Below are 60316 nucleotides of genomic sequence, written 5' to 3' on the forward strand. Positions count from 1 at the left end.
CAACAAGGATGACAGGAAAGAATTGCAACAAACTCAATGCAAGACGTAGATAACAGGTTCAATTGCGAGGAAAACAAACTTTGAAAGTTTAAGCTAAGATAGCAGACCACGAGTCGTTAGCATCGGGACCATGGCAGCCTCTCAGGCCCTACTATCCCCGCCTAGTCCGTTGAACCTCGAGGCACCGGATTTGTACATGGAATATAAAATGTGGAAAGAATCGTACACATTTTTTGAAATAGCCAGCGGATTTGTTGATGCAGAGGATGTGGTTAGGAGAGCTACACTATTGCATTGTATTGGAGCACCCACTCAGAGGATTTTTGCTAATCTTCCAGGAGAAAAAGGCACATTTGATGAGACAGTAGCCCTTGACGCGTATTTCACACCACGGAGAAATGTGGTTTTGGAAAGACAAGTTTAGACAAAGAACTCAGTGCCCTGAGGAATCTGTCGACGCCTTTGTTAAGGCTTTGAGAGAACTGGCGAAATCATGTGAATTCGGCATACTGGAAGACGACATGTCTCTCAGATGAAATAGTGGAAAAGTGTGCACTGAAAAGACTGCGGGACAAATTATTACAGGAGGAAGGACTAACTTGAGACAGAGCTCTCAGGGTTGCCAGACTGTTTGAAGCAGCACAAGCCGAGGCTAAAGCGTTACCAGAAGTGGCAGAGTTATCAAGAAGCCAGCCAGATACAGAGACACTTAATTAAGATAAATCGAAAAAAAAAGAAAAAGAAACGGAAACTGTTCAGGTTAGTTTAAGGAAAAGAAAATGTTGATTTAGTGAAGACTGGTATTCCAGATTGATTTGGAAACATGTTTGAAATACGTTGGTTTAAGAATACTGAAATTTGTTTAAAAGAAATGTTTGTTAGAGAATGTGGGAAAAAAGTAAAGATAACTTTAATTCTAACAAGGGGAAAGATGTAGTGTAGTTGATTATATCGCGATAACTGGATTACGTCATTTAGATGTTTAGAGAGAAAGGGAAACGGGAATGTACAAGAATGAGAACATGGACAATAAAGCAAGTTAAAATCAAGATTGCTTCTTTATTGGACAACATTACATACATAATTGGCTTTTTGGAGGAGCAGGCTATTTGCGTTGATGAGCAGTATACCTAATACTGCTAATACCTAATACCTAATGCCTAAGGTAATACCTAAGGTGTACCTAATAAAGTGGCCAGTGAGTGTAGTGTAGATAGACAGATAGTTCCCCTCACCTATTGAAGCACTCTACACTGCCATATTGATAGAAATTGACCCATCAAGTGTCTCTAATGTGTGGGCCGGGGCACTCTCAACCCAGGACCCTCCATGTGGCTTTGCCCCCCTCCCCACTGCTTAACAGGGCCAAATCCCTGCGGTCCCCACTGTGGAAAACTGTCTTTATGGTAATGATGATGATGTCTGCAGAGTATATAAAATGCTCTCCTCCTCCTCTTCCTCCTCTTCCTCTTCCCCACCGCTGTTACATCACCACTGAGGCTATGGGAAGGCCACCCCAAGGCAAGATGTAATCACATCTCTTGCATATCAAAGCTGCGAAATAACACTCACCGCGCTACTATCAAATTATCGAAAAGGAAACACTTACCCCTAATAGAATTCTAAGTATTAGTGTTAACAGCGATCAGAGCACAGTTCAACATCAGGCATTAAACGCTGGCCGTGTAATGTGATCTCTGAGGTCTCGGGTGTAGTTGTGACTTCAGATTCAATTATGCGCTGATGGCTGCTAGATAATGTTTTCCCATCGGATGCTTCCCGAGTGAAAAAGTGTCTTTGGCAAGCGTTCAGCTCGTAAAGCTTGTGCGATAGATGGCATGAGGCCGCTGGGGCGACTGTGTACAAAACACAGTGAAGCTCGGATAATGCTGGGACATTTGTGTGTGTGTGTGTGTGTGTGCAGAGATGGGCAGTATGAAAAAAAAAAAACTGTTGAGTGAAAAAAACGAAATATAATTTGTATCAAGATACTTTTGGGTATAGAATTTTTCTATTTAAAATACTTAAATAACTTTTTTTGAATTTGTAAAACTAAATTCTGACTGTTCCTGTGGACATGTGTCACATGACCTGCTTGATGCATGTGCCAGCTGGGAGTGATGAGTTGTCACAATGAGTTGTACTCAAAAGCAGCTAAAAAGAAACGGAAAGAGAGAAACAGTGATTTGCTGACTGTTGAAATCTAAGGAAAAGTACTTGTCAATGTATGTATTTTTGTATTTGAAAATACAAATTACATGTATTTTAATGAAATACTTTTGCTCACACCAGTAACTTGTAATTCATTTTCTCTCTCTGTCTGACCTGAATGACCAGTGGGAGATTGAGTGAGATTTTTATTTTTTGTCTCATGATAAAGACCTTGTCTCTGGCCAGTGCACAGCACTCTACACGAAAGGTTAAAGGTCAAAAGTGTGGAAAAGCCTGCAGACCTCATAAGGCATCAATTATAGCAGAAACATTTGACAACCATCCTATAAGATACATATCTGCCCGCATGGAGATATTTCCCAAGCAGCTTTGCAACTCTAGCTGCTTTCACAGTATCCACCACAACCAGTTCTAGGATGTGGATAAGCGTTTGGCAAAGAGCGCTGCTGTACTAGACAGTAGACTGCAAATATAGAAACAGTATCACTATACAATGTACAACAGTATATTTGGCCTTCAGAAACACTGGCTGTGCAAAGGGCAGGCCATGTATTAGAGTCTATCTGTTGGTGTCAGTATCAGCAGTATTAGTATCAACAGCATATTTTTGCACATGGCTCATGCAATGACAACTGCTTGGTGCATTTGTTCGATGACAGCCTGAATCCCACTGCACAGCTGGCCCCCTCTTGTGGTCAGATTGAGCAACTGCAACTCTAATGAAATAAACTGTCCCTGGATTTACAGTGCAGCCTTGACTTTTATGCTCCCATCAAGTGGTGCACAGAGTGGTTAGCACATAGTGTTGGGAAAGCAACACTATTTTTTACAGGCTGTGGTCAAAACACATGAAACACCGACATAAATTCCAGCCACTGCTAAATGTTCTGGTGGTTTTATAGTGTGGAGTGCTTTATCTGGCAGAGTATCGATCCAATCAGCCCAAAGAAATGTTTAATCACAATTTACTATGACAATTTAATTCCAGCATATGAGGAGATGGTCGCTCAGAATAGTCAGTATTAATTAGCATGGACATAGGATATGCTGTAAAAAGCACTACATTACATTACATAGAAACTGTCACTTAGCAAAGTCTTTATACTGGTGTTTCATTTATTCTATCTAGCTTATTTTATTAAAACAAATGAAAATCAGCCAATGTTGTGAGATAATTTCACTTGTTTCACCCATATCATGATTTTTTTTTTAATCAAGTGACTTATCTTCATGCTAATGAGTGACTCACCCTATTTAATGATACTGATACTTAGTTTTTCATTTGTTTTCAGGAACAGTTTAAGACTCAGTATTGGACTGCATCACTTGTTAAGAGAAACCTTTTTGCCAACAGTGAACAGAGCCACTCACAAGCATTAAAATCATTTATTTTGCACTGCAGCTTTTCCTCACAGCTAAAAGCTTACCAAGCTTAATTCAACAATACATTTTTTCCATCTTAGCATGGCATATTTTTAAGCATATTTCTGCATATGAAGATAACACACTCAGACATAGAAATACTATCTATACATAATATAGACCCAGCGCCCTATGCAACACTTAGAGACACATTGGTTACGTACTGGCAGGACCCCTACTGCATATAAAAGGCACACAGTGTGGAATGACCCCAATGATAAAAGTATAACCAACAATAATAATACAGCAAATTCTTTGTAATGTGATGTCATTTGTAAACCTACCCAAAAGAAGGGTGCCTCTAAACTGCATCTGTCCCAATGCACGCATTTTGGAACTGACTTTTCCCTTGATAACCCAATTGAATTCAATGTCTTTAGTAAAAGCATTGCACATCTTTTATTCATACAGGTTGCTGCAGGTCAAGCACACTATCACAGACATTTGAACCTGGACCTCTGTAATAGCACTCCCATGTCCCATGTGTTTAAACATCATCCTAAATTACAATTATCTGGACAGAGAGTCGAAGAACGATTCACATGGCCTCTTCCCTTTGGCATATTCTCAACCAGCTGTTCTATCATATTTTTGGCAGTTTTAAAGTTTGGACAAATTGGTGTGGAGCAATCCTGCTAGCTTTGCTGAGACAAACAGCAAAGCATACAATTTATCTCTTTGTAGGTCTACACATTCTGTCATTGTGTCATTATTTTATCAGTGTTTCAACACAAAAATCAAGAGTAGAGTCAGCCTGGGTATTATACTCAATATCGAGAGTATTCCTGCATCACAAAGCGGCCAGCAGAATGATCTCGATTTACCTGTTGAAGCGAATGGATGTGTTCCAATTTAACTTTAGTCTATGGGTTTATTAGCAGGCCTACAATGTTGAACACAGTAATCAGGTCCTAAGGATTAACCTCTAATACCAAATCCCCGTCTGTATTTATAGAATACCGACCGCTCCCCTCAGGGATTAGGATGCTCTGAGGAGGCTGAGAGGCGAGGCATGGTCATTGATGTGTGTGTGTGTGTGTGTGTGTGTGTGTGTGTGTGTGTGTGTGTGTGTGTGTGTGTGTGTGTGTGTGTGTGTGTGTGTGTGTGTCTACACCTGTCATCTTTCGTTGCACTGCATTGAAGGTACAGCAGGACTATAAGAGATGATTTTTAGCTGGGGTATTACTCTTAAAATTGTGTCTGACTTGGATTTAATCTGCAATGCCTATAAACCTGATTTATAAGAATACTGTAACTGAGTGAATTAAGTTTTGCACATTTACTCCTAAATTATGAGCACTGAGTTACAGCTCCCTGCTCTAAAACAGTTAAAATGAGAAGAAACAATCAAATTTTATAAAATGTATAAATGTGCACATCATTATTTGTAAATCTTAACCTAGAAGTAAAAAAAAGTCTCAACTCTATGCCAACTCCATTAGACTTTATTATGATAAAAATTCAACACTGTTTTGCATGCAGCACACTGCGTAGCCAAAGAGAAAGAACACCTTGATCAGTGACAGTAAAGCCTACTTGAAGCTAGTCAGATGTGATGATGTTACACCGCTGAATTACATACAGTATCTCAGGCAGGAGGCCAGTCTGGTGTTCACTGTTGCATCAGGAGAATCTGTGTTAAATCCTATGCATATGTGATGACAGACAGATGTGAGGGGATTTCTTAGAGTCCTGGTAAGTAAGACTGTAGTTCAACAGTTTTGTGCCTTTGTCTGACAGGACTCTTGTTGGCAAGGCGACACTCTAACCCTGCAAAATGGCTATAATCACTACAATGAAAAGATCTGTGCCACATGTAGTCAGAAGAAAATCTATGTGTGTAAAAGAGCATGTCAATACATAATTTGCCCAAATTGGATTTTTAAACCCTACATCTGATCTTTTCATTACTGTCTGAACTGGAAACACAAGATTATATGTGGTGAGAACATTGGATCTGAGTTACATATGTGATCTTTTTGCCTGTGTAAATCTAACTATTGAGAATATGCTCATTGAATTCTGACAGGAATCATATAGTGGAGCTGGGTACCCCAAAAGTAGCATAGTACCAATCTCATTCTTGTCCCACTGACTCAAAATGAAAGAGTGATTGTGCTGGCCCACTGTGTCTAGGTCTTACCTCAATTAAAGGGAAAAAAAAAACCTAAAGAAAGAATTGATGGAGCGGTGTGCTAAATCAATTCTAATTTGCCATTGTTGTTGGTCCTTGCTTTATGAGCTATTGTTCATGAACCTCAGACATCTGAAATGTTCAAAATTTCCCCCAAAACTAAAAATAATAAGACACTGTATGAATGAATATGAATAAAAAAATGAACAAATTATTTTGATAGAAACTTAAAGAACTTGTAAAGAAATAAAAACAAGAGGCACTTGTGCTGCCTTAAGTCCTGCCATAATCACCATGATATATTAAACGTAACCACTTATGCCAATGACATCATTAAGCTAATTAATACATTAATTAGCAATTTTTTCTATATCAACAAATGTATCTTCATATAACTCGTGTGACATTAATATAAACTCTGTATCTTAAAGCATTAAGGAGTTATAGTAGTTTCAAGAAAATCAGTTTTTCCTTATTAATATGTTAATTTATGCAGCAAAATCTGATCAGATCATCTACTCTGTAGGGGGAACCTGTGGTGTAAGGTCCTGAAGTTTCTATCATGTATTGTTCTTGAGTTATTGTGTTCACAAGAATGTGTCAACACACACACACACACATAGACACCATGATGACATCATTTCCACAATATCACACAGGAAACAGCATTATAATATTTTACCCTCAAACCCTCTATCAAACCCAACCAAACTAGATATAATATGATAAATTATTCTGCCTCACCCTTTCATAATCGTATTCATTTCTAATCCCTCACTCAAACAAAATGGCCCAACAAGCACATATTAAAGCTATTTCTGTATGCTTACCCACATAAATGGACTTGAATAAAAGCCATGATTAAAATCCATTCACACACATGCAAAGTGCAGTACATTCATTGAAAAAAGACCTCACAGAAACAGAGAATTCACCCCACGCAGACTTGGACACACACAAGACACAGAAGCCGCGTATACCGTACAGTGAAGTGCGCAAGGGCAGGAGTGCAGTATGAAGGTGAAGACAATGACGTCATAATCATTAGTACAGTGTGAGAGCTGAGTTCATGGAGAGAAAATATAGTTCAGTTGCAGATAGAAAATGGGACATTTAGAACTTGCATCCTTTGCTTTTATGCCAGTTTGGGTCTCACTTGCATTAATTTGCATCCCCATCTGAATTAAAGAGCAACTAAACCTCCAACCCAAATCTGTGTAAATCATCTGCTATTGGCTGATCTTTGGCGCCAGGTGATGTCACCTTCTATAGAGTACAAAAGGTGGTGACATAAACATCTTGACATCTTTGGTGCCAGGTGATGTCATCTTCTATAGAGTACTAAAGGTGGTGACATCACCTGGCACCAAAGATCAGCCAATAACAGATGGCAATTTCAGTAGCATGCTTTTTACCAGTAGATGTCAGGCTTTACACAGATTTGGGTTGGTGGTTTATTTGCTCTTTGGCTGCGGATTCCTGTCTGGAAAGTGGCATATGAACTCATTTTTCACTCGTGACATTTCATACCTGCAACATTAAACTCATACTCCCTCTCCTAACTTTGGTCCTCATTTAGGCATCAGAGTGGGCGCTCTTGCCCTCACGGAGGCAACTCTGTCTCCCTGCCCCCGCGGGTCAGTGAGCAGGCTCCTGCAGAAGCTCGAAGGTCAGCTGTGTGATGTGCCGCCACGCCTCCTCGATGTGATGCGACTCGGTAGAGCGCGCGCACACGGCGAAGCGCAGGACGAAGCGGCCGGACAGCTGGCAAGGCACCAGGTGGATCCGCCGGGCGTGGTTGATCTTCTTCAGCAGGGCCTCGTTCAGCTCGTTGGAGCCCTGGGAGGGATGGAAGGAGCGAGGGAGGAGAGGAGGAAGAAATGGATGGAGAGAGGAATCAGTTAGGGAGAGAAAGGCAGTTTTATTTGATGAGAGGGACAGAGGGGCAGGATTGTTCAAAAATCTGTGAGTGTTTTATTGGTTTGGCGCCTCCTGGCACGTGTTGAAGACAAGGCTAAAGATTTTCCGTTTTCCAAGAAGTAAAAGTAATGAGACTTTGATCTTAAAATACAATAACATAAAATCTTTGTAATTTCTTTTGTATAAATTGTCAAATAGGTGTATGGTATGATAGAATGAGCTAAAGTCATTTACACCCATGCATGACACCCATACAATTTTCAAAGTATAACGTTAGACAGTTTATATAGTTTGTTAGGAGGTGCACACTCAACCCTGGGGCAGAAAATGTGTGTATTCAGTGTCTCTGCCTATGAGAAGCTAAAGCTATATTTCACATTGTTGTAATTTGTCATCATTTTCCCAGCAAGCAGTATAATGTAAGTGCATTGAATTATGTTCCTGACGCTTAATTGGTGTTATTGTTTTACCTTCATCTTTGCCAAGATACTGTAAAGTTACATTTAGCAAGTTTTACGACTGTTTATGTTAGCCGTGCTAGCTGACAGACGACAATACAGTAACATTAGTAGCTCAAAATTAATGTTAAAAACTTGCCTTACTGCCTTACCTTAGCAACTGCCTTATCTTGGCTTCGACTGTTTTGACTAACTGACTGACATTTTGCTAAGACAGAGCTACAGATGTTTAGTTTCACAGCTGTCGAGCTAGCATGCTTACTGATTTGACACTTTCTGAGCTTGGCTAAACTACTAGCCATGTTTCACTTTATGGTAACATTAGCTAACTGTTGTTGGTTTACAAAGCACTTGCTGGTCTGGCTCCACTGTACATCTCAGACATGCTGTCAGTTTATAACACCAGCAGAGAAGGTAGAAATCTCCTCCATGTGCCTAGAGCACTTTCAAAGTCTGGTGAGATGGCTTTCAGCATTTATGCACCTAAAGAATGGAACAGTTTGCCTACTGATCTTAGACTTGCTCCAACAGTGTGTTCTTTCAAAACCAAACTAAAGACCTTCCTTTTCACTCGAGCATTTTCTTAAAATGAACACACTGTATTTGTACATTATGTTTGTTTGTATGAGTGTTTGTATATGTGCTTTTATGTGTATGTATGCATGGATGTTTCTGTTTATTTGCACATTTTTGCTGTTTTATTCTGTTTTTATGTAAAACACTTTGAACTGCTTTTGTATGAGATGGTGCTATACAAATACATTTGAATTGAATTGAAACTGCCATGGATGCCAGTCATATTTGGAAACATGAAATTTGATCAGCATTGCATCCTTGTGTGTTTAGTAGTGAGCTGATTATTGTTGTATAACCACGTAATGACACTAGATGAAAATAAGGGAAGAGGACAAACTGTACTTTGTTCTCATATATCATATTACACTGTGGCCAATCTGCCAACCTAACTGGTCGCTTAATGACTCATTGGTGACAGTCCAGTTTGGTTTATTTAGTACACATTGGCCATTTGTAAGGCGGTTGGAGTGGATGCAAGTACAGTACAATGCAGAAAATCTGGGGTGTGTTGCCTCCTAAAGCACTGCAGTCAGAATTTTTTGGCCAGTAAAACATAGACCTTAGCCTTCCTGCCAATGAAAAACAAATTTAAAAAAAAAATGAAAGAAAATTTGATTGTATTGTTGCTTTGGTAATTGAATCTCCTGCCCCAAGTCTGTGCATGCGCTCCAGCTGTGACCTGTCTGTATGTGGTTCTCAATCCTGCTCCTCAAGACCCTGAGTCCAGCTGCTTTTCATTGTAGCCATCTATTCAGGGACTGATTTACACCTGGGATGCCAGGTGGATGCAATTAACTGCAATTAACTAGCTGGTAGGATAGAAAACCGGCAGTACTCTGTCCTGAGGACCAGAATTGAGAACCACTGGTCTATACAATGGGTACTACATGAGTTCAATTCATAGTATTCCCATAATGTCACATGCATTTCCTACCAGTATGGCGCTTTACAATAGACACAGCTCATTGGCTGTGTTTGTCATTTGACTGTAATCACCTGTTAATTTATTACAATCACCTGTTATTTTTCTACCAAGATGATCGTGTGGTGATGTAACACAATACTATGAATAGGTACTAGGGCAATGGTTCTCAGGAGCCAGAGACCTGCTGGTTTTCTCCTCTACCTAGTAGTTGATTACATTCACCTGCTGTCCCAGGTGTCATTAAATCCCTGATTACACCAGGTGAATGTAATGTAACTCCAGGATTGAGAACCACTGCACTAGGGTAAGAAAACCTGCTCAGCTTTTAAAGGACCATGTGCCTCTTCAATTCAAATGCAAACATAAAAGTCACTAGCTCTGGACTGACAGTTTTAACACAACAGTGATGTAATGTTGGACGGTGTTACCTTCAGTCTGAAGCAGACCAGTCCCATGATGACCTCAGCACAGATCTCAAACCTCTTGTCTGCTCTCACCAGACTCTCAAACTCTTTGGCTAGGCCCACTTGCTGTAAACAAAACAGAATGTGATATGATGTATGTACTGGTATGCAGTATGTGATATACCTGTAGTCAATACACATTTGCACTGCTCTCAATGTGCTCTTTTTTTGTAATTGCTTGTTGCGTTACCTTAAAAACATTTGCTATTTAATCTCATCTAACATAACTTGTCACAATACAGAACCACAGATCTTCAGTACTTTTGTTTTTGTTCCCACAGAAGATTAATTGGCAAAAATGCCATTTTCAAAATGATAACCTCTACATATGTGAGAGTAAGTTGATCTGATATCAAATGCAAGCAACCATGATCAAAGCTGTAATTTCTCATATTTTCACTAGATGGCAGTGTTGCATCATTACAAGGTGTGATTCATTCAGCCCCTTTCTGAAATACATCCGGTCATAGACGAGTTCAAAATCTGCACTCAATAACCATGAAATAGTCATTTTCAAAAATCTGTTCACAGACAATCTCTTTGTGGTCCAAATGGCATTATGGGATCAAACATAATCCTACAGTATAATTCATCCACTTATCATCAAAGAGCTCAGTGAGACATTGGATGCATGGTGAGACTCTAAACATGTGCTTCACTGCATGTAATCACAATTATAGGAGCGAGGTAGACTGTAATCATGAAGTAGAGAGAGAGAGAGTGAGAGAGAGTCCAATATGTTCAACTCCCGTTTTCTTGCCAATTCCTTCCTAATGAAGCCAAACACTGGCCTAATTGGCCAACAACTGGCTGACCACCACCATGCTTCCTCATTCCCAGCCAATAATTCACCATCACTCAGAGGTGTTTAACAAGCTAATATAATGACCTCAGTGTCCGCTTTGCCTCTTACTGTATGCTGTCTGATAAAGAAAGTCTCATATCTTACAAAGATCATGCCTCTGTCATCAAAATGCTTCACTTTTACAACTTCCTGGTTCTTGGTTCACGGGAGGCTGCTGCCAGATGGTAGTTTGAGCAAAAAATCTTCCAAGTCCGGCCCATATTTTCATTTTCCCTGTTCTAATCCAATCTAGCAGATGGATGTACAGTCGTGTGACGTGGGTTATGGCCGCAGGGATGAATGCTGCTGCTGCTGCTTCATTTCAAATAGACAGAGTGAACACAAAACAGGCTCATCTGATTGACAGAGGAGACTGGAGGGAGGAAAGGATGGAAGATGAGGAGGACAGACAGGAGTGAACCAGCAAGGGGAAGAAGAAGAAGAGGCAATGGGAAGAGGGATGAGCAGGGATGGGAAAGGGTGAGGAGGGGGAGTAAATAAGAGAAACGGTTTGCTATAAAAAGAAGAGACAGACCACGCTTATGACTGACAGGATATGCTGATGTGGGGGGAGGGAGGGGTGAAAAGGGGAAGGATTGAAGGTAAGGAGGATCGGGAGGGGTGATGGGTAACATTTACCATAAAGAAGAAATAAAGAGCAGGCGTATCTGATTGCCAGGAGTGGCTGAAGTGAGAAGGGATGGAAGAGAGAGAGACAGAGGAAAAGAAGGTGAAGGAAGCTAGGGGCAATGGAGACAGAGGAAACATGAATGAAAAGGGAAGCAAGCAAGTTTGTTGAAGCTCTAACCCCTAACCCCAATTATAAATAGCAGTCAGACTACAGATTACTCATCAGATTACTCAAAAATGTTACATCAGAATATGTTTCTAAATCAGTGTAATCCAATAACACTCCAATTTTAACCAGAATTTGAATCAGCAACCTGTAGCTGGTGAGACAGACTGAGATTCTCCTTCCCACACCCACAGGCAGCTGGTTATCCTACCTTGCGGATATGAGCCTGCAGGCCTTTGAGTCCATACATACGGAAGACAAACCACATCTTCAGTGAGCGGAACCTTCTGCCCAGAGGAATCTGCCAGTGCTGCAGGACAGAGGAGGAGAGGAGGATGGAAAGAGAAGAAGAGAAGAGAAGAGAAGAGAAGAATATGGCTTGAACCTCAGTGTCTTTGATGTCGATTGGTTTATTCGGTTCCTCATAAATTGTGAGAAGCCAGAGAAACTAAATGAATAATAATTAATCTTACCCTATAATCTGTGACCAGTCCTGTGGAAAAACAAACAAAAAACAAAACAGGAATCAACCAGTAATGGCCACTGTATCATATTCTAATGATCACATACACATACTCACAGTATAGCTTAGTCAAGCTATTCTAAAAAAAATCCAATGCAAAGTTCTACTGTAAACATTCTATCAGAAACTAAACTCTAAACTTGATAGTGGATTCAACATACATGATTTCAAGCACAGATGATTTACAAAGTCAATCATAATCTATACTATATACTTCAGTACTACTTCATATTCACTATAAATCAGTGTAACACACTCACATTCAAATGTTAAGTCAAGCTTGGCAGTATATTCAGCCAATTATATTGCATGTTACAACTGTTAATGTAATAGATTTCCATGAACATAATAAGCCATTATTGTATTAACAATTTGCAGCTAAGTGTAATAATCCTGTTAACATAAAACTTCCAATTAATGTAATAAAAGTTACCTACCATTAACGTGATAACATTTTTCCCGTTAACATAGTTATTATGTTATTGGGTTTTATTACATTAACAGGAAATTGCAATAGCTGATTATGTAATCAAAGTGGATACATATTCATCTTTTTTTTTTTTAAATAGCATCTTAGTTAATAACCAAATTCTTGAATGGATGACAGTTGTGCATTGACCTTTGACTGTTACTACATCATCAAGTCAGTTGTTACATTTTTAAACAGTGGAAAGTAATGGAATATATATTACATTTACAGGATTATTACACTATTAGCTTTAAATTTTCATCACGTTAATGGCTTATTACACTACCGGGACGTTATTATATTAACAGTTGCATACAGTTTATGTATTCTATTGACAAGTGTAGACAATCTGCAATCCCACACATCACATCACCAGCCAAACCATCATACTCCTCATTTTCATCCAGTGCCTATGACAGGCCAGCTGTTTCTGTGTAGTGTAACGATCCTCCAACAAGAGAAGCCATGTGCTAAACACCTCACTGATCACAGCACTGTCTCTCCACACACAGGCCGTTGTCATGTGAGATCTCAGCGGCTACAGATAGCTTGCTGAAGCCCATGCTAGCTGCTGCTAATAACCACTAATTAGATTGGACAGCCCAGATTGTATGAGCAAGGGCTTTTGTAAGACGCCTCAGAGTGGTGGGAGGCAGCCGTGTGTCTTTCTCTCTGTCTGCCTGTCTGTCAGGCAAATTATGGTGCAGCTCTCAGTGCATCTGCAGGCTGGGAGCAGGCACACAGTAGTGGACACACACAGATGGTGAAAAGTAATAGTTTGATCAGGGGCAAATACAGTAGTTTTACCCCTTAAAGTAAAATTAAAGGATGATGAATGGATCTAAAGGTCTTGAAGTAAGGGCTTAATTAGACATTCAGTTTTACTCATTCATATTTCTTAAAAATATACCGATTCAATGTTAAAAGTCACTTAAATCCATCAATGCAAATTAAGCGATAAAGTAAGAATATATTATGATATCAAATTAAGAGAAATAATAAGAAAAAATAAGGTGGAAATTCAGTAGTTTTTCCTCTTAATATATCTAAGACCATGTACATGTCTCCTTTAAAAACTACCAAAATTTCACTCAAGGCTTTTAAGGTACAGAGTAGGGATTTTTTCTGGGATAAAATTAAGGGATTTGGTTTTGCTGTGACAAATGGACACACACACATTCACTTATTTATTATTTAGTATTTTTTGTCACAGTCACAGGTCCAAGTCAGTGAGCAAGGCTACACCACATAGACATGTTCAGTCACTTACAGTAGTGAAAAATGGCCAAGTGACACTGTTCAAATGGAAGAGTATACTCATGACTTGGACAATTAAAGTACAAGCAAACGTGCACACACGCACCTGCCTACCCATAGAGTACAATGCATAATACTAATGGTGAGTATTAACTAAATTAGGTCACAAACACTGCTTGTCAGTCAGCTTAACTTGTAGGTAGGATAAGATTGTGAGATAACTAAGCTGGCACACAGTCTCCCTCTCTCCCTCTCTCCCTCTCTCCCTCTCTCTCTCTCTCTCTCTCTCTCTCTCTCTCTCTCTCTCATTCATCTTCATGCCTGCACTTAGCTGGATTAGGCTACACTACTTCACTGTGTTTCACACCTGTAGACACCAATGCATCGCCTCAACAGTTATTGTTGAGACAGAAATTTGTGCTTTTTGTTTCAGATACTTACATACTACTTATTTGATTGAGTACCATAACATTTTTCCACTGTCTGCCTCTCTCAAAATGTGAACAGCAAACAAAGTCACAACTGTTCAATGTTGTCATTATGCAGGAGATCCCATGTTCATCTGATAATGTATGATTCATGATTCAAACAATTTGTTATGTGACTCAGTGACTGTTCTCACAGGTCCAGCAAAAAGGTAATCTTTTAAAAAATGACTCTACCTGACTCTTGGTTTTCATGTGTAAGGTAGAGGGGATCCATCTTGAAGGCTCCAATAATGTCTGATCTCTTCTTTACCCTGTTGACAAGCAGGGAAACAATAGTTTCTGTCTCAAAATATAAAAAGGGTACATTACAGGACGTCAAAAGATGCCAAGACAATGTGTTGGGAGGCATGACTGGAATATTTCAATGTGTGCCGTTCTGTTCTGTGAGGGTTCACCAGTTATAGATTGACCAGTTCGAGGTTAGATCTAGGAGTCTCCCCAACAACAACAGCAACATTCACTGAGCGTGAAATAAGGAAATGCAGTCATCACAGGGTCAAGAGGTTCTGTGGCCTTAATCCTCTTTTCCTTCAGAATTTGCATTACTTACAATACCTTCCCCTCAACCAGGCTGAGACTGTGTTGTAGCACAAAAAGCAGAAATGTTAAAGGAAGCCTAAAAAGGTGGGTAACATCTCATGAACTTATATCATTATGGCAAGTTAGCTGGGTCAGGTAGAAATGGAGGGAAAGGCAGACACCATGTTTAAATTCATGGTTTCAGCATTAAATATGAGAGTGAAAATCTACTTTTCTTAAACCGCTAACAGTCTAACCGGCTCTAAACTCTAAATCTGGTCGCAGGTGTGACAAAAGTATGTATTTTCTCAGGCAGTTTTCTGAGATTTTAGTGTATTTGTAGTGCAGAGAGATGCACTGCAACTCTTTAGCATTTTAAAAATTGGCTGCACAAAGGAGACAAAGACTCACAGAGTATTACCGAGTGCTAGCATTAGATTGATATCTTTTGTTTTGTCTTTTTGATGTTATAGCTATTCAACATAATTCCTAGCCTTTTGTGACCCTGAAACAAGTGACTATTTATGGTCATGTAGCTGTCCTGACAAGAAAAAATAAAGTTATTTAAATGACAATACTTGTATTATAAATTATTATTATTAATTAGTATTAGAAATTTTACTGAAACTCAAAACTGGTCATGACAGACTGAGTCAGAGGTAATGGAAAGTGGCCTCAACATCACTGGCAGCGGTAAGAAACCTTTCCCCTCCCCTTGTTTCCATGTTCCAACTCCGCTCTGTTTCTATGTATAGGAAGTGTGCGGCGCACGTCTCGTTTTGTTTGCTGCTGACAGACGGGGCAGATGGAAGGCGTAGTTCTATTTTCGCTGTATAAATGATGCAGGTGTAGATGGATGTATGTCAGTTTTGTTATGACAAACGTTACTGTAACTAGCTTGGATGAGAATACCTGTGACCTTTCACCAGGGTCACTTTATGGGACCCTCACGCTGTGTTAAGACAACTGAACAACAAAATACAGATGTTGCATATTAAAAATCATCATCTGAGGTGTGTTATGTGATGGTTGAGCAGCTTACCACATTGTAGAGCAGTCAAAGTTGATTAGAAGCCATTTGTGTGGGTTTAAGTTGAAGGAGTCCGCAAACTTCAAAAGAAATAAAAGGAAAGGGAACATCAGCTGTTAATACACTATCTTCTTACCCCAACACGTACAATAACAAAAAATAAACTAGTGGCTTAGGACTCCAGCAGGTTGGAAAGAGATCACACCACAACACACCTCATTCACCATTAATGCCACAGAGATGCAGGCCTCTTCACCAGCAGCATTATCTGCACTGAAGCAGGCACAATTTATTTGAAATGCAAAATAAGCCACATCTAGCCGACAGCAGGCACGGAACACTGGAAACAACCCTCTGCTTGGATGGTTTGTTCAAACCTTTTCTAATCTGTTCCGATCTTTTTGTCCGTTATCTCTTTTCTAATATCCTTTTTCTCCATCTGCCTCCACAAGCGCAATAAAAACGGCAGTGGCACTGGGAGACAATGTGAGACAGACTCCTGGCTGACAGTTGCCATGCTGACTGATTCAAAGAGGGCCTGTTGCCTGCTTGCCCATCACTCATATCCTAGCAACCAACCCTCCAGCAGGGCCGCGCTCCAATCCAGAAAAGTTGTTCCCTTCAACATGTCACTGTTTCTCATTGGCCCCACGTGATGCTTTACAGTTACATATACACCACTAAATATAACTGCGTATGAGTTTGTGAATAGCCACTGTTAGAGCTAACTGTCAATCAGAGAAAAGATGAAAGAAGACTTTATAGGCAAGGCCCTTGCTCCCCCCCCCCCAACATTGTTTGAACTTGTGTGTCTAATAAACAGTGATATTTCTCTGGCGAGGAGGAGCAGCACGGTCCTATCTAAAGGTCTACCGCCGCCTCAGGAAATTACTCTGTCCTTATCTCTGCGTCTCTGCACAGCCTTCAGCTGGGGGAGCCGCAGCTGCCTCGGCAGCCTCAAAAGCGGACTGATGCTCCCCCGTCTCGTACCGATTGTTCGGCCTATTACTCACTCCGGCACGCGTCCCTCTTGACATTAACGCTACGCCATTATCAAACAGAAATGAAGCAGCGGGATATAATCTTCCTATGTGTTTTGTCTTTCCTTTCATAGATTGGGTGAGTTGAGAGTTGGGATTTTCACAGGCAATTGAACAGAAATAGTTTTTGGCCACACTTACACGCAAATAAATCTCTCCTAAACACATTTCGACGGACACGGTCAAAATCCTACAATGTCATTTTTCTGATTAGTATTCAAGGAACACCTTGATCTTGAAAATTTGGCAGGGAAGCTGAAACATTGTTATTCGCTAATTTCAAGATATCTGAAAAAAGTGTTCATCACTACATAAAAAAAAAAGAATTAATGATTGAATGCTTTTACACACCTCAACGCCGTTCAGCAAAGGTCTGAATTCAGGACAGATAAACGCACTCCCAGCGTACGCTGCATCAATGTGCATCCAGATTTTCTCTGCATTACCTGGAACAGACAAGGACCATACAAGTTATGAGCATCTGTAAAAAAAAAAAAAATACATTTCTCAGAGCAACCATATTTTGTCAATCTAGATTTACTGACTGAATTGCCTGGAGTATAAAGGAAGCATGTACGCAATAATACACATGCATAAATTCATCTGTTGTCCTTCTTTCAAAAGGAAAACATTGATGTACAATTTATGATTCATTTTTTATTGTAGTGTTTTCCCATGTTGCGTATCATGTATCAAGTGTGTGTTGCACTGCTGTGGCAGTTGACTCACATATGGGCCCCAGCTCAGAGATGTGATCAAAAGCACATGACGGAGTGGTACCAAGCGTCGCACAGAGCTGAAAGACACAAACAAACAAATCACTAAACACTCCTGTGACATTTCTTCTAAAAAAAAAAAAAAACCTATCAAACAACTGAAATAACAAAGACTCAAATATCTCATTTGATTATAATACCACATGAAATCTAGCTTTGCCTGTTTACAGTCACTAAAGAATCAGATCTGTTCCAGAAAGGATTGAATTGTATTTACTATGGAAATGAAATGTACGTTTACCATACTGTATGTGGAAATGAAAATACTAATTCATGTTCATAGCAGCTGACATACAGCCTTTCACACAAGCACGGATATTACTTTCTCATTTGAATACAGACATAGGTATCACTTTCCACAAATGTAGATGATTCAGACCTGCTTGACCATTGCAAGCCCCGTGACTATTATTGTGGCCATTATTCACTGATAGTGATCCATAGGTCCAGATGAGACAGGGATTATTGGCCTTAACCAGATACACACACACTGGGTTTGGCACAAACAATGTTATCATTCAACAAAGGCCTCAGGGTGTCCACAGTGTCACCAGGCAAGGTGTGTCACTCTGAGTGCCTCAGTGAGTGGCTCTCTAAGTGGTTGTGTGGTTGTCAGGTGTGCATGTGCAATAATGACCCAGATAGCAAACAAGCATTGTATCAACCTAGAATCAATGTTAATGCATCAACGCAACAGACATTGATTCAACACTGAAATATAGCATTGATTCAACATCAGTTTGCAGCCTGAAATAATGTTGATACAACACTGAAAACAGAACACAAAAATCATCAATTCAAATTCAATCATTGATCTGCCTATGCAAAGCAGCATTCTATGGTGAATGCAGCTGTGAACTGTGTAGCTCATTGAAATAAACAGGTGGATATGGTACACCAGGATGCTGGTTCAAGCCTCAAGTCTTTTCATGTTCACATCATGTATCAGCAACAAGTATAAGCTGATGAATGAGATGGAAGAAGTCTTTGGCTATATAGCTCGGTGAGATAAGCAGATTTGGCTTGACTCCTGTCCCTCTCTCTCTTAAGTGTTTTCATGTTATTGTTGTCAGTAATGTGAACCCTTGCAGAAATGAGATGATGAAGACAAGCTCATCCAAACTCAGAAGTAGCTCAGCAGGATAAGCAGCTGGTTTATCCATCACTACGTCACAGTGTGAGTATTGGTTCAATCCCTGATGGGGGAGAAATGTTCTTGTGAAAACCAGGTCTGCAATGTCTTTAATGTGACTGGTAAAGACACTGGCTTACACAGCAATATACTGTATACTGGCTCCTATAGGCCGTTCCAAAGAAATACACAGCATGTACTATACATACTGATCCAAAGAAACAACAGACAACATACAGCTCCCCCCCTCACCAACTGCACTGGGTCATACTTGAGGGTGTTTCTTCTCAGAGCTTCTCAATCTTTCCTTGGGATGTTGGCTTTCAAAATTTCCCAACTTTAGTGGGCTTGAACCAACCACCTAAAAACCTTCAGCCGCAGGGTCATTCTGGGTTTGAGTATTTTTTCTCAGACATTTTTAATCTTTACTTGGGCTGTTGGCTTTGAAACCAAACATTTACTCTAGGGGACTTTAATAGTGTCAGTGTGTTGCACTTTGGACTCACTGTGCAAATGTACAGGAGAGTAATTCACAAGCATTCACTTGAGAAAAAAAAAAACATTGCCCTGTTTTTCTGAATTTCTGCATCTTCCCCTGTGTCTAAGTACAAATGTTTGTGTGTTTCCCTACATAGAAAGGGATGAGTCCGGCCGCCTTGTCCTCCTCCATCATCTTCTTCAGCATCGCTCCTTTGATGGAGTAGCTGTCGTCTGTAGGAACCTTCTTCATCCTCACTCCTCCTATCAGACCGGCCCGCTCCACTGAGGAATGAGCCTGAGGGAGGCAGGGGGCAAAACATTTGGGAGTGGGGCAACGGTAGGCTAATGACAGAGCCAGATAGGACCCAAAGATCTGGATGGTTACTGTGTCTTTATGGATTGTTTTCTCACATAATTGCAATGAATATACATTTACATTTTGGGATGAGGCTGTATCATATGCAGAATAACAACCAGAGAACTCGAGTGATATATTCTCGATCAACAAACTAAAATATTTGATTACTACGCAAAAAGAGATGCATCATTTAGGCATGCAAATCAAGCGCAAATGGTCCCAACAACAAGGAAATGGAAGAATGAACATTGTTCTTGAACTGGCAGTAGAAAAAACAACTAACCGCTCTCCCTGTAAAGGTCTGTGTGGCCCTCAGGCGACTCCCTAACCCAATCATAGAGCCAGCCTGGTATTAAACCTGATCAGAGCTAGCTGCTGCCTGACTGACCCGCTGTCTCTCTCTATCACTGAGGAGCTCTTTCACCATTACTGAGGTAACCTTCAATGATCCAAGGACAGGTGGACTTTTCTTGAGCAAGACGATGCCAACAAGAGGGAAATTTTGCAGGACTAATGTACTGTAGGTCTAGATGCAGGCTGACATGTACCATGGCACTGGCTACCCTATAACCTAATGTACCTACATGTCCGCTCATAAAATCTCTAGGTCTTGTTTATTACAGTGGAAAGTTCAGACCTAGGCAGTGTTAACCCAAAGCATTTTGACCATTGGATGTCATTTTTTGTTTGCTAATAATTGAAAAATAGTATTAGTGAAGAGATGTTTTTTTGTCCTTGTACCAGCTTAGCATACTGCAGAAGAAAGCTACTCCTTTTAAGACAGAAAGACTGGATGAGGATCGCTCCCAACAGACATGTCTTGACATAGAAACTCCAGATTAAGCTGCTTTAACGGAGAATCTTTGGGCAGAATAAAAGGAAGAAGAGGGAGTTCTGGCCTTGCCTCTACTATAGATTCATGACTTAAAGTAAGTTATGGGTGTCCAAGATTATACCCTTTTTGCACTTACTTGGTCAGAGGTGTAGGCCACCAGTTTGGACAAGATGTCGGCCTCTGAGGATTGGGGGTCGGAGGCCTGGACCAGCCGGACTGCTTTACAGCGAGCGGCCAGCAAGGACACCAGGGTCGCTTCACTGGCTGTGCTCTAAGAGAGAGGAGGGAGTTTGTTACCAGTTTGTGGGATTTTATTCATTTGGGGAAAAAACACAATGGAGAGAGAAGAAATCAGATTTTTGTGTGGTATAATGTAAAATACAAAATAAATACTTTCTGAAAGAGTAGGGTGTTTGTATGACAAAATTTTGTTTATATAACGGCATTGGCAAAACAGTTTCATGGTGTTGTCATACAAATGTTTCATATAGAGCTTTCTTACTGAGATGTCTTCATTGACAGCTACACTGTAAATAGGACAACATGCTATTCACATTCATTAATATTTTTCTTGCTCAAAAGGCCTTTGTCCCTTGTCTATGGTGTGTCTGTTCTATTCATGCATGCAAACACACACAAAAAGTGTTGCACATACACACTGAGTCAGCTTGTTGTGCTGTTGCAGATTCCCTTTGATCCTGTCTGAAAGCCTGCCTATTGATGGATATACACCTCCACACCTTCATTAGAGAAGAAATCCACTATGTTCAGAGGGCATCGTGACTCATCATACAGCCCAGCCTGACACAGTGGGAATCTTAATAAAGTAAGCATGGCATCTGAGGCATCTGGGGGCTTTGCTGCCGGCAACTCAATCAAACGCACAAATCATTCAGTCAATAAACTCAAATTACTCAGCGGAGGAGCGGGCTAATATAGGCTGAATCCGTTTGTGTCAAGACACATGCTGAGGCGGAGTAAAAATCAAGCCTGACTTCTGAGCTGCGGGGGATCAGAGGCATTGATAAATCAATCAACCCATCCACCGAAACACAGTGGCTCAAAGGCATCATGCAGACCAAATGAAAAAGAAATAAAATTTAAACCGACAACAACAGCAGAACTGACACTTTCAGCTTTACCCAAGTTAACCTCCTGTCCTTTCTCCTTATTAGAAAAATTGCGATAGATAGATAGTTAGAGATAGATATAGATAGTGCTGCACTAATTGACTATTAAAGATGATGCATGCACGTAAAAGAGAGACTGTTAATCAGAAATGCCTCGCTGAGCTGGTTTGTATAATGCATTAATGTAAGAACAACCATAAAATGATAACACACTTTTATCCTCGCTTCGCTTTATTAGTCAATTAGTCACTCAATTTGCTATTTGCCATTCATGAGTCTCCATTTTAATCATGAGAGTAGTGTCCTTTGTTCTGGCGCCGAGGTCTAATGACTCACATAGAGGTGAAAAATGAAAACCCTTAAGGTCAGCGGAGGGGAGTTTTAAAACCATCTCGCCTCTCCTCTGTGTAGGTGTAAGGTCCATAATGATAGGCTGGCAGAGCGCTGTCACAACGCTCATTAGCCCCGCTGCAGCGAGAGGAGTCCCATCGGTTGCCATAGTGAGCTGCACTTAAAAAGAGCAGTGGCAAGACAGAAACAAAAACACCATGATACGCAGATGAGCACACACACACACACACACACAAACACACCCTCGCACTCAGGTGGTCACAATAGAAGAGGCATGAAATGATCTGTCATCAGAGTGCACTCTCATGCTCCACCACTCACCAGCCCACCAACACACACACACACACACACACACACTCTGCTGCTGCTGTGTTTGTGTCAATGGAACACTAAACTAATGCTTAGCCCTTTGCGACACAAAACAATTCCAGTGCCATCAGCCTCATGCCTGTCTATGGCTGACATATTAAAAGGCAATTTCCTGCTATTTTTCAGCTGTTGTGAACCAGCGAGAGAAAGATAGGACAAATCAATAGTAGACAAATTGCTGGTGAATATTGATTCAGAGGCAGTCAATCAAGCTTCCGTATAAACATTTTAGTTCTTTTGAAAGTCAAACGGGCAAGCGCTATGGACAAATTATGGTAACGCAACAACCTACAGAAAATGATAATTCTGCTTATTTTCAGCCTGGGTCTTATTTTCCTAGTTTTTGCCATCAAGACGATTGATTGTGTTGAAAACGTCAATAGGTTAAAATGAAAGTGGCTTGATCCAGTTATGGTTTTTACGTGGGAAAGACTGGCAGCCATCAAAGCACCACTGTGTTCACATTTAAATCACATTATTATCACGTTATTAAACCAACTTCACTTCACTTTACTGACTAGGTACAAGGACCTGTTTCCCTCTCTCTACGTATTCTGACAGGAAGCATCTGCATACATAGAAAATTCATTGTTTAAAACACAACCATTACTCATGATATTTATAAATTGGTAATTTATTTGAATGTGATTTCAGCTTTCTGGCCCCCAATTGATCAGCTGCCTTCTATGGAGAATCCAGTAATGGTAGCAAACATAGCTTATAACATTTTACATACATACATAGAAGGACTGCTTATTATCAGTTGTGACAAAACCTGGAAATAAGTTCTTGCGCCTTGTAATGTCATGTTAACTTCAACTACAGTCAGCCAAAAGGGATGAAAGAAGGAATCAAGAACGATCCAAGTATGTATTTCATGAACAAGATGTACTAACCTCAATTAACCAAGTCACACACACACACACACACACACACACACACACACACACCCTTAACCTATATAATCCAGGATTCCTTGGTAAAGGGCCATCTTAATGTCCTCACTTTCCCAAAAAAAGTGATCGCTTATGACGTCCAGAAGTCAAGCTGGTCCTCACAAGTATACAAATACACACACAAACACACACACACACACACACACTAACCTGGATGACACCTCCTCCCTGGCCATGAGTCCCAGCAAGAAAATCGTCTGGTAGCTGGAGCATCTTCCCCAGCCAATCTAGCATCACTGTCTCCAGCTCTGTACAGGCTGGGCTGGCTGCCTACATACACACCATGAACACACAATTACAACAAAAATACAACAACCTGTAAACTATTTATGTATGAACTGTTTCAACTTCAAATACAGACTCAGACAGAGAGACAAAGAAAAGGAGAAGTGATGAGTTACCCAGGAGAATCCAATACAGCCAATGGCTCCGCACAGCATGTCAGCCAACATGGCGGGGAAAGAGGAAGCTGCTGGAAAGTAGGCATAGAAGTAGGGGCTGTGCCAGTGAGTGATCTGCAAACACACAAAGCATGCAAATTTAGCTATGCACTCCGGGAGTTATTTAGTGATGAAAGTGTTGTAATCTACTTTTTAGGAGTACCCACTTTCCCTCACCCTGCCTCGTCTGCTTCTACTTTCATTAGTGATCTACTACTTTTCCCAGAATGCCTTTCAGCAGCGATAGCAATAGCGTCATAAGAGCAGGAGAGAAATATCTGTTCCTCTTCTAAATGGATTTCTCGCTCTATGACTCACTCTATGACATTGATGCAAAATGATGAATCTTTGATGCTCTTTGATGCTTGTTTACTGTTGATGTTGTAGATAGTGGAAAAAATGACACTATCAAACTCAATTGTAGCTGTGCTGGAAATATCTGGACTCATGCTGTACATTTGGCCAGTTATCTGTGGAAATAAGATAAATACACCACCAAACAACAAAATGGACCCAGAAATGCAAGGTATATCACTAACAGCTGTTTAAATGTTATTGTGGAGTGGATTTTTCATTTAATAAAGTCTCCTTTTTCTCTTGTATTTTTTTTATTTGAAGACTATAGAGGTCTTTTTAAATGTGTGAGTTTGAGGACATCAACTTACATGTATACACTGTCAGAAACAAAGGCGCAGCCCCAGGTGCACCTTTTGTCTGACAGTGTACCCTGACCGTACTATTTGTTAGCTCTTCTAGTGCAATACCCTTATGAAAAAGAGCTATAGTATGATACATTTTGGCAGGATACTATATAAGTGTCACAGCAAAACTATAAGCTGTCATATAAATATTATAGCATTATTATAGTGATTCCATAGGCAAATAAAAAAATACCATAAATACAGTAAGGTCACTGTAAACTCAGTATAGAGTATTAGACACACTATAAGTGCCTATAGGAATATTATAGGATATTATAGTAATTTGTCATCAGGTGTAACAAGGCATTGCTGAAAAGCTGGATGGGGGTATAAAATGGTTGATTGGTGGTTTGCAGCCAGGAGCTGCTTTACAGTTGTTGTGAGAAATGGCACCGGAAGACAGACTTCTACCAAGTACAAAGTTATTCCTATGACTTGCAAGTGATTGTATTCCCTGAGGAAACATTATTGCATTTGGTGCAGCTGCTTAGCAAATCTGTCTGCCACACTGTGTGACTGACTGCATTTCCAAGTCAAATCTCATTACATCTGCTTGTCTGTATGTGTTTGTGAGGATGCATGTGGCTGGGAGCCAGCAGCTGCCTGTTGCTGTTGTCCCTGCATTCATCCCTTACATGATTTTCCCAGTGTGAGTCATCAATTAAGACCAGCCACAGCTACCGCTCTCTACTCCCACTCTACTAATGAAGCAGAGGTGTTGGAGAGGGAAAAAATGATTTTTTAAAGCCCCAGAATGAGATGGAAAAGATAATAGTGTGTTAGAGGTGAGAAAAAGAGCAGCACCCACGTCATCTTAGGAAAGGTTCAGGATTTTGCAAAGCCTCTCCTGTTACGGTTTTTCACAATTGTTTATATACTAAAATTGGAACTTCGGACACAATCACTGAAACCTGAAACTCATGTATCAAATCCCTAAACCAAGTCTGCAAAACTACAAGCACATTTTCTGCTTTTCACTCAGTTTGCAATTCTCTATCACACTTTTTGCAAAACACTACACACAATAATGTGTAGTTTTCTCTCGTTCTCTACTTGAGGCACAACATTCAAAAACTAAAATCACATGTGTTCATTTGGAAGCACTGCCATCCCAAATGCTTAAATTCATTTACCAATTGGCAACATCCACTCATCACACATATAAACACTAATATCTGAATTGTTCACTCAGAAATCAGAGCTTTAGCACTATAAAAAAGGCCACAGGTGAACTCTCCTGTTTTTGACAACAATGTTGCAGTGAGAGCTAGAGGAAGAGGAGTGACAGTAAGAGGAGGAAGAGGAGGACAGGGACAAAGAGGACAAGGAGAACAGTTATCTCAGATGGGATCCGGGTCACTTTGGTTCACCATGTGGTCCACATGGGTTGAGCATGAGGGAGGCTGGGCAGAGAGTCCAGCCCAACCTGAGCTTCACTGCTGCTTCCATCATCCAGACATTCAGACATGAGAACAGGCAAGTAGCCTAATCTCTACACCATGCTACTGTTCTTTATACTGTAGTATACTGTAGTAGTAGTAGTAGTAGTCCTATACATCAGTAGGCCTGTGCTAGTCAGTGATGGTCGGCCAATGTGTCATTTACAGTTTTTTCTGAATGCTTAAACACTAACAGTGATTCTTGAAGCACTATCTCTGAAACCATTAACACTTGTAGCCAATGGATTTACCAAGTGTGCCAAACTGAATGTACATTCTCTGCTTTACACTCAGTTTGTAATTTTATAACACACTTTTTGCAAAACTGTAAACACAACTCACTGCTTTACACTCAGTTTGCAATTTATAGTAATACTGTAACACACTTCTAGCAACACTGTAAACTTATGGCCAGACCCACAAAGAAGGCGATATTTAGCCACATTTTTTTTCTAACGCAAATGTTTTTGTTTTCTTTTGTTGTTTGAGGAGTGTTACTGTAGAACATTTTGAGAAAAAAACAACAACAACTTTTTCCCTTTATTTGTATTGATAGTGTCTTATGTTCGGAATACACACCCATACTTTACACATTTGAATACCTGTGTGTATGTGTATTTACTACATGTATGACAAAGCTTTACAGTATTGCAAACAAACATTCCCTGCACACAGAAAAAGCAAAAGCCACAAGTGTTTTTCTTTTATACTATCAGTGAGTAGTTTGTGCTTCGTGTGCTTATTCAAATGATGGTTTGTGTGTTCTGTATTGATGCAAAAACACAATTTTTAAAAGAGTTTGAAGATTTTTGCAAGAATTGTTTGCTTTTGCAAGAGATGTATAATGTTTTGCTGGTTTGGTGTAATGTTTTGTGGTTAGTGTGTAGAGTTTTGCAAAAACTCTACACTACACCCTATAGTTTCAAAGATAGTGCCCAAGCAATCAGAAAAAACTGTAATGTGTCATTTCATATTGAAAAATAGAAATATTCTTGTACCAGGGTTAGGGTTAGGGTTAGAGTTCACATCATGTTTTTAGATCTTCTGCATAACTGAGACGACCCGTCTGTGTGAACATGACACTTTTCTTTTTTTTTTTTACAGAAAACCTTTTTTTTCTGTTTTTATCCTACTGCCTTGTGTTTTGTATGTAGAACACTTCACATATCCAACACATTCAAGTGTTGAAAAAAAGTAGATATTTTTGAATGAAATAAAGTATTTTAGATTACTGTATACTGTAACAGTCTTTTACAACATGCTACTGTGCATGAATGTACCTCTGAACATGCAAAAGGCATAAGTCTCCTGATGAGATATTCATAATAGTGTTTTCCGTTAAGCACATCAGTGTGTAGTCAGTTGTTAGAAAGATGTATTCATTTGATGGTTGTGTGTGTCATTTTACTGCAAAATAGCATTTTGAAAAGAGATAAAATGGTTTTGAATGCAGCGTTTCATTTTGCCAGTGATTTGTGGAGTTTTGCATTTTGTGTTAGTGGTTTTGTGTTTTGTGTTAAGAGTTCCTAGAAAATGAGCCCTAGTTTCAGAAAATGTGTGTAAGCAATTGTGAAAAACTGTAATCACCAATCAAGTTCACTTCAAGTTTTCACACTAGCCATTTATTAACATTTGTAAGTTTTTATGATGTTAATGGTCAACCATTGCTCTCCTTTCAAATCCTCAAGCACTATTACTCAGTGTTCAAACAATTGTAACGCCATGGAAGTAAGTGGAATGGATTTCATGCAATGTTGAGAGAAATCATTTAATTTTACAACCTGGCTCAGGGATGTAACAAAGGAGGGGAGACATACGCTAAAGTAAAAGTTAAAACAGTGATTTATTAACTAAAACTAAAGGATAAACAAACTACATCAAACTAAAAGAACAGAACAAAAGATGTGCATAGGTGAGGAGGGAGAGAGACACTGAATGGTCTGAAGGCTTTTAAAGCCCAAGGAGTACACCGGGCCCAGGTGCACTCCATCAGCCTTGACGACCCCACCCACCAGGCTCCTGCAAGACAGAGCCAGGAGAGTGGGAGGCTCGTCACAGTTGTGTGTATCATTTTACTGCAAAATAGCATTTTGAAAAGAGATAAAATGGTTTTGAATGCAGTGTTTCATTTGGCCAGTGATTTGTGGAGTTTTGCATTTTGTGTTAGTGGTTTTGTGTTTTGTGTTAAGAGTTTCTAGAAAATGAGCCCTAGTTTCAGAAAATGTGTGTAAGCAATTGTGAAAAACTGTAATCACCAATCAAGTTCCCTTCAAGTTTTCACACTAGTCATTTATCAACATTTGTAAGTAATTATAATGTTAATGGTCAACCATTGCTCTCCTTTCAATTCAAATTCTCAAGCACTATTACAATTCAAACAATTGTAATGCCATGGAAGTAAGTGGAATGGATTTCATGCAATGTTGAGAGAATCATTTAATTTCCAAATGACTTGGCTTGCATTTCAAATGTCATCGTAAGAGACTTAGTGAAGGATAGTTCTATTGTATCGTATTGTATCATATCTTTTTTTTTTTTTTTAACCTTTATTTAACCAGACAAGTCATTAATAACTATACTATAAACTAATAATAAATAAATAATTCTTATTTACAATGGCGACCTGGCAAAAGACAAAGCCTCTTGAGGGAGGTGGGTAGGGGCTAAAAAGAAATGTCAAAAGTTAAAAAGACAGCAGCACACATCCAAACATTTCCAACACACCCACTACTTACATACAATCACAACAAGCATTACGTGTGACAACAAGCATTACATAAATGACATACGGTCTAGCACACAAGCAACGGGCAAGTAGCTAGCAGACAACAGCATCAGGCAATACAACAGCACAACAGGAATAACATATGACCAGGAAAGAGCATCAGGCAATAAAACAACAGGAGTAACATACACAAGCAGTAAGACAGACAGGCAAAGCAACACAGCTGCAGCAAAAGAGGCAAGAATATTAATGGGACAAACAGTAAGCAATCAACAAGCAAGGGTTAGGGAATATTAGTGGGTCGGGAAACAGCTGCATGTATCAAACTGACTTGGGGATAGAATTGTCCAGTTTTAGTGTTTTTTTGCAGATTGTTCCAGTCTTTGGCTGCGGCAGACCGGAATGACGACAGACCCAATACGGTATTTGTTTTGGGAACGTGAGCAGAACGGGTGTTGTAGGCAGCAGATGTATTTTGCAACAAGTGACACAGGTAGGGAGGGGTTAGACCAAGGAGGGTTTTGTAGATAAGCATGAACCAGTGAATATTACGACGGGTGTGTAAGGATGGCCAGTTGACAGAGGAATATAGAGTGCAGTGGTGTGTTTTGAAAGGGGCATTTGTAGCAAACCGGATAGCAGAGTGATAGAGAACATCAAGCTTCTGGAGTGCGCCCTTGCATGCCGACCTATATATAACGTCACCATAGTCTAACATGGGAAGAATGGTCATTTGAACAAGAGTTAATTTAGCAGAGAGAGTGAAGGAGGAGCGCATTCTGTACAAGAAGCCAATTTTAGATTTGACCTTAGATTTTCAAGTATCTTTACTCAAGTTTTTCTTTCACTGAAGACTTTTACTCACTACATTTCAAAAGAAAAATCTGTACTTTCTACTCACTACATTTTCAAAACAGACTCATTACTCTCAGGAAATCATCAACTGATTTTCAGCATCAGACGGCTTCCATCCCGGAAGCAGCTGATCAAGAGCCAAATGTGATTGGCTGCTTGTTCAGCAAAGCGACACCAAAAATTAGGGAAAGGGACAGAGAGAGAAGCAACACGAAGAAGAGAGAAGCATCAAGAGAGAGAATTAACGTTAGTGAATTCAGCTGCTAGGGTTAGGGTTAGGGTTAGTGATTTGAGCTGCACACTCTTTCTCATCTGGGATTCAGAGGAACACTCAACAGAAAACCAGTTTAGAACATTAGAAATGACTTTTTTAGAGAACGACTTTTACTTTTATACTTTAAGTAAATTTAAGTCCATATACTTGTATACTTTGACTTGAGTAAAGGATTTGAAATGGTACTTCAACTTCTACCAGAGTATATTTTTAAATGAGTATTTGCACTTTTACTTGAGTAGGGAATTTGTGTACTTCTACCACCTCTGCCTACCGAACCACATGACCTTGGTCTTGGTAGTGTTTAACAAGAGGTTTAGGGTGGAGAAGGCCTGTTGGACCCGAGGGAAGCTATCCTGAAGTGGGACCAGCGACATAAAGAACTGTATCGTCAGCATAAAGGTGAATAGATGAGTCTACAACAGAACAAGCAATGTCATTTATATATATATAGAAAATAATAACATCGTATTGACAGGCTTATAAAAATTCTGAACTTTTCCTTCCCCTCCTTTATCTACCCTAATCTTACCATTGATAACATGACAATTCTATCTGTATGTGTCAGCTTAGCAGTGCTGAGGTGAGATGGAATAAAAAATTATATGCATGAAGAGAATGACAATTCATTAACATCACACTAAAACTCTAAATTAGTAAGATTAGTGAGGGACTACATTGAAACAACTGCTATAATTATTTCTGTCTCATCCCAGATTGTTGTGACCGGGTTACATCACGGAACATTGCACACTGAAAGTGAGACCAGGCAGATAACATTTGGAAGAATTTCCAGATGCCATAGGAGATTAATTAACCACATAGTTAGCCAGAACAGCAAGACACAAGACATCTGAGCGAATACTTCAACACTAGTACAACGTGTACAGCCTTTGTGCAAATCCCTGGCATCATCAGAATATTTTCACACAACTCACAACCGACAATCTCTTTACTGTAGCTGGAACAATTTGCGAGCTTGGAAGGTTTTATATGGTTATATACCATTCTATCTGACTTTTTGTAAATCAAAATTGAGTTATCTTTGAATGTTTTTTATGCTTGTGTGGTGTTCTTTTTTTTTTAAGAATCTTGTGAGGTTAAAAATTCGGGAAAGATAGAAACTTTTGCCAGATGGTATATCAAATCTTTGATGGTCACTATCCATCCACCAATATCTATCAATATCAGAACTGCATTCTACCCAGATAGAACCTTATAATTCCAGAAACTCATGAATTATTGCAGTTTTCAGAGATGTTCTACTCTATGTTGATTCAAATAATAATCAAATAAATGAATGAGTGAACTCACCCCGGGCATGATGACCCTCTCTATGTCTCTTATAACGTCCTCATAGGTCTCTGGCTCCAGCGGGGCCTCGGTGGGGATCAGGGGGCGAAGGTAGCCCGGCTCCACATCCGGGTAGACCTGCCGCTGCTCTATGGTCTCAATGTAGTCGGCCACATAGTCCACCATCTCCTTCCCCCTGCGCCGGAACTCTGCTATATCCATGTTACTGCTGGAAGTCACACAGCAGGGTGTGGGGATGAACTCACTCTCATATCAATCAATTCAAAGTACAAATAGATATGAATTGGCTCATGATAGAGCATTCATTTTGAGTATTTTCATTGGTTGGATATGGCTTCTTCATGTGATTTTTTTACAAATATGTATATCCCCCTTCTGAATTGGTTTAATAAAAAAAAACAAAAAAACAACATCACTCAGCATTAACACGCCTGTGTGTCCAAACACATATATATATATGGACTAGTGCATCCATAAACATGCAGATGCATAATATGCATGCATGGAAGAATCCATACACACACAAGGAAGAACCAATACACAATCAGCCAATAACACACACACACACTAACACTGGCTGTCAATTTACTAAATGAATAATAAACTGATGTTAAGTAAATTACTTAAAGTTTCCGGCTTCAAAATTTCCTTTGCTTAACATGGAGAGGTGTTGTCCTGCCTCTGTTTCTCAAAGTACAAACACTATGGCTTAATCCCATGCAATGTGCTCTAATCCAGGTGTGTGTGTGTGTGTGTGTGTGTGTGTGTGTGTGTGTGTGTGTGTGTGTGTGTGTGTGTGTGTGTGTGTGTGTGCCTGTGTCTGTTTGTGTGCTCTATTTGATTGCCTGGCAGAAAATACCATTAGAGCCTCTTAACTTCATCTTAGAGTAGAGGGACACGGGCTGAAATAGGTTCACAACAGAGTCTGGAGTTTACTGCAGTGGTCAAATTCAAAGCAATTAAGACACACACACACACACATGCACATGCACATACACTAAGCTTCATCCACTAAGCTTCATCCACGCTCCTTGTCATGGTTATAAAATTTCCACAAATGTATGAAATAGTATAAGCCAAATGTAAACCAATCTAATCAGAGTAGTGAAAGGTGTTTCCACATCTAACACATGTTTACAGTCTAGTTTATATAGACCCTTGTAATAAACTCATTCCCTCATAACAGAGGGTGCCAAAGGGTCATTTCATAAACCTTATAAGACAAGATCTCATCAAGATTGCCTTGAACTCTGACATACTGTGTATCTGCACACATAGAGAAAAGCTACAGTAATGCTTGTACGTACGTGGAAACACATTTATGAGTGTGAGAGGTTTAAGGATTTTTCCTGTGGAGCATGCTGTGCATTAGGGAATAAACCTGCAGGCGTAGATTATAGTACAAAGCTCAGCAAAACATGGCATGGTCATTCTGCTCATACAGGTCTCTATACAAGTGAAATGAACATTGCCCCTTGCTCTACACCGCTGCCTTATCATTCAACAAGTGTTCCACCCCACCCCCCCCCCCTCTCTCTCTGTCTCTTTCTCCTGTTGAGAAGCGGTGCCTCAGTCCTTAAGTGTGTTTGTGTGTGTGTGTGTGTGTGTAGATACACTCACATATTGAGGTGAGAGAGCTGCAGCGGCGGTGTTCGGGCGGTGGATCCTCTCCTCTCCTTCAGTCTCCACAGACAGACGGATAGACGGACAGGCGGGTGGTGAGTGTGTTTGTGTGTGTGTGTGTGTGTGTGTGTGTAAGCAGGACGAGAGACATTTGCTCCTTTTATCTTGCCAATACCCCCCCTCCTCTCTCTCTCTCTCTCTCTCTCTCTCTCTCTCTCTTTCACCGGGCCAGCCAATGGGAGCAGGGGATCACGGCCAATGCGGGAAGGACTGATTCACAAGGAGTTAATGAGGCTGTGCTCACTTTCCACCTCCATCTCACACACACACACACACACACACACACATACATACAGACACAAATGCCTGTGTGTGTATGTGTATGTGTTCTTGTTTCGTCAACCAAGCAATGAAGTTACTTTTATTTAAGTTTACATTTCTCAGTCAATATTTGTTCTTTAAGACTATCTATATGCTAACAGTGCAGCTCACCTTAGGTCATCCAGGGTGAATCCACCCTGGATGACCTGAGGTGAGCTGCAGTGTTAGCTAATGGATGTGATATGATAAAAAACAAGGGTTATTCTTGGACTAAAGACAGATGAACTTGAACTTAAAGTATTATAGTATTGGATCTGCTCAATCTGGATTTATAGATCTGAAGCGTTAGTGTATCTATACATAACGCTTTCCTATCTCAGCATCTTACAGTATGGCACACTACTCCACCTATGGAAGGTATCTGTTCATGGTCTCAAGGGTGCAATGGCTAAAATATGGCTAAAATAAGGCTATTTGGCATGTAGATGGGATATATACCCATAGGTTCTTTAAAGGTAAAGTTGGAATAAGACAAAACTGACCTTGTTTGGTGATGTTTGTGTAAAGTTTCCTCTGGCAAGAGTTTCACTTGTCGTTAACGTTAAAACTTTGTTTATCTTTATCTTTGTGTCTCTACCTTGAACCAGTTGCCCATGACATACTGTGTGCAAAACTATGTGCAAGCAAACTTTAAGCCTTGATCCCTCGCTATTTAAGCATGACTGATAATCCAAAGGGTGTGATACACCAGACCAGAGAACACTGAGGGTGTCAAAGGGTCATTTCCTAGTTGGACTAATGCAGTTGTCCTCTATGTGGGATCCCACATGAGCATGATTTTTTTAGAGGATTTTTTGGCTTTGTTCAAAACATTTATTTGCACTGAATTCACACCAATCATAATTTTTGCCACAGTGTAAAAACAAAACAAAAAAACAACACATATTAAATTATTAAATCGTCTCCCATAGTAAGACATAATCAAATACTTTAATTCATATATTCTTCTATGACTAGTGTTGACATTGCTTTCATTACAGTTTTATATTATTTTGGTATAAGCTGTTATATGTGCTGCTGTAAATCAGAATGTGCTGAATATATAATTCTCAAAAAATCTACAAATTAAAAATATATATATTTGGAACTAATGAACTCCATTTGATTCAGTTTTATAACCCTCAGGACTTGCAGTGGTAGGGCGCCATCTAGTGGAAGAACAGGGAAATGCACCACCAACAACACTCAACATGATGGATTACACAATCATGAATGAACAGTCAACATTGACTGATTACATTGATTAGTTTAACTGCACTGTCTACCACTTCTATTCTTTTGAAACCCTTTAAAACCCTTCTGGATAAGCACAAAAATGCATTGTGGTCAAGCTAAAAACAAGGCTGTTTTAATGAGTTCCTGAAAAGCTGACATTTTGGAGATACAGGGTTTTCATCCTACAATCACAATACTCACCTTCATACCTGGTGTGACATCTTCTGATGATGAGAATTAGAGAATGGAGGCAAATTAATTACCATTGGCCTATTTTGGGGAGGCCGCAGCTTAATAGAGCTTATGATCAGAAGATTGTCAGTTTGGACCCGAGACTGGGTGGGAAAATTTGGATGGGGGAAGCATATGAGAAATGCCCAAGGTCAAAGGTCAGAGGTCAGGGGTCAGCTACAGTTCAGCGCCAAAAGGAGGTAATTTTTGGAAAATGCTGCTAACTTATACAGGGAGACTTGTGATCGGTATGCGAAGAAACAGTTTCTATCTTATTTGATCTAGAATCTGGAGTATTCTGTGCAGGAAAAACACACTCAACTGTTCATATAATACTTATGAAAAGCTATGTTCATGGTTAAGTACAACACTAGAATGCAGATATGGTTCCCTTTTTTAATCAGACAAAATAAAAAAAAAGACAAACACAGCTTTGGTTTTATAGCAATGTATTAATGTTTTATTCTAATTACAATAAACAGAATATATCAGTCCCTTATTTGTACAAAAATACCTGAAAAGGTTACAATTAAGATTTATAAGCCATTCAACTATTTACAGATCGAAGCAAAGCACATTATGAATACAGGAGCTTTCTCTTACAAAAAGAGATAACAAGTTACTGTTTTCTTTTTTGCATTCCCTGAAATACATAATAGTTTATATTTTTTATATATAGATATATTTTTTTTTACTTTACTCATTTGTACAGCCACTGTATCTTGCATTGTGACAATGTTATGCAAAACGCACAAGAGTCAAGGTGATGATCGATCGTTCTGTCGCTGCAGGGGCGGGGGCCGATTCACCTTCGGCTCCCAAAGCAAACTGAAACTGCAATTCAATAACTTGAAATAAGAGTGTTTGTTCTCAATCGTCTTTCACCAGAATCATTTAGAGCGACGTGTGTTATGTTCGTCAAGTACTTCTTAAATCGCTAGTGTTTTTTCGACCTCACACCCCGGCTGGACAGGAGGGAGTGTGACCGGGCCCCTCTGAACGCTAGCTGTGTCTGTCATTCGGTCCATATGTCAGGTCAGGTTTGTGCAGAGAGAGAGGAGTCAGAGGCACCATCTGTGGTTACAGTTACCTGGCTACCCAAACTGACACTGTGCTCCTCTATCCATAATATTAGATCTGTTTTTGAGTTTCTATTTATGAGTTCAAAGAGGGATTGCATCTGTAGAACACAGGATGAAATTCTGAAATGAACCAATTGGTATTAGACTGGGGTTTTTTTTTAATTACTAACAAAATTGTGGGTGTTCCCTCCTTTTTGAGTTGGAAATGTGACTGTATTTGGGGGAGAGAGAGCTTGAAACCAGTTCAGGTAGCCAGGCAAGTTATTTTAGGCTTCTTTATAAACAGCTTCAAGGAGAGAATTGAGAATACCTTTATATGAACTGTACTTTTTGTGTGTGTGTGTGTAAGTAGTACTGGATCTACTTCGTTTGCTGCAAAGGATATTTTTCAAGTAATCACAACTAATCACAAAAAGTCAAAGCAGACCGGTGGTGCAGCTAATGGAGAAATGTCATGTTGTTGCAACTCCCAGCTTAATGAAACAAACTTAAACAAATATTCATGAATCCATCAACACACTGTACATAAAAGTCCGAGAGATCTGATGGACCAGTAGTTTTAAAACATGCTCCAAGTCGACCCTGAGCAGCCCAGTTACATTCATTTCTCTTTAAGTGTAAAAATGTACATACCCAAATCCCCTGATTTAGTTTTCATGTGTTCACTACTTGAATGTACCTGCCAACTGTCTCGCTTTGTTAAATCTGAATCTACTCCCTACTCCGTAAGTAGGACACTGTGCATGTGATAATCTGTCCCACATGAGCTCATATGCAAATGCAGACTCCACCTCACCAGGCTACCTGTCCTTCACTTGTTCACATCTGCTACCATTCACTTCAATCAGAAAGAAAGCAATAGTGGAGTCGAGTTGGAGGATGGGCGTCTGAACCTAAGGGAACTTAAACAATTCAGTGACATCTCAGTAGCTTAAGATGACTTTCAGCGACTAGTAAAAGATGGATTTATGCACATTTATGATCCAGATTCCTGCCAGGAAATTGTCCACATATCATCACTGAGGTCATAATAGAACCCCCATGAAATCACATTACATTACGTCATTTAGCAGACGCTTTTGTCCAAAGCAACTTACAATAATACATTTTGTCAACAGTAGTGAAACCAACTGTGCATCACAGTCTTCATCAGCTAAGACTTTTAATAGAAATAAGTAGCATTCGTTGAATTTTTTATTTTTTTTAAGTTTAAGAAGGGTAAGAAAATAGGTTAGTTCAAGGAGGGTCCAGGTGTAACCTGAAGAGATGTGTCTTTAGTCTCAGCCGAAAGATGGGCAGTGATTCGGCCATTCTGACAGAAGGGGTGAGCTCATTCCACCATTGTGGTGCCAGGGATGAGAAGAGTTGCGATCGCCATGAGCGACTTCTGAGCCCAGGTAGCGATGGAGGGGTGAGGCGACCTGCAAGGGTGGAGGAGCGGAGGAACCTGACCATAGATTGCAGATAGGGGGGGGCAGTCTGATGTACTGCCCTGTAGGCGAGTACCAGTGTCTTGAATTTGATGCGTGCAGAGATGGGAAGCCAGTGAAACGACCGGAAGAGGGGAGAGACGTGAGAGAATTTTGGTTGGTTGAACACCAGACGGGCTGCAGCGTTCTAAATGCACTGTAAAGGTCTGATGGCAGAGGCAGGTCGCCCGGCCAGAAGAACGTTGCAGTAGTCCAGGCAGGAGATGACAAGTGCCTGGACCAGGAGTTGTGCCGCTTCCCTTGTAAGGAACAGGCGAATTTTGTTGTAGAGGGAGAACCTACAGGAGCAGGTTGTCGCTGCAATGTAGGCAGAGCAGGACAGCTGGTTGTCCAGCATCACCCCAAAGTTCTTGGCAGTCTGAGAGGGTAACACTGTAGTATTGTCAATGGAGATGGAGAGGTCTGTGAGAGGGCAATCTTTCCCTGGGAGAAAGAGTAGCTCCGTCTTTTCAAGATTGAGCTTGAGGTGGTGCACAGACATCCAAGCACTGATGTCTTTGAGACATGTGGAGATGCGTCCAACAATTTGTGTGTCTGAGGGGGGGGGGGGAGAGGTAGAGTTGAGTGTTGTCGGTATAACAGTGATAGGAGAAGCCATGAGAGTAGATCACATGGCCAAGGGATTTAGTATAGAGAGAGAATAGCATGGGCCCCAGGACTGAGCCCTGAGGGACACCGGTGTTAAGAGTGCATGGTCTGGACCGAGATCCCCTCCATGAGACCTGGTAAGAGTGTGCAGATCCAGTGATTCCCAGTTCAGATAGGATGGAGAGAAGGATTTGGTGGCCAACTGTATCAAAAGCAGCAGACAAGTCAAGGAGGACAAGGACAGAGGAGAGGGATGAAGCCCTGGCAGTGTGCAGGGCCTCTGTGACAGCAAGGAGTGCAGTCTCAATAAGTGAGAAGCCTTGTAACCGGATTGAAGAGGGTCCAGGAGGTCATTCTGGGAGAGATAGAGAGAAAGTTGGCTGGAAACTGCTCGCTCAAGGGTTTTGGATAGAAATGAGAGAAGAGATACAGGTACGTAGTTCTGGATAGCAGCAGGGTCAAGGGAGGGTTTCTTAAGAAGAGGCTTGACTCTGGCGGTCTTTAGAGCAGCCGGAACAAGGCCTGAGGACAGAGAGGAATTGATAAGGGTAGTGAGGAAGGGAGTGATGTTGGTGGAGATGGTTAGGAGAAGAGTGGAAGGGATAGGATCAAGGGGGCAGGTGGTGGCTCGGTTAGACCTGACAAGTGTGAGAGCCTGGGGACAAGGGGCAGAGAAGCAGGTTTGGAGTGTTGTTAGTGGCTGGATGATGGAAAGAACAGCTGATGTCATCCACCTTCTTAGCAAAGTAGGTGACAAAATCATCAGCTGAGAGGGAAGAGGGAGGGGGAGGGGAGGGTGGGTTGAGGAGGGAGGAGAAGGTGGAAAACAGTTTACTGGGGTTGGAGGCAGAAGACTGGATTTCAGTAATGAAGAAGGAAGTCTTTGCTGCTGACACAGCAGAGGTGAAGTTGGAGAGGAGAAGGTGGTAGGCAGCGAGATTGTCAGGGCGCTGCGATTTTCTCCATTTCCTCTCAGCTGCCCGAAGCTCTGTTCTGTGAGTTCACAGAGATTCAGACAGCCAAGGAGCGGGTGGAGAGGATCGAGCTGGTTTAGTGGTGAGTGGGCAGAGAGAGTCAAGAGAGGAATAGAGAGGATAGAAGAGTAGTGGAGGCCTCCTCAGTGGACAGGAGAGAGAACTGCTCGGCTGAGGGAAGCGAGGAAAGGACAGCAGAAGAGAGCCAGGTAGGTGAGAGAGTTTTTAGGTTGCGTCAGGTGGTGATAGTGTGAGTAGATGTTGAGTGGGAAGTGGGGGGTGAGATGGGAAGGGAGAAGGTTATAAAGTGATGGCCAGATACAGGAAGAGTGGTAACAGTAAGGTTGGAGCGCAGCAGGATCTGGTGAAGATCAGGTCAAGCAGGTTCCCTGCCTTGTGAGTCGGAGGAGATTGAGAGAGGGAGAGGTCAAAGGAAGAGAAAAAGTTAAGGAAGGCCAGAGATTGCAGTTTCTCCAGCTGGATGTTGAAGTCACCCAGAAGAATGAGTGGAGTGCCATCCTAAGGAAAGAAGGAGCGGAGGACATCCATCTCGTCAAGGAAGTCACCAAGCTGACCAGGGGGGCGGTAGATTACCACAATGTTGAGAGATACAGAAACAGCATGGAATTCAAAAGAGGATATTGAGAGGTGTGAAAGAGGAGTGACAGTGTAGGTCCACTTGGGTGAAATGAGGAGTCCAGTGCCTCCCCCACGGCCAGAGGCTCTGGGGGTGTGAGAGAAAGAATAAGCAGCAGAGAGGGCTGCTGGGGTGGCACTATTTTCAGGTATGATCCAGATCTCCGTGAGGGCCAGAAAGTGGAGGGATTGAGATAGAGCGTGGGCTGAGATGGTCTCAGTTTTCTTAACTGCCGAGCTGATGTTAGAACAGGGATAGGAGAGAGACACATAGTGTAGCAGACAGGAAAGCAGTTAGTAGGAAAGGTAGTTACAAGAACCCTAGCCAACCCTGGCCATGTGTCCCTATTCTGTGGCCTATCCTCGATGGACTCCCGCAGATAGACTCCCTAATCTTTGTGCGCCTGGAGTCTTGGTGTGCAGGGGCTGACAGCAAGAGGCTGACGCTACAGCTGATGCTGTAGAATGACTGTGCCAAAAAGTACCGGTTCACCAGAGGAGGTCAAGCCACTCCCAGCAATTAACAACTACTTGAACACCAACCTTCCAACCTTCCAACCAACCTTGAACCCCGGCCTTCCCCAGCCAAGCACTTAGAAATTTAACTGCTTTCACCTAAACTAGTTTCAGCGAAACTACTCGCCACCAAACCAAACACTTTCAAGTTAAACACAGATTTAACTAAAACTGAAAGATAGCAGAGTAACAAACAAATAGCTCACCAAGTGCTGCTAGATCCCAACAAAAAGTGCTCTACTGACCCAAGCTGAGATAAAAACAGAAGATTCTACACTGCAGACAAAATGTGAAATCACCTCAAGATCCAAATGATAAAACCTGCTAACTAAATTAAGTTTCTTCATTCTGGAGAAAGGGGAGTCAATGCAGTAATTATAGTGATCAGTAACCTGTGTAACAATGTTTTGTATTGCATGGCATTATGAAAACCTCATGCATTGCAGTTCAAAGGGGATGATCCAATAAATGTATATATAATTGTGGCAATACCTTAAAGTGGGGGAGATTATGCAGTTCATCTTCAATTTTATCTAAATCTAAGCATTTTTAGGGTAAAACATGTAAGATTTTTTGTGGAAAAAGTTTAGGTTGAATGTTTTTCCTACATCTAAATTTCTAGTATTCTCTCTTCAAGGCAAGGCATTTAAATTGTTTGTGAAACACAGTGAATTATGAGAATGTTGAGGCTTGTTAGGCCGAGTTTCCCAAAACATTTGTAGCCATAGAATCGTCTTTTTGTTTCAATTCATCGCAAGACAGCGATGAAGAAAAAAGGGATGGTAATTGTATTCTTAAAATGAGATATGTTTTTTATGGATCTAGGAGATATGTGAGTACTGATGAACAAGAGCAACAAAAAACAATTTGGAGCTACTAATGCTTTGGGAAACCCAGATATTCTTTTTTTTATTTCACAACACTCCATCTGGCATCTATTTGGAATGACAACCTTAACACTATGGATACCAGTGTGCTTTAAAACATCACTTCATAACAAGTGTTGATGATGACAAAATGATGTTTGAGTGATCAAACAAAACAAAAAAAAACAAAAAAACAACAACAAAGAAACAAAATACAGGCTATCAACAGATGCTATGTCATTACAGTAATAATTAATCACACTGGTCAATCATTTCATGGTAATGACAAAAGAAAACAGTACAGAACAGCGCTGAGAAAAAAAGAAATCTAAAAATTTCAAGTAATCACTCACATCAAGATAAATAAATACATTTTGCTGAAACAATACTTTAAAAAAAAAATGATTGAGTCATTGCATCTTAGTTAAATAATGGTGACCATGCACAGAGTGTCAATATAGTGTGGCTATTCTGTATCTCAATTGTTCAATATAGCTTAAGATAACCTGTAGGTAAATACTCAAATAAAGTGATGGCTCTTTCTTAATGTTGCATCACAGGTAAAATACATCTCTACTGATCCAAAACATGGACTAAATCAAACGTTCAAGATTTCAGGCCTAGTCCTGGAATAAAAAATAAATCATAATGGTGTTTTCCATGTAATAAAATGTCCAGAATTATGGTCATTTCATGTGTGAGAAAGCAGCCATCCATGGTGTGATTCTAAACCTAATTCCTAAGTAGGGAAACTGCTCTTGTTTGCGACAGACAAGGCTGGGTATAAGGCCAGGGATCCACCGAAACTGAAATCCTATCAATAACTTTCAGTAAGCGTTTACCGAAGTCTTCCCAGAGTGTAAGATGGCTGGGGTTTGCCCTTTACGTGCAATCCAGTTGCTTCTGTCGTGCCTGACATGATCAATCAACCCTCAAAAAGTAACCGGCTCCATCTCGGATAGCAACTTGACACAGGTCTGCTGGGGACACTGTACCGCAATTTCCTCCACTGTAATTAATTATAGGACTTCTATCACACACTTGGCCAAAATACAAATGGAAATCCTTTTAAATACTTTTCTGTGTTTGACTGACCTTGGCTGGCACGAGGAAAACAATTGATTTCTCCTGAAATTGGCCTGTCTGAGACATAAGGCAGGCATATCCAATGCCTTCAAACTGACTCAGTAAGAGTTTGATCCATGTCTGTTCCATCTGTACTCAGTCTGCCGTTCTCACTGCTACCACTCAATAACACAACAGGTACCAGAGGCAACACAGTCCACTCATCAACTCAAATGAAGGGACTAAAATCATCAAGATGGGCCCTGTATTTGTAGTCAAAAGTTCTAGTCCTTAAAATTCCAGTTTTATTCTTTTGACAAAAAGTAATAGTTGACTATAAAGTGGGTGAAGCTCCTGAAGGGAATGTTAGTGGTTATCCTCCCCTGTGCTCTGGTGAGGGGAATCAGACAAGCAGATTGATACCCTCCAATGTCCCACCTGATCTCATGCTCATTGTCTTGCAACAGCTAACTTTATGAATTTGCCTGCATTGGAAGAAAATCACCACTGCATACTTGCACCAACTGCACTTGCCAACTTCCCCCAGATAAGTTACCTGGTTTCACTTTTCAGCATTGCAATCCCCAAAATATCTACCTGGTTAAAAAAAAAGTCAAAAGTATAGCTTTATTACTGTGTTGTTACACCCTGAATGACACTGATTCGATTGATCCTTATTCATTTTAAGGATTCAAAATGGGCAGAACAGAACTGAATACCCATAGTAATGAATACTTTAGGGAGCTGGAGCTGTGCAGTAGAATAACAACTAAGAAAAGAAAGAAAGGATCTTATTGTAGCTTATATGAATAATAAAGAGCTACAAGTATCCAGAAAGCAGCGACAGAATTTAAACAAAATTATTCAAGAGCATATTGGTGATAATACAGAATTGCAATGGATGTATCAATAAGAAAAGAAACCCTGTGTGGTCAGAGATGAGCAAATTTCAGTGAGGGTGGACAATACAGATCCAGTGTTGTCCAGCAAGTGTTTTTAAAAGAATACCTTTTGCAGTTCCAGATTTTTCCATAGCTATTTTTTTTTCCAGGCTAGTTGGACCGGACAAAGGGTTCAAAACCAATTCTCCCTCCGATGTCTCCAAACCTCAAAAGGATTCAAAAACAACTCCCTCTGCATCTCGGCAAAAGTTTTTCCTGTTGAATTCCGACATGTCCTTACATGCCTGTGACACTAGAGGGCGGTGGTGCCGTGTCGCAGTTCAGTAACGTGACAGCGAAGAAATCATGCATCCGTCAAAGGCTACTCCCAGTTCGATGAGTGCAAAAAACTAAGAGACAATCAACTCTCCATCTATAGGCTGTGAGGACACACCTGAACACGAGACTACTGTTTGTTTGGAGAGAGCAGAGTGGTCCAGACGAAAACTTTAGCGTCCTGCTGATTGTCCAGTGGAAGGAAAATATAGTCTAAGTGTGTGATAAACTCGACTAGTAAACCTTGTGGATCGATGGGTCCAAGCTTATTGATGACTATGGGTAGTAGGATTGTGGAAGATTTTGTGACAGCGTTGACAAAAAAAACACGGCGGGTTCATTTCCTTGAACTAGCTTCTCTCTTCTTCTCTTCTGAGGAACCCAGGTGAGCAAGTTGTGCATCCGACTCCTCAGCATCCGCGCAGACGACCGACGAACCGACCGAACCCAACGAGTCAGCAGTCTCCGGCGGACTCACGACAAAATAAAAAAAACGACAACAACGAAACGTTAGTTAATTCACCAGCTTCTCGAAAACGATACAAACAAAAGAACCGGCCGACGGAGAGATTCTTTTCGTTTCGTTTGTTTTAGGCAGAGTCAGGTCAAAGTGGCAGGGGTCACGGGGGTCGAGAAGGTGTCATAAGGCCACGACGGTGCAGGGGTGTCTGAGTTTACAAGGCAGCACTCCTCTGTTGAGCTGGTAGAACTCCACCAGCTGAATCAGGTCGGTGAATTTGGTGGAGCCGTCGTCAAGGCTGAAGAAGACCTGGCCGTCCTCTTCGCACTGCGGTCGCGCCGAACGGCCCGGGCAGCAGGGGGCAAGCAGGGACACGCCACATGGCAAGAGAGAGGACAGGGCAGGGTGAGAATTAGAAAATCTGACTCAAGGGATTTAAGGGAATACACCAAGGTTTTGGCATATAGTTCTTTTGTGATCAAAGGTCTTGTCTGCCAAAAACTCTGTGTATTCCTTTAAGACAAAATCACACACTGGCAATAATTTAACACAATACAGATAGGCAACTGTGCTGGGACAAACACATTTTATTTTTTCATTATAAGTCCACACTTCACAATGTGATATTCTACCCACAGGGATTTTGTCCCATTACTCAGTCCTCACCACTTCTAAGAACAATATTACCCATCGCCACTGCATCCAACACTTGCCCATGTACCATGAACTGTGACGAAATGATACAGCAGAAATTGCCATTCAAGATCTAACGTTCCCTATGAAATTAAAAAATACACATCCTGCAAAATGTTAAGAACCAAGAAATGCCTACCGGTAGTATCTGGAAATGTTTGATTTTCTGGTGATGGCACAGTGTGAGCACAAACGCCTTGGGGTTACTCTGACTGACTCTCAGCAGAAACAACCTGCAGGGGGAGGAGAGAAAGGAGGACACCAGAGAATGATTCAGCTAACTAAACATTTGCAGTCAATAATGTCACCCTATCTAACCCTATCTATGAAAATGGTATAATAAGCATATGGGATTTGGCATCTCAGTGATCCAGATTCATCCATACACATACAAAGAAGATCCAGAACTTCATGAACCTGTGAATCTATACTGACTCCAGATCAGCCTTACCCGTCCACTTGTCCCTGCTGGTGGATAATGCGATGGGATTCTTCTCTGGTTATCCTGCCGTGGAACCACAGCTGAGCTACGTGGATGACTGCGCAGAAAATAGAAAAAAAAAAAAAAAATCTGTGTCAGACAGTTTCATATTCAGATCGTGATGTTAATTAAACTGGGGTCATTTGTGGCTTCGACTTCAACTGAGGACCTTTCTGAGCGGGTTCCCAGAGAAAAGGTCAGGCACTTATTCGTGTGTGTCAGCGTTTACCTGAGCTTAGTGAGGAGTGGTGTAGCGGACTGTGGCAGCCCAGCATGTTCATTCGTTGACTCCTCTTCTGAGGGAGACGCCACAGACACACAACACAACAGGGATTAGTTCACACTTACTAACACTGGAGAAAAATCTCGCTTGAGTTTAGTTAATGAACCAAATATTGGTCCTCAGATAGTAGTACAAACGAGTATTGTGGTCATGTCAGGTGTCTTTTCATTATTAGGATTCTGTTGATATAGGAGTAGCATTGAACCAACCATGGACATTAATATTATTGTTATTATTCATTATTCATTCATATGGGAACTGCCAGCATTGTACTGTAAAATATGTTTTTTCTAACTTTTTATAGGGGCAAAATTGAGCATTGCATAAGTTGGTACACAGAAAAAATGCCATTGTTAATCTAATAATAGAGTGTAAAAATCAACATGCCAGTAGTTACATAAGCCCACACCCCATTAGAGTTAATGTAACACTTCTGATAGTTTTGAACAGCCGCCCCAAAGCCATATCAGCTCTGTAAGTGGACAACTGATACTTATTAACACTAGGAAATGTGTTGTGTAACAAGAAGAAAACATGCTATCTTCAGAGATCATAGCAGGGTTTTGAGGTACGGTCATGGCATGGGTGATGGGGATGATACAATCACAGGCAGTGTCTCACCCTCCAGGCGTGTCCCTCCTCCATGGCGGCGCTCTGAGCCTCCACAGGGTTGTCGATCACCCTGCCTATCCTCCCTGAGAAATCCATGGCCACAAGGGAGTTCTCCGACACGCTCCGCTAGGGGGCGACAGAGAGACATGACAGTCACACAGTGGACTACAGAGGCAGCAGGACAGAAGTGACAGGATGCGGCAGGATACAGGTGCAGACAAAGACAGTACATGGCACAGTGGGGTAGAATGTGGCACAGTTAAGCGTTTGCTTCATGTATGTCATCAAACTAGTTTGCTTATGTCAAGGATTGGGGAGTTTAGTGTTATATTGAAACAGAAGATACAGAGATGTATGTTTCAAATTAATTCTAGTCAAAACTGAGACTTACCACAGGTGCTGAGAAGTGTGAGAGTAAAGTTTTCCTTTGCTGAGGAATCTTATAGTTCTGGTACAATACAATCCCATACTGTGAAGAAAAGGGGACACATCGGTCAACCAAAAGCATCAAATTCTTGTTTAATAATCCAACACATCCTTGAATAAATAATGTTACTGCAGTTTTCAGAATGGCACAGTGGCATAACAGCACAATGTTGAGAAATATTAGATAAATATTCTGCAAAGTGGTGTAAGCTGCAACAGGTGAGCCAGTGGTCTAGTCCACAGGGTCTTAAACTTTTTCAGCCTGACACCCAGCTTGAGTAAAGTAAGTCTTGCCTTTAGACCCGGACTCATTAAAACTGCTAGTACTCTTCTTAAGGGCACCCAGCAGAAATGGGTCACTGACCCATTTCAGGTCCAAACCCAATTTAAGAAATGCTGTTCTAGTATTTTCTGAACAAAGTTTGGTAACTATCCTGCAGTATATCTGCGGGGGTGTGATCATAACAACAAGAGAAGACAAAAAAGCAGGAAAATCAGAGAGAATTTACCATAGAAATAGATGGGGGTGCTATGAAATATAGTGAAAAAGTGAGATTATGTCCCTTATTAGCTACAGTATTTCCTCACAGTGGTAGTACCTTAAAGAGTCGGAAGGCGGTCATCCAGCAGGTCCTGCTCTGCTCATCCTCGGCACACAGCATCCTCAGCTCCTTCAACTCAGCACGGCCTTTACTGGGCTGTCAATCAACACATTTCAGCCAATCAGGAATAGAGAGAACAAACTGTTGCCTAAATAACATCACATCATGACTGTATTGACTGAGCTGACTGGGACAATGACGATAAATTTGTCTTTTATCTGTTGACTCATCCACACTAGAACACATGCCACATCAAAAGTAGGAATATATGAGTATGTGACATTAAAGTACCGTCCCACCTCTCTCTCTCCCTCTCTCTCTCTCTCTCTCTCTCTCTCTATCATTACTCATCTCATTTCATTAGCGAGCAGCTTCATCTCACTTCAATCATCTGACACTGACCTTGATGCAGAACTCGTATTCTGTGGGCGCGCTGTGCTGCTTTTTGCCTGTGATGACACTGAAGATGTTACTGTCCTCAAGGTCTGCTAGTAACTGTAGATGTCTGGGCTCCTGGAGACACAATATAACGAATATGTCAGAACATCAGATATAGTGAGAGACAGAGACATATGCAGACAGACAGAGACCACCATCAATAAAAAGGATGATTCTTTGAAGGTAGAAAAGACTGTACTGCTTTAATTAATTAGGAACATTTACTTTAGGATTACTTATAATCCTAATATTACATACATACTGAGTTGTTCTTACCTTTGAGGTTCCTTTCGTAGAGCAGTAGAGTCCTGAGCGCCGCAGGAACAAGTAAAGTTTCTTCCACGACTTCCTACCCAGCTCTTTCACATACAGATACCCCTGGATCTCTGGACAGCTACTGGACGCTAGGAAGTTCTGAAAGAGGGAGCAAGAAAGGCGTGGGGTTGAAACATGGGCCTCAGTACATTTTGTTGGAGCCATGTGTGTGTGTGTGTCCCTTCTAGGATGCATTCAGTGTCATCCAGTGTGTATGGTATTTGCCCACTGAGGGGAGCTGCAGAGGGCTGACAGGCTCTTGGCATGATTATGCATATTTGTGCTTTGAAGAAGGACTGTACCATCTAACTATCCAGTCTCTTTGAATGGGGAGTCATCTGTAAAGTCCTGACATGCGTATTATCATTTGGAAACATATTTCTTTTTCACTTACCGATGCTTGTAACAGTGAGATTACGACATTCAAGACAAGTCTGGTTTATGACTGTCCCACACACTTGTCATTGCCATGGTATCGACTGTAAACAGTTATGTCATGCATGCAGTCCACAGTAGGGAGCTGACGGCAACATCTGGGAATATCATGTTATTAAAATGTTATTTCAAATTATTGTCAAAGTTGTACGGGTGTTGTTAACCCCCACTTGCATCAGTTGTTGTAAATAACAGTTCTGCAGCTGCTTGAACCTGAAAGTATGATTTGTTGGTTTTCTTGATGACATGCACATTAAGGTGCATAGATTGGCCAGTTTTGCAGATGGCATGTCTTACGTTGTCGGTGCTGCCATCTTTAGCATTACAGATTTCCATTCAAAACTGATAGTGCCCTGTCTCCGCTTTATAATGCTGTCTCTGACAGTACTTTACTTAATCTGAAAGCATTTTTATCTTCTATATTAAACACGGACAAGATAAAACATAAACTCAAACTCTCTTATGTAATGTGCCTGCCAAGACAAATACATACATTGCAGCCTGAATTCCCAAGACCTGAAAGTCCTGAATGTCTTGTGTCTGTCTGAAGTACGCTATTAATGACACACTTGCTTGGAAGATGGAATACTTGTTTCCGCTGGTTGAGGCTGACACAGAAGTACACATTTGGAGCTTGCGGTCTTCGTGTTTCACAGAAATATCACACTATGAAGTGGCAGGCTAAGTTATTAGAGCTGATTTGGAATCTGTGGCTTGCGGCTGGAAGGAAAACTGTTCCAGCGGACTGTTCAATATTTAAAGCACATGTTTCCCAGTGTTTTGGAAACTACCTCCGACGGGCCTCATGCATGAACATTTTCTTGAATTTGTGGACCGCGCCTTCACACGCAACACTCATTCAGAAAGCTTTCTTTTTGAGCCACTACAACTTGCTGCTTTGCATTCACATATGGGTCTTGCATAATGGCGCATATTGGTAACACCTGGCTTTGACAGCGCACTGAGTGCAAAAATCTTCTGTTCAGAACACCCCGGATGCCTGACACAACTCTGGCACACCCCGCACCCGTTCATTTATTGAACCGTGCATCTTTGCGGAGCAGAACGGAGCGTAACATCTATACGTTCGGCGGGGGAAGTTAAAAGCTTTCTGTGAGTGGCACGGATGAAGGGGTGGATTCCGCTTGTGGTTCTGTCTCTGACAGCTCCATTACATGAGACGGGGGGAGAGCCAGACTGCATGTAAACCCTCTCTCCATTAAGACCAAAGCTCTTCGAAATCCCAGGAATCTTTTTTGTCTGGTCTCCTCCCGGGCTTCGTTTTTTTCATGCGAGGCGGGCGGGCGGGCAGGTAGCGTGAATTTGTGCTGTGCAAACATACGGTAGGCAGGAGAGGCACCGCATGCTCTATTTCTGACTGCTTAATTCCACCCGTCATACATGTCGGGCCTGCGGTGCGTGCGCCGAGACGAGTCATGTGTCAACAGAGGATCAACAGTAGTTATTACTACAGGCTCGGACGAGACACACTGTCTCAGGGTCAGAGGTGAGGTATGTCAGCTCGATAGCGCAGCATGCAGAGGGTGCTGACTCTTAAAATAAGCTGTGTGCGTGTGGGTAAGAGAGAATGCGCGTGTGTGTGTGTGTGTGTGTGCATGCATGTGTAGGTGTCGTGTATGTGTGTGTGTGTGTGTGTGTGTGTGTGCTGTGTGTACCTGCAGGAGCTGAGACGGTGGAATCGTACCATTGCTTTCCTGGCACCACGCAACCATGTGCTCCGGGAAAAATGTCTGGTGGCGGAGAGAGAGGGAGAGAGAGAGAGAGAGAGAGAGAGAGAGAGAGAGAGAGAGAGGGTGCGGGACGGGATGGGGCAGAGACAGACAGAGAGAAAGAGAGTATCAGTCACTGTGACAATAATTGTAGGTTAAGAAATCCTGACAGAAAAAAACGACATGCCAAACTCATTAGTCGCAACTGATGCAATATTTCACAATAATAAAGAAAACGAAGAGCGGCGCTTTGACAAGAAGGAACATTCCGTTCATTTTGAATGACCGCGACAATACTGGGCCATTAAACTCTTCACTTCAAGAGATGTCAGCATTCGACTGAACTGTCTGCCGGCCAGTTCAGTTTTAAGACGTTTTGCTGATTGGTTATGAAAGAAATTCAAGCAGACACAGCAGCAGAATAGCCCCACATAAAAATGATATAGATAGCGAAAGGTGTAAGATATTTCAGCGAGCAGAGGCCGGGAGAGACCAGGCATGTTAAGAAAAAGCCATTACCAGGGGATTTCTGAAGAATTCATATTTGGCATAGTTCTTCCTGAAGAGGAATCTACTGTCGCTGTTCATGGAGGCCTGGACCTGAACCACCAGCTCGTGGTCTTCTAGACAGCGCTCTGAGGGGAGAGAGGCAGAAACAGAGACATTATCATCTGTAATCCCTTTCTGATGAGTTCCCATAAACATATAGGAGCTAACATTCATTAGAAATATGTACCGTTAATGCCGGTTAAGCATGCTGAAATGAAGCGGCAGGGGGGGTTAGAGGTGTAGCACGGCATATATTTGTTCAGCCGGAAGTGTGAAAAGTAATATGTGAATGTTTAATTCCTAGCTACACAAAAAGCTGTGAGAGAAAATGAGAAAGAAATTAGAAATCTAACAAAGTAGTTTGACTCGCTCTGAGATCCTCACCCGTTACCTAACAAACTAGTCTTTAACCACAGTATTTCCCCCAGTATGTTACGCGTGTTTATAGCACAGGCAAGTGTAAAATGTAATGAGCACTATGTAAATCTATAATCTGCAGTATGACAAATTTGTAGTTACTATACTCAGAGGAAAATTATCCCCTATCAACCTTTCCCGTAAGTCAGAAACAGAAACTCTAGAGAACTAGTTAAAATGAAACTGAAAGAAAAACTAGCTCAGCCTTCTAGATAAAAGGATTAAAACCAGCCACACAACCTCGCCAACCTCAACTGAGCTTCACATGCTGCATATATGACCACAGGCACCACACACTTTGTTCTATCATAAATAGACCTTTTTTTTTTTTTTTTTTCAAAATAATTAGATAGGCAATAATGAATTCAGCATGGATGGGATTGGTGAACAGGACAAAATCAACATGGATAAGAGAGTGAAAAAGTGTGAGAGGAGTCAGGTTAGACAGAGTTGTGGGCAAAATCTCCACTGCCTAAAAACGCAGAGTGGCTTGAATGGCTTATGCTCACTAAACCAACTGACCTTGACTGACGGACGTGCCAAACACACGTCAAACAGAGCCTGCAGGCTAAAGTGGACTTCAGCACACACACAGGCACCCTGCTTGCATCAGACAAGGCTCTCTCTCTCTCTTTGGATGAGAATGAAAGCGGCTTGTGACTCAACAGACAGTGTATCCTACTACGAGCGTGGTCAGAGGCCTCGGCGGATTGATATTCTGAAGCCGGACGTGACTCAGTGGAGTCGCTTCCAACAGTGAAGTCCTGCTTTTAATAAGAGACATCCTTCCCCCGCAAATCAAATTAGCATTCTGTTACTCATATTATATGCCGATAGCCTTTTTTTTTTTTTGAAGCTCGGGATGCAATATGAACTTGGGAGAAATCTGGCGTCAAAGCCCCCCCGTCTCGCAGCATTACCTCATCTCATCCGTCTCTCCCTCTTTATCTCTCCCTGTCACGATCCCTTTATCACTGTCACGACTCGCTCGTTTTCTCTCCGCTCCTCTCCTTTCATGCCTCCGTCTGATGAGTCACCCGCGTCCGTGACAATGACTCTCTCCCTGGCACCGCCGCCTAACCGTCCCATAGGTGTTAACCTTCGGAGGCTTGACAAACGGGGAAGGGTCAGTGTCACTTATCTCCGAGGGCCATCGCGGGCCCCATTCAACAGGGGGCGGCGGGAGTGGGCGGCCCGCGGACGGGAATAGGCCTCTCTATTCAAAACGCACTATTGTTCCCGGCTCCGGTGAAAGTTCTATTCTGGACCACCGCCCACACACACACACACACACACACACACACGTGCACGCGTTACGCATCACAACACGTACATGTGCGGCGCAGACATCGCAAGGTGCACACACCGGAGACATACACACACACACACACACACGCACTGCCACACCCCAAATATTGACAAAAAAATACCATACTTAATATGTTTAGAGTTATGTTTCAATATATTCAACGAGTGACCAAAAACTGTATTTGTACATATAGATGACATTCTTTCGAAATATATTTTGGCACTGGAAATGCATCTACTCCTGCTGAAAATATATATAATATATAGTATATATATATATATAGTATAGTATAGTATATATTTTAAGAATGTCATCTACATGTACAAATGCATTTCTGGGCAATTCTTGTATATTTAAAAACAAAAGTCTTGTTTCAAGATATGCAAAACTCCTATAGGAAGTATATGTGATTTTTTTTTTTTTTGCAGTATGGCACAGATGCACAACAACAACAGACACACACACGCACACACACAGACATGCATGCACACAATGATTTTAAGAACCAGCATACCGGTGCTTTATCATATGGAACCTGACACTTCTAAACATAAAATATGATAAGCAGTCATCCTAGACCTGCAAAGAGTACACTCAGAGTTACAGGTGTGCCAGAATAAGGGCTATAATAGCATCGAGTCACTCTGAGCCAAACATGATGTCATACCCAACAAACCAACCTAACTGCATTTGGCAGCATCATGTTGGCAGCACTGATGAGAAATGTAATCAGATCACGGCGGATGATGAAATATTAGGTTAGAGATTTGGGACCTGTGCTTTGAATAGTGCAATATGCTTTTCTACAAGTTCCCACACGTCAAAACATAACATATGACTCTATCAGGGCTTGTTTGTGGATTTAACAAGGGTGAATTCCAAGCAACGTCAAAAATTATTGGAAAGAAAGAAAGATGTCAAACGATTCAGAGAGGTAGCGGGAATCTTTTCATCGGTAAAAATGTGTCTCTGTATTTCACTACCGGGCACGTTGCTGTGTATAAAAGTGCACCCCCTTCTCTCCCACATCTGTTAAAATGTACAGACACACAGACATGAAGCACGGAGCACAGGCTCGTCCTCCATAAGTGCTTTATAATCGTCCTCTCCTCGGGGGGAGGCTGGGTTTTCGAATGTTCAGCCGGCCCAAGCTTTCCAAACTTACTGTTGCACTGCCAAGTTTAACACAAAATCACCCTGAGACAAATCCAAGGCTCTCTTCCTTCTTCATGCAGCAACAAACGAAAATACCTTATTAACACCCTGCAATGGAGCAACATCTTCCACTTTTGTTTTTACTCATTTAGACTCTGGTCATGTGTCATTTTACTGCCACATTTAGTGTTCAGTAGGGGATATGATATCTCACTATATGATTTGATACGCGATATGGAGTTTCTGAGCCACAATTCTTTCTAGCATTGGCACTGGCTTGCTAGAATATAATTTGGATGAAGAACTTGAAATTGTGATGGGCAAGCCGTCTCATTTGTGATTACTACAGCAGAATAAAATGCAGCTAATATTGCATATTTCGATATATTGTCCCATCCGTACCCCATGGGCATATGTTTTCACTTGTTTTGAGAAAAATAAGATTTGCAGACTCAACACTAGATTAAATGACTTGTTAAGATGGATATTTGTTTCAGTGCATCACACTCTCAAAAGTCTTTGGCCAATTTCAAATGCAATTCCAATTCCACTTCATTCACTGCGACCATAATGTAACGCTTAAATCTATTTTACCACACTGAACGCTCTGCACGGCGTATTATTTCTCATTTCCCAGCACATCCATCCACAGTCATTTTGACCTTTTTACATTACATTAGGCCAAGGCAATTTAGAGGTCTCCAGCTGGTGCGGCGGAGGCTTCTATTTTCGGGAAGGTGATGTCGGCGGTATCGCCACTCCTGAACTAAAGAGCCTCTAACATGACAGATAGCCTTTTAAATTCTTCATCAATCATCTCCATCACCTTCTCCCCGCTCTCCGCCGTGTCATTTATAGCCGTGGATCGATAACATTACACCGTCTATGATACCGAGAGGAGCAGAAGACGGCGAAGGTTTTGTTACAGTGTTCATCACTTGTGTGGCTGTCCATCCTCTGATCCATCACCTTCTCTTCCTTTACTTACTCATCTCTACGCCCTCCATCTAGCTGCCTATCACCTTCTCTCCCTTCAGTGGCAACACAAGCAAATAAATAACATAACATTATAATTATCTACATGACAGTGATTTTTAACATATGGCTCAGGACTCTAGCATGCGCCTATGTCAATGCCCAGGCTGAAATTTCTTCTTTTTTTTCATTTTGAGGCCCAAAAAGATGCAACTACATGCAATCTACTTAACTAAAATGATCCTACCATACTTAAGTACATTATAGTCTCTGTTGATCTTCCTCTATCCATCCACCATCCTCTCCATCAACCATGGATGGAGAGGATGCAGGCGTGTTTCTGCTGGTTCCCCAACAGTATTGGTATGTTTCACTAAGCCTGGGTCCCATGGCAAGACTGACAGTACTTAGCTTTACTTGTTACTTAGGTACAAAAAAACAAACACTTTTTCTCCCTTCTTTCAGTCTGCCGATCGTACAAACTGAAGCCGGAGTCTTCATCAGCCCTCTTCTCCCATCCAACACCATCGCTTTTCAATGAGCAGTCAGTCCGCAGATCGATAACTCCATTAATCTCAATGACCTGCATCTCTGGCCTCACCTCTACAGCAGTCGCCTGTATTTAGCATCAGGTTTTAGGATGATGAAGTTCAAGATTATGCATCACCTTCAATCCTGCCATTGATCTGTCATTTAGCAACCGTTATTCTGTCTCTTCTTCTTTTTCTAAACCTTCCATTTCCTCCTTGCTAATGAGTCAAACAATCATTAGCCTGTCAGTACTAGAGCAACTCTGACTTCATGTGTGATGCTTCTACGTCCATCAACTTTCTGCCCCCTCACAAGCTGATCAATAAGTTCAGCCTACATGTTACAAGCAGCTCAGTGCTCAGGTCTATCTCGGTTTCCCATGAGATAGCACTGCTCTGCCTCCGCTGTGCTGTCACAGCAACCTTTCACCCAGCCGGCTGCCGCGTTGCACTTGATTAGATCGTCGGACGTTATGTCTCTGTGCGTGCGTGTACCGCACAGTATGTGCATGCACTCATGCTTGAATACATGCCTGCGTGAGAATATGTGCCTGAACTATCTGTCTGCCCAAGTATGTGGGCGAGCATGCATGCATACATGTGAACGCACCTGTGTGTGTCAGTGAGCGTGTTGTATGTCTCAGCCCACCCAAAAGGTCCTTGTGTTTGTGTGGGCGTGTGTTCGTGCATTTGTGTGCGTGTGTGTGTATGCAAATGTGTGCTTGTATGTGTGTGTGTGAGTACAGTTTGGGCCTGCGGGGGTTTGCCACTTACCTAGCCCTAGCAGCGGGTGGTGTTCAACAAGTGCCCAACTGTTGTCGTCCACACAATGGCTTTTATAAACCAGGAGCTGGCACAGGTCCCTGGCTGTCATGTCTGCTGGGATCTCCACCACTTTACACATTCCGTCTTCACTGAAGATCTTCACAATCTGCGAGGAAAGAGACATTAGTATTGAGATTCAGTTGTGATAAAATAATCACTTTAATATAGTTATTGGGGGGGGGAAAGCAACAAAAGGCATTTAAACAGTTAGTGAAGACGCTCCCTCTCAACAACACAATATGAGGTTAGATATGGTCGTTGGAGGATAAATTTAAGGATACATTTAAGTTGAGATGGATATTTAAATATGGATGTTTAAGATAAGCCCACAGGGAAGACCCAAGTTGTCGTATAAGGTAAACTGTTTTTGAAAACACAGCCCAATGGGTGGGTAAAGCCGGCAATTATCTTCAAAGGCTAGCATAGCATTTACCATATAGCACCCCATACACTATGGCACACACAGGCCGGTAATTATAGCACACAATAGAAAAGAACAGACATTCAAGACAATGTAGCAATTGTGGTGTTAGAAAATCACAGGCGCGCATTTCTTCAAGCGACTTGTTGCTGTAATATATAGCTAAGCAAATATACTGTACTGTATAACAAGCATCTCCTCTTGTGAACACAGTGCATGGCTGTCTATGCCAAATGGGTGCATGGCTTATGGGGGACATAAGCATGGTGTTTCCAATTATAGCGCATCAAGAAAACACAACAGGGCTTTTGTTCCATCACTTAATATACTGCGTTTGGGCCAGGAATAAGGTTATGGCCCTATTGCGTTTCAGACCGAACGTGTTTTTTCGTTGCATAATTTATCATCTTTTTTCCAAGTCCATGCATAACACCTGTTTCCATTCTTCCCTTGATAATATGTGCCCATCCACACACTCAAAAACACATAGTCACACAGAGATGGAGGCACCATAGATCCATCCAGGCTGTATTTATTATAGGTAACAACAATGCATCAGGCCCTGATCAGTAGAAACCCCACTCTGAGATCCCATCCGTTTAATCCCACCTAACAAACATCCACATCCACAAATATTAAGGCTCTATGGCGGCTACATTTCTTATATATCAGTCCCCTAGGTACAGATGGGTACTGAAAAAGTAAAGTCCCTCCCGTAGAGGTCAATAGGAACAATCCGGGAGAAATATTCCCCTGAAAAAAATCTCTGGATAAAATGGTGTTAGCGTGTTTTATGGATTTAGGCAAACTGACTTCCACCGAGTCTCTGTAGGATGACATTTCACTAGTCGCATACACAGGACACACAACTAATGGCCCACAGAGGAAAACTACAGCAGCCTGCTTAACCTGCACAGGAATCTAGCCTCGTTAGCCTACACAGGAATCTAGCCTAGTAAGCCTACGCATGTAACACACACTTTCAACAGGATATGTCCATGACAGAGAAAATTCTGTTTCCCTTCCTGAGCGAAGACACAGCTTGTAGCATTACAGTTCTGCACAGTATCCAGGCCTGGAGCGCTGTAATCCGTCATTCAGAAAAAAGAACCCGAAAAAAAAACGGAGCAAGCCAGCTTCAAATTCATACAAAAGCTTGCTGATGCATTTTGACTCTTTTTCTTTTTTGATTGCTCTCCTCGCATCTCGAAAAAACGGACAGATCGCCGCCGACCTTTTAGGTATTTACACATTCCGTCTCTCGCCTCGGGGGTTGAGCGTAGCAAAAATACTTCAAAGAGAAATGGTCCTAAAAAATGTAAAAGAGAGAGGGGAGGCGAGGGGACGGGCGAAGAGGAGGCGAGAGAGCCGGAGAGACAGAGAGAGGGAGAGAGATAAGAGACAGAGAGAGAGAAAAGCAGAGCGGTCTTACCTCCACGGCCCGCAATAGGCAGCAGTCCGGGGAACACGAAGGCATTTTTTTGGAGTGAGCCTGGCTCCCCACACACACACCACACACACACACACACACAGTCGCTAAGACAGAAAAACCCAGCTGTCCTGTCGTCTTCTCTCCTTCAGGAAGAAAAAAACTGATACAGATCCGAATGCCGACAGTTGACAGCTACCTGTCACACAGCCTGGAGTGTAGTCCTTCAGCCTATCTAGACAGTCAAGGCTGCCTTGGGGGGGGGAAGAAAAAAAAGCTGTCTGTGTGACCTAAAGCCGGCGCTCTGTACAGCTCACAGGACAGAGACACAGAGACAGTGAGCGATCAGATGGCAGTAGGTACAGTACAGCGCTTCCAGTGCCGGCTGTGTCTGACAACTATCTCTCTCTCTCTCTCTCTCTCTCCCGCTCTCTCTCTCTCTCTCTCTCTCTCCCCCTCACAAAGGGTTACAGCCTCAGCCACGGGCTCCGAGGCACACTGAATCAAACCACACGCTCACCGACCAATCATAAGGCTGCAGCAGGCTGATGTAATCATTCCCACACAGACCCAGGCGTGCGCGCACACACACACACACACACACACACACACACACACACACAACACACACACAACACACACTCCAGTATACACCACACACAGACACACAGCCGGGAGACGCGCGCACGCACCGTCTCACACACACAGACGCACAGTCATGCACAGGCACAGCCAACTTTTTTCAGCCCTCTTGCGAGCTCTCTCTCTCTCTCCGCTCCGGATTCTTTTTTAGAACTTAAAGCGAGAGGGTTCATTTGAGAAGGGTGTGGGGCGGCGGGGGAGGAGGAGGAGGAGGAGGAGGAGGAGGAGAGAAGAGGAGGAGCAGGAGGAGGAAGAAAGGGAAAAGGACGGCGTTAAAAAAAAAAAAAAAGTTTCTTTGCCGCTTTTCTAACCTCCGAAATGTTCAGATGTTTTCAAGTGAGGGCTTGTTGGCTCGTCTCCTTTCCTCCGCTTCTTTCTTTCTCTCTCTCTCTCTCTCTCTCTCTTCCTCCCTCCCCGTGGCTTAACTTTGAACTCCCCAGTCAGAGCTCTGCTCTCGCAGCAGTAACAAGACTCATTACAGAGCAAATGAAATGAAACAAACCTGGAGCAGCACTTGAACACTCCGACCTTCTCCTCCTCCTCCTCCCTGGCGTCTAGCTTCGTGCCAACATTCTTTCTCTCTAAAGAACAAAAAAAAAAAAAAAACCTGGAGACTTTTGCACACACACACACACACACACACACACACACCCCAAACCCCCCACCCCAACACACGCAGGTGCACGTGTACACACACACACACACACACACACACACACACACCCCCCCCCCTCTCCTTTTAACTCCGATATTTAATACGGCATCGGACGGACAAAAGCCTTGACACACCCCGTCTGGGAGAAGCAAGAACACAGCCTTACGTCGTCCTTGAAGCAATTTTCTTTTCTTTTTTTTCTCCCCTTTTTTCTGAGGGTGTGTGTATGTGTGTGTGTGAGTGTTGTGTGTGTGTGTGTGTGTGTTATGTGTGTGTGTGTGCGTGTGTGTGTGTGTGAGGTGTAATCCAGGAATAAGTAGAGTTCCAGAGAAGGAAGGAGGAAATGGTGGTAAAAGTGGTAGCGGTCAAAGAGATACGACTCAATTTTACTATAAAAGGGGGTGGGGGGGTGGGGGGACTTTGGGGAGAGGAGGGAGGGAGGGAGTCCTCACTGTGGGGGAGGGGAGAGGAAAAAAGAGACTTGGTGTGTGTGTGTGTGTGTGATTGCATGCGCACACACACACACACACACACACAGGCGCGTACGTGGGTATGTGCGGGACGGGGAGAGAGAGAAGAAAAAAAAAAGAAAAGAGAGACACAGACAGACAGAAAAGAGAGCAGTGACGGGGGGAAAAGAGAGAGTGGGAAGCAGAGCGAGTGAGACGGAGAGAGAGAACCGTCTGGTGACACACTTCGGTAGAATGTGTCGTATGAATGCTTCCTACTGTTAACTACATATCTAGCCTGCACAGCTGTCTCCGCCGCCTGTCCCCTCCCACACACACACACACACACACACACACACACACACACACCACACACACACACACACAGAGAAACCAAGACACACACCCACATCTACGTCACAGTTAGTCAGCTAGAAGGGAAAACCCCAGGTTGCACACAGCATGCCTGCTGCAATACAGGTTCACATACAGTGCTCTATCTATCTATCTATCTATCTATCTATCTAGCTATCTGTCCTATCTGTTCTATTTTCCACAGAGACTTGCACAGATCTTACTCATCTCGAATAATTTGACTGGGAGTGCAACACTGATCCTTAATTAGCCGTAGAGCTCTTTTTGCCGTCAGACAGCCTTCGGGAGCGGAAGGGAAGGAGAAAGCTGACAGAGATGACAGAGGAGTGACACGTTTCGCTGACCTGCTCCACTTCTCGGGCTTCTTAAAAAAGGGGAAAGAGGAGACGGGAGGGGAAAAGGGAGAAGGGCCGGGGCGAGAGAGAGAGGGAGAGGCCGACCGAGGGAGAAAGGTGAAGGGAAAAATGGGGAAATGGGGCAAGGCCGGGGCAGAGAGAGGCGTTTTAGAGATGTGTGTTCCGGCGTAGAAACCTGGGGAGGTGGGTGAGCGCGGGTGTTAGGCTCAAGCCGATATTCAATAATATCGGATATCGCGATATTTTTGAGAAAGTCGCGATATTTTTCTGCGGTAACGAATATCGCCTGCCCATTGTCCCCCACCCCCTGTCCCGTGTGTTGCTTAGATCACAGCTGTGCAAACTTTTAAACTCATAAAACCTATAATCTACTAGTGGTAGGACAGTAAAAAACAAAACATAATCATAGTTGTAGTGAAAAAATGTGGTCATTTTTACTTCATTTTAGTTTGTAAGTAAAATTTGCAAATTACACCAAATGGCCATTGTTTTTGCTTGAATAGTAAGATCAAATTTCTAGGCTATTAATAATAATAATACATATTATTAATGATAATTAATAATAAACGAAATTGAATACAAAACCCCCCCAGAAAAAAACAATTAAATATTGAATATTGCGATATTTTTGGCGGGATAGCATCGCGATATTAAATTTTCACCCAAGCCTAGTGGGTTGGGTGGGGGTCGGGGTGGGG

At 41.8% G+C, this 60316-nt stretch overlaps 2 protein-coding genes across 4 annotated transcripts; both read right to left on the minus strand.

Annotated features, from left to right (window-relative positions):
* Window positions 1-7157: 7157 nt before the first annotated feature.
* ddc (dopa decarboxylase) lies at window positions 7158-32895 on the minus strand. The gene is made up of 14 exons (XM_071545655.1): window positions 32793-32895; window positions 31173-31380; window positions 23826-23939; window positions 23575-23694; window positions 20755-20889; window positions 19577-19720; window positions 17767-17833; window positions 17389-17483; window positions 16010-16077; window positions 14623-14699; window positions 12185-12204; window positions 11923-12021; window positions 10036-10137; window positions 7158-7567 (listed from the first exon to the last, which is right to left on the minus strand). The coding sequence occupies exons 2-14, from the start codon at window positions 31371-31373 to the stop codon at window positions 7367-7369; spliced, it is 1443 nt and encodes a 480-aa protein (XP_071401756.1). The 5' UTR covers window positions 31374-31380; window positions 32793-32895; the 3' UTR covers window positions 7158-7366.
* A 10689-nt stretch (window positions 32896-43584) lies between these two features.
* Window positions 43585-58184, minus strand: LOC139666440 (growth factor receptor-bound protein 10-like). Of its 3 annotated transcripts, none has more exons than XM_071545654.1 (13): window positions 58095-58184; window positions 55241-55397; window positions 50051-50166; window positions 49478-49552; window positions 47328-47465; window positions 47016-47126; window positions 46611-46709; window positions 45977-46054; window positions 45595-45711; window positions 44920-44986; window positions 44661-44748; window positions 44349-44442; window positions 43585-43843 (listed from the first exon to the last, which is right to left on the minus strand). In XM_071545654.1, exons 2-13 carry the CDS (start codon window positions 55368-55370, stop codon window positions 43697-43699), a joined length of 1260 nt encoding a protein of 419 aa, XP_071401755.1. In that variant the 5' UTR covers window positions 55371-55397; window positions 58095-58184; the 3' UTR covers window positions 43585-43696. The 3 variants fall into 3 exon arrangements, with proteins under 3 accessions (XP_071401755.1, XP_071401754.1, XP_071401752.1); XM_071545653.1 differs by lacking the exon at window positions 58095-58184 and adding an exon at window positions 57145-57212 and having other exon boundaries at window positions 44920-44983; XM_071545651.1 differs by lacking the exon at window positions 58095-58184 and adding an exon at window positions 57145-57212.
* Window positions 58185-60316: the final 2132 nt, after the last annotated feature.

The sequence above is a fragment of the Centroberyx affinis genome, unplaced genomic scaffold, assembly GCF_046629955.1.
Source record: "Centroberyx affinis isolate AG114_WGS23_722 - 3 ecotype Tasmania unplaced genomic scaffold, CSIRO-AGI_Caff_v1 ptg005017l_1, whole genome shotgun sequence".
In the NCBI taxonomy this organism is placed as follows: Eukaryota; Metazoa; Chordata; class Actinopteri; order Beryciformes; family Berycidae; genus Centroberyx; species Centroberyx affinis.

Coding starts and splice junctions, on each gene's coding strand:
- ddc (XM_071545655.1), bottom strand. CDS start 31,373: ATGGATATAGCAGAGTTCCGGCGCAGGGGGAAGGAGATGGTGGACTAT. Junction 12,205..14,622: donor ACATGAAAACCAAGAGTCAG/GTAGAGTCATTT, acceptor GTTTTTCCACAG/GACTGGTCACAGATTATAGG. Junction 7,568..10,035: donor TGGTCTGCTTCAGACTGAAG/GTAACACCGTCC, acceptor CATCCCTCCCAG/GGCTCCAACGAGCTGAACGA.
- LOC139666440 (XM_071545651.1), bottom strand. CDS start 57,189: ATGCCTTCGTGTTCCCCGGACTGCTGCCTATTGCGGGCCGTGGAG. Junction 50,167..55,240: donor CCACCCGCTGCTAGGGCTAG/GTAAGTGGCAAA, acceptor CTCTCCCCTCAG/AGCGCTGTCTAGAAGACCAC. Junction 43,844..44,348: donor AACATTTCCAGATACTACCG/GTAGGCATTTCT, acceptor GCGCGACCGCAG/TGCGAAGAGGACGGCCAGGT.